Here is a 56,720-nt window from a genome sequence, read left to right as displayed (position 1 = left end):
GCACAGCTCTGAGAGAAGCTAGATGAGCTTTGGGGCGGGGACTGGAGGAGGTCATGGGGGATTTAGGGAGTAGAGATTACTAGGGGACAAAGGGTGGTGGGCTATTGAGAGAGCAGGAAATCACAGGGGATAGAGAGCAATGGGTGTACATGAGATTCCTGCAGAAGTTGGATGAGGGGGCTGGATGCTGATATTGGGCTCAACTCTTAGGGGTTGAGAGGCAACGTGAGATTGGGGTTTGGGGTCCAGAGAGGAGCGGTGGGGCTGGGCCTGTAGGTGTCCGGCTGCTCGAAGAAATACGGTGGGGGCGGAGAGGTGGTGGTGGGGTGGGGAAGGGGCGGGCCTGGGCGGGGACCCGCAGAGGAGGGTGGCGGCTGAGTCCCAGCCGGACAGATCGGGAGTCGAGCGGCAGCGCCTCCAGCTCAGTAATCGCCCAGAGCCCGGCGCCGCCCGCCGCCTCGCCGGCCACCTTGTGACGCGGGCATGAGCCTGTCCCGCGGCCCCGCCGAGCCAGTGCCCCGGTCCGGGCCTCGGCGCCCAGGTAAATGGGAGCGGGGGGACCTAGGCCGCGCCGAGCCCGCAGGACCGTGGGCACTCCCAGCCCTGGGCACCTGCGGGCACCTCCTGAATCTTCGGATTCCGACCCTATGACCTTCCTACTTGGGAGTGGGACTCGGAGACAGGACCCCTACCTCAGCGCGCTGCACAGAAACTCCCTGAGCTGACCCCATCCCCGGCTCTTCTCTCTGGGGAGCCCAGACTGGGACCTGACCTCACCTGCAAGAGAAACCCAGACCCCTGGACCCCCGTCCCCAGAGGGCAAACCCTCTGGCCTGCCCTCCAGAAGGGGCACTGCCCGGGCCATAGAGGCCCCCACCTCCCGTGTTTCCTGCTTCCCTGTCCCGCCTGCTGGCTCCACATCTCCAGTGGTTATAGACTGTTTTCCCTTCCCTTGCTGGCCCCAGTACCCACCCCACCTTAGGTGGGCTTTCCTACCCACTGCTTATACTCATGGCCAGCCGCCTCCAGCCCTTGAACCTTTCTCTGTAACCTGGAGGTCCTGGCCACTTTCTCCTCCAGGGCTCTGGTTCCAGTTAAATGCTTTCTGTTACCACTTAAGGGGCTCGAGCCAAGGTTGGACACCTAAGTGATGTGGGCAGAGCAGGGGCTTGGTCAGGATAGTTTGCCAGACACTGGGATGGAGGATTTGAGTGTGGGGTCTGATAATGTAGGACAGCAGGGGCTGGGCACCAGTTCTAGCTTGCTCTCTGAACAGCAGTTAGGGACTGGGATTCATGCACTTTCCTTTCTGGCCCTTTTCAGGAGGATGTGGCTCTAATACAGGCTAAGGTTGTCCTGTTCCCCATCTGGGATGTGTCCAAAGAGCTGTGCCCATCTCACTCCATTGCCTAGTTTTCTGTGTTTGGGTGCTGGTTACTTCCTGCCAGGGCAATGGGCTGGGCATGACCTCATCCAACAATTCCACCCAAGGTGGGGCTGGCCAGGTCTGCACAACAGTGCCAGCAGCTCACTGTCCCTCGAGGCAGCTTCAAACCAAACCGTGGGGTCTTGGGCCAAGTTGGTTTTCTAACAACTCCGCTGGCCATGGTGGTCAGTGCTGGGATCCAAGGGAGTGGGAGCTGGCTTCTGGAAGCTGACAGTAGCTGGCTGGATGTTGGTGTTGGTGAGGAGGACAATCCTGGAGTGAATTATTTATTCAGACCCCAAACATTGAGCACCTACTTGGCACTCCCAGTGTTCTAGAAGTTGGGATGGAGCTGTAACCAGAGAGAGGAGGCCTGGCCATCAGGGAGCTGACATTCTATATGTCTCTTCATGACCAAGTAACAAATGCACACACAAAGGAATAAGAAAACCCTGTAGTGATGTGTGTGACAAAGTTTGTGACACTGGATTATGTTAGAGCTATCAGGGCTCTTCTGGCCAGGGAGGCCAGGGAAGACCTCTTAGAGGAAATGACCTTTGAACTGAGATCTGAATCAAGTGGTAGAATGATTCTTGAGACCATGTAAGGGAACAGTGTTGTGGGCAGGGAACGCAAGTGTACTCTGTAGGAGTTTGGCCCATTACAGGGTAGGCAGGGGACCAGGAGAGAGCAGATGGCAGTGGTACAGGGGCATAGCACCACTTAGGGTCTGGAGACTATGCTGTTCAGATGCACCTCGTTCCCTTCTTCTCTGCCCAGTTAGGTTTTGGTCTGTCTTTGTTACCATTTTGTTTGGGGTGGTGGCTCCTTATGGAGATTTGGGAACTTTCAGGAGCCCTCCTGTGGCCTGTGACAATCACATGGGGGAGGGAGGTCAGATCAGCAGGTAATGGAGGTGCCTAGGTGCTGGAGAGTATCTGCCTCACTGATAAGATCTTCGCTGTGGTGTGGAGACAGCTAAACTACGTGATGGTGAGAAGGTGCGCAGGTAGGGCTGTCCGACTGGACGCTCTGATAAGATCCAATCTGCTGGGTGGGGAGGCCCGGCCAGCCATGCAGCTCTGCCATTGGTTGCTGGCCTCAGAGAATAGCAAGTAGTGTTTGTTCTGGAGCCAAAGCCTCCAGGCAGAATCCAGGGAAGGAGAGATCAGAGTGGCTGCCCCACAGGCAGGTAGACAGGCAGGCCCCTGCCCTGCCCCTGCTGGCCACCTGAGACATCTTCTTGTCACCTCTCCTCACGAGCACCTGCCCTCCCTGGGGAGCAGAGCAACTCCCATCCTGGCTGTTTCTGAGGAGCTGACCCATGGCAGACACTGACTCTGGAGGAGTGGACACATGAATGCCAGACTGGGAGGAGGGATTGGGGCCCTTTTGGTCCACACCAGAATCTTGAGAGGGGCTGCTGGACACCCTGCTTCACTGTTCTGGGGGATCCCAGTTCATGTACCTCATGCCCTCTGCTGCGGAGGGTACCTCATGCCCAGGGCTGGGAAAGGCTAGTACTGATGCTCAGCAGCAATGGGGACAGTGGCCCTAAAGTAGGCAGGTTAGGGGCTACCCCAACTGCCTCCTACTTCTTGATACCCATTGGGCCTTAACAGGGAGATCTTGGGAGCCACCTCTGTTGCTTAACACACTGCAGTCCCTCTGGGGGATGGCATGGCTCTGGGTCCCCCTCACCTTGACCCTATTGCTTGTCAGATCGGTGGGTCCACCCTTTGCCCTTCCTACTCCCTAACCTTCCTAATCCCTCTTTGCCATAGCATTTTGGGCCCCTGATTGGAGGCTGTTCTTGCGGGAGTGCTGTGACTGGGGCCTGAGTCAGCTGCCAGGACTTTGCCCACCAGGCTTCCCTGGGATAATTGCCCTTGCTGCAGGTTTATTTCTGTGGGGCTGCTTCTAGGGCCTGAGGGATGATGGGATAGGGTGTGGGCCTATGGAGGGACACAGCAGGAGCAATCAGAGCTTGGTGGCCATTGTCCCTCCCAGGCTGTCAGTGGGAGCCACGTTGGGCAGTGGAAGGCTGCCTGGGGGTGATTTCACAGTTGTGGCTGGGCAGCAGCTTTTGGAAGCAAAACAAAACAGACAAACAAACAAACAAACAAAAAACAGCCCTTCGTGTTTTCAAGGAAGAAATTCTGGGCCCAGAGTGAGCGGGCAGCTAGGTATCTCTTGAATTCATTTCCTCTTTTAAAGCAGGTAGATTTATCCTTTACAAAAACATGAGTGGGGAAACAGCATGAAAAAGTTAACTGGCTGGCACATGACTACATGGCCAGCTAGGTCACACTCCGGGTTGTGCTGTATCTCAGACACTCTGAATGAATGAGGGAGTCTTGGGGGCTTCTAGGAGGTGTTTTGAGAGAGGGGCCTTTGTGCTGGATTCACAGCCTTGGCCACCTTGGGGGGGGGCACTATGGTGCTGGTCCTTGGTCTGGGGACAAGGCAGTCCTAGAGGCAGGCAGTGGCGACAGAGCTGGGAAAATTGATGCTTTTCTGACTTAGCAGAGCCCAGGTGAGTCAGGGCCCATGGGGACTGGCCTTTCCAGAAGGAAAGCCGAGCTGTGGGCCGTGGGTAGGTCTGGGATCCCTGGAACTGGGATTCAGGAAGTGAGTGGGCAAGGGGGCACTGGCAGGGCTTTCAGGGTGCCCCCAGGAGGGAGAACATCACCCCTCTCCCTGCCCCTTGCTTGTACGTGCCCGCTGTGGTGTCCCATCTGTTCCTTGTTAGAGACTCAACAGACAGGCCTCCAAGAGATTAATTAATGCTAAGCTGCTGCAGCATGCTTGCCCTGGGGCCCCGTCTTGGCAGCACAAATGCTCAGCTGACCCCCAGAGTGCTACTGAATTCCCACCCAATGATCTTCAAAATACAGGGAAGGCTTAAGTAGTAGCAGGCAGCTACTCAGGCTGAGGTAGTAGCAGTAGGTGGCTGCAAGATGATGTTCTGTATCACAGTGATGTTCTGGAATGTCTCACTCATTCCTGGCTGTGCCATGAACTTGCTGTGTGACCTTATTCTGGTGTGTCTTACCCTCTCTGGGTGACTTTCTTTTCCCATCTATAAAGTGGAATTGATAGACTAGGTCATTGCCAGGATTCTCATGATTCTGTCAGTTGATCTGCTAAATTGAAAGTCCCCTGCTGTACCCCATTTCCTACTCCATATTGAGCTCTGGTTGGTGTCCATACGGTCTTCTGCATCATCTGGGCTGTCCTGGGCCCTAAACCCAGCCTACTTTCCCCTGTAATTAACTCCTGCCCGTGCACAAAATGTGGAGGCACTGGCTGGCCAGGCCAGACCCAGCAGCCTGTTGGGATGCAGCCCTACCCTCAGATTGGCTCTGTCTTCTCAAGGCCAGGGCTAGCCTAGAGCACTGTCTGTTTCCACAGCAGCCACCTCTGGCTGGCCCTGCACATTCCTCAGGCTTATCTAGGGGCCCCGCCCCACTGGACTCTGCCCTCCCACCCGGAAGCAGCGCCCAAGAGGAGCTGACAGAGGCCTTCAGGAACCTTGAGCAGAGCCTGAGTGGGCCTGGGATACTGAAGAGACCAGGTGTCCGACTGGGTGGGGCAAGGGATCTGGGGTCTTCTAAGGGCAACAGGGCAAAGTGTGGTACTCAATGAGACACCAGACCCTGGACTATCTCCCACCCCGCTCAGTTTCCCTACCCAAGACTTCTGAACCCAGGAGGGGGTTTTGTGCTGGCAGATTGCCCTGGGGCTGCCCCAAAGTTGTTCCAGAAGAGAGGGCCAGGGGCAGAGAAACTGAAGGACAGCAGCTCCTGATCCCAGCACAGCCACCTTCCTCTCCCACCCCTACCTCCACCTCTGGAGCAGGAGCTGGATCTCCCAGGAAGGGGTTAACTGCCAGCCCAGCCGTGAGGGAGGGGACTGGGCTGGACCATTTTCCTTGCTGCTGCCTCCACCTCAGTTTTCCTGAATGGTTCTGTCGTTCTGGGGTGGGGAGAAAAGGGAAGGAAGAAGGGCGGAGGGCGGAGGGAGGAGTGTGGGAAGAGGAAGGAAAAAAGAGCGAGACAGCAAGGGGAAGAGAAAGATGTCACTGTCTCTAATCTCCCTGTCATCTGTGTTTCCAGCGAGCACCAAGCGAAGGAACTGTTAAAACAATGCTGAGGCGGGTGAGGTGAGGAGCAGCCTGGAGGAACACGGACAGATTACAGACAGAGTGCATCTGGAACAGGTGATCAGTGGAGTCGGAGACCTGGTCCACCTGGGCATTGCTCCCTGCCTCGGCCCAGCCCGGCGCCCCGCCCCAAAGACGAGCCGGTGGGGCCACCATGGCGACCAATTTCAACGACATCGTCAAGCAGGGCTATGTGAAGATGAAGAGCAGGAAGCTTGGGGTGAGTGAGCATCGCAGGGCCCCTCCGAGGGACCGTCCCTGAGGACTGGTCTGGAGGCATGGTGTGCTGGTTTGTGCTGTCTGCCCATCGACTGGCATCATGTGTTTGTGGTCTCCAGGCTTCTCGCCGTGGGCCACCTGGCATGTGCCAGCCACGGAGCTCTGCCTGCTGCAGCCCCCACCCAGCAGGGCTGGCTGGCTCACTGGGCCAGCGGCGTGGCTGATGGGCAGCAGCTCCCCTGCTATTGTTGAAGTTGTCGCCACAGCAGCAGTGGCGGGAGCTGCTGGAGACACTGGGCTGTCTGAGCCCAGACCGGCTTCTCCACTTCCCGGGGCCTCTTCCCCTCTCTTTCCTCACCCCTCCTGGCCTCATCTTTCTGCTTCCCACTGCTTTCTGAGTGTATATTTATCCTATTTTTGTTGTTGTGTTTGGTGTTACAGAAATGTTTGAAAAGGAGAGACACTGGTTGGGGGGATGGGACAGGGGGCGCCAAGGGCCAAAGCCAATACTTCTGTGATCTGTCAATGAGAACTTTGGCCAGCATGGCCTGGGTTCTGTTTCTCTGGGATGGGGCCACTGTGCTCTAAGTTGTTGGCAGGTGGCATCATGTTTAGTTAGCCCTGGCTGGGGCTTGGAAGGTCTGCAGAGATGAGCTTCAGAGCACATAGTACCTCCAGCAGGGGAAGGTCCCCCAGAAAGCATGAGCAAGTGCCCTAGGGACCCACTTAACCATCTTGGTAAGGTGTCCAGGAGCTGCCTCTACTCCCTGCCAATTCTCGTCCCACTTCCAGTGATGTGGCTGGCAGCTGCCCCTCCCCAGCAGGAAGGAAAGGCTTGGTGACCAGAACTGCCCAGGTTATGCTTTATCCACAGGCCTGGCCTTTCTTCCCTCCCCGACTGCCTTGATGGGATGAGGGTGGGGGAGGGGTCAGACTGCTCTAGGCTCCTTGGCTCAGCAGGAGCTGGGTGGAGGACAAGCCAGGGAGTCTCAGGGTCTGACACCTGGCTTCCCTCCTAGATACCAGGCAGGCAGGGCCAGCCTTGGGGAGAGGTGGATCTTGCCCCTGCTGGGGCCCCTGTGGGAGTGCATTGTGCCTGGGAAGGGGCCAGCAGTTCACTGCTATCAGGTGAGCCATCATCCAGCAGGGCAGAGCTGGTGGCATGTTCGGAGTACTATCTGGGCTTGAATTGGTAGCCCGGACTGGACCCTAGCCTGGGCCTTGGAAGCCACTAGGCACTTTGCTCTTCCCCTGAGACAAGGATTCAGCCCACTGAGTTGGAGCCAGAACAAAGACAGAAGCTGAGGCCCTAGTGGGGAGGCCAAGAGGACAGGGACCCACTCCTCCTTCCTGTAGCCTATACCTAGCAAGTCCCCAGGGACCTGCCCAGGGCAGAACTTGCCAGGAAGGCACTGGCCACAGGGGCAGCTGCTTGGGGTCAGCATCAGAAGAAATCCTGGGACCCCAAGTGGATAGGTGGGCACAGCCAGGAGGGCTAGGAGGTGGGGTATAGCCAGGCCCAGTCTGGGGTTCACTCCCACCAAGGGATCCAGCTACCCTCTGCAGATTTAAGCCTTTGCAAGGTATTGCTGTGCTAGTCTTGGCCCTGAGGTGGAGGAGGGGCTGCACAGATGGGAGCCCACCCTCCTACCTGCAAGACCTCCCTCTCCGGCAGAGCTGGCAGAGCTGTGGCAGAGAGCTTCTGAAGCACTGATCAAAGCCCTAGAAGAAGTAGGAAGGAGGGCTCTTGAGCACGTGGCTCCCTGGCTGTGAGAGTGTGTATACTGTAACCAGGTAACCGGGGTCCTTAGGCCCCCAGGCTTATGCCCCTACCACTGCAGGCTGACTGCTGCCCAACCTGCAGGGTGTTAACTGGGTCAGCAGCATGCACTCATCCATCCATCCATCCACTATCCCTTTTTACATTCATTCATGTGTTCAGTGAGCTCTATAACAAGGCTATAGGATACGAATGCTCATTTTGGGAATAAAACTGTCTTTGCTTTAGGGATATTCTGCAGCTTGGAGCTGGAGACTGCTGTGGCCCAGGAGAACTGTCCAGGGGCCAAGCATGGTCAGGGGTGCAAGCCAGATGTAGGGGTCCTAGACAGGGGCTGTGAGTACTGTGGCTCTGTGACATTTCATGAGATGGGGATAGTCTAGGCCCATGGAACCCTGTGATCCTACCTGCCATGCGTTGGTGCACCATGAAAGATTAGGGCTGATGGGGCTGGGGATTTAGCTCAGCGGCATAAGCACCTGCCTTGCAAGCAGGCGGTTGTGAGTTTGATCCCCGGTACCGATAAAAAAGAAAAAGACAGAAAAAAAAAATTAGGGCTGAGGTGGTGTAGGGTTTGGGGGCCGTGGCCTGTAAGTCTCCTAGCCTCCTGCTCTGCTCTACTCTGAGCCATCCCTCAGACTCCCCTTGTTTCTGGTGACAGTGGCACTGGGGATGCCTAGGGCAGGGCCTGCCAGTCAGTGGAGCCATATGAATGGGTAGACCTCAGTCGCAGGCTGGGCTGGAGGAGGGCCTTTGGTGGAAGGTGGAAAGGACTGGGCCCTGGGAAGAGGAGGTAGAACATTAGCTTAGGTGGTGGCTTGGGCCACCTCGAGGTCCCTCACTGGCTAGTTTAAACCTTTAACTCTAAGGAATGATCAACCCTCTCCTCACCCTGGAAGTGTTCAAGAAGCTCTAGAGAATGTAGGTGGTGGGAGGCACAGGGTACTGACAGAAGGTAGGACAAGAAGGAACAACCAGAGGGCACCCCAGGTTCTCAGCTCTGCCTCTTTACCTCTGAGGACCTCTGGGGTCCCCAAGAGAACAGGGAAGTAATCCTCTTTTGCTGTAGCATTGGCAAGAGGATAAAAGAGAAGGGAGAACATCTGGGGACAAGAGCAGTGTTACCAAGAATTTTGTGCAGCATAGAGAACAGGGCTTTAGTGACCACAGGTTGGCTGTGGGGCTAGTGTCCCTCTACTCAGTCCCGTAAAGACCCCCTATGTGGCACCTGGTGGTGCTAGAGCCCTGGCCAGAACAGCCTGTGCACTGAGCTGTGCATGTCAGCTCTGGATCATGACAACCTACTTTAAGTATCAGCTCCTGGCTTATGATCTGTTACTTAACTTTCTACTGCTTCACTTTCCCAATCTATAAAAAGGGGCAATAATAGAACTGGCCTCTGGAGAGATCCTGGGATCAGTGTGCTAATCCAGAAAGTGGGGATGAGAAGCCCTCCAATAGGTTTCGGAGGTAACGCAGAACGACTGCTTTATGGTGTGGGGAGGAGGCCATTCCCCAGGGCAGTGTCACCCTGTGATTTCTGTACCCAGGTAATTTTCTCCAGGGAGGGCTGTGGCACTGCCCCCTATGGTAAGCAGGGGTAACTGCACAGCTGCCTGATGGGATGGGAGGGTCCAGAAGCCTGATCCCGTCATCTTGTCTCTACAGATCTACCGGAGGTGCTGGCTGGTGTTCCGGAAGTCCTCAAGCAAGGGCCCCCAGCGGCTGGAGAAATATCCGGATGAGAAGTCTGTGTGCCTCCGAGGCTGCCCCAAGGTTAGGTGGCCGGGCCCTAGCTTTCCCATCCTATGAACAAAAATGACTTGCTGAGTCCTAAGGTCTAAGAGTACCTCCAGGGGGCGGCAGAGCTCTGGGGAGGCAGAGAGAGTTATGCCAGCCTGGCTTAGTCCCTTGTGAATGCCACCCCAGGTGACTGAGATCAGCAATGTCAAGTGCGTCACGCGGCTCCCCAAGGAGACCAAGAGGCAGGCGGTGGCCATCATATTTACTGATGACTCTGCACGCACCTTCACCTGCGACTCAGGTGAGGCCTTGGGGTTGCAGCCTTGACGTGGTCTCCCTGTCCTGGTTGTGGTCAATAGCCCAGCCAGGAGACAGAACTGGGGAAGGTGATGCAAGCTGTGGCAGGGTGCCCTTGAGGGAGCTGCCACAGACTGAGGAGGGCAGGCAGGTGGCATGGCCTTGCCCTCTCTCCCTTTTGTGGTGGGATAACTTGGGCTGAGGCAGATGAGCGGACTCCTGGCAACCTTGAGCTGGCAGCAAGATAAGGATCCATTTTCTACAGAACTGGAGGCAGAAGAGTGGTACAAGACACTGTCTGTGGAGTGTCTGGGGTCACGGCTTAATGACATCAGTCTGGGAGAGCCTGACCTCTTGGCCCCTGGGGTGCAATGTGAGCAGACAGGTGAGCCCTGGCCCTGGGGAAGGGAGGGGGAAGAGGGGTGTGGGTCTCTCTGCTGCTCTTTGCCCACCTGTCCCTTTCTGCCCCAGATCGCTTCAATGTCTTCCTGCTGCCCTGTCCCAACCTGGACGTGTACGGCGAGTGCAAGCTACAGATCACCCACGAGAACATCTACCTCTGGGACATACACAACCCCCGCATCAAGCTCGTGTCGTGGCCTCTGTGCTCCTTGCGCCGCTATGGCCGGGACGCCACACGCTTTACCTTTGAGGCAGGCCGGTAAGACTCTCTTGCCTCCCCACCCCATCCCTGAATGGTCATGCACTGTCAGGAATGGTGCTAGGAATTAAGAGTTGGCAGTATAGCAGTCCAAAGGCTTTTACAGAGGGTTTCACAGAGAAAGAAATCAAGGCTCAGAGAAGTAAACCATCAAGTGATGCTGTCTAGCACAGGTCTAACTGCTCCACATCAGGTGCTGGTATTGGGGATAATGAAAGGATGGTTTCTGGCTGGAATTTGAATAAGCCTTAAATGCTCTGTAAACTGGGCATGGTGATGCACTCCTGTATTCCCAGCACCCAGAGGCAGGGGCAGAAGGGTCATTTCAAGTTCAAGGCCAGCCTAAACCACACGGCAATACCCTGACTCAAAAAAAATGAAAAACCCTCTGTAATCCTCCAAATAAGCTTGAATTACTCTGCTTCTATATGCTCATTTTTGCATCTGTAAAATGCTTTGAGAAAACATAACAAGGGAACTGTTAATTATGTGGAGACCAGGAGGGGGTGGTAAGAACTAAGTGGGTTAATTCTTGTGACACATGCTGACCTCAGCCAGACACATGGATGCATTCAGCATGTGTGCACTGGTGCTCTGGATCCCAGCTGCAGCCCTGCTCTCTGGGCCCCAGGTGGCCTGGGTGCAGGAGCACTGGCCAAGCACACTTGCAGGGTGGTGGGGTCCCACCACCTTGCCCACTTGTGTCCTCAGGATGTGCGATGCTGGGGAAGGGCTCTACACCTTCCAGACACAGGAAGGAGAACAGATTTACCAACGGGTCCACAGTGCCACCCTGGCCATCGCTGAGCAGCACAAGCGGGTCCTACTGGAAATGGAGAAGAATGTGAGGGTGAGGCCATGGGAGAGTCCAGGGTCGAGGGGAGCCAGGGTGGGCGAGCCTGAGTGCCTGGGGCCTCCCAGCCAAGTTTCAAGTCAGAGTCTACACAGTGGAGGTAGACAGGCTTTTTACTGGGGGGTAAGGGAGACAGTTTTGCTTTATAGCAGACTGACTTCAAACTTAGAATCCTCCTGCCTCAGCTTCCCAACTTGTGGGACTACCGGCATGTAACATACCAGACTGATGCAGGCAGTCCTGAGCTAGTGCCAGTGTCAGCCATTGCTCCTAGAGCTAACAGGAAGGACCCCTTCTCTGCCCCACAGCTGCTGAACAAGGGCACTGAGCATTACTCGTATCCCTGCACACCCACTACCATGCTGCCCCGCAGTGCCTACTGGCACCACATCACAGGTTCCCAGAACATTGCCGAAGCCTCCAGCTACACTGGTGAGTCACTGCCCTGCCCTGCACTATGGAGGACCTGGCCTACTTGGCAGGAGTCTTTTGATATGGATCAGAGTTGAACCCAATCACCTTCTGTGTCCACAGGTGAGGGGTATGGGGCAGCCCAGGCCAGCTCAGAAACAGATCTTCTCAACAGATTCATCCTGTTAAAGCCAAAGCCCAGCCAGGGGGACAGCAGCGAGTCCAAGACCCCTTCCCAGTGACAACAGGGCTGGTGGGTACCAACGACTGCTGAGGCCACCTGTTGCAGAGCTGACTGCAGTGTCCGGTGGACAGCCTCAAGGGGCTGTTGCCAAGGGCCTGGAGAGAGGGCGAGCTGTTCCTCCCTTGCCCCCAAGGGTGTGGCTGGACCAAGGCAAAGGGCTGGTCACCCACCTGAGCATGTGAGGGGATAAGCTACCGTGGGACTATATACTGTTCATGATTTTAATATATATGGCTTACGACATACTCTATATAATGAAATTTTCCCCATCCCTCCTACCAACACATAACACGTTTTTTAATGCCATGACCAAGCCATGGTCAAGGTGGTTTTGGAGTATGAGGGCAGCTGTTTCCTTGCCCTCTGTTGTACAGCCCTCCTGCTGCAGGACCTGAGCTGCCAGGACCAGCGGAGGGACAATCAGAACTTGAGGGTGGTGTGCCTGCTAGCTTTTTCCAAGCAGCCCAGGGGTGAAGACAGTAGGTGACTTCTCAATTCTCTGGTCATGGAGTGATACAGGAAGGATGTGAACTTTCCCTGTGCCACTTGGCAGCTTTCCACTTGGAGTTCTAAGCAGAGGTGACATCTGGTTGATGCCTCGGGTGAAAATCTGGTTTAAAATGTACTTCCTGCACAGGCTGCTTCCTGCTTAGCAGGCTACGAAGATGCCCTTGGAGTAGTGGTGCTGTTACCTCAGCTGGGTGCAGGATGGGGGGCCAAGCAGGAAGGCCCAGTAGGACTGCTGTGGGGAGTACCCCTGCTGCCCCTCACTGCATAGGGGTTGATGTTGCCCCAACAGGGGTAGCCCCTCCACCCTGAGCCTGGCCACCCCATACCAGGGCACTCAAAACCAAGACCTTCCCATCCCTGCTCCCCACATGGTGCTGAGGCTCCCTGCTGAAATGCAATTAAAGCAATTGATTTTCTAGTGCTGGTATTTATTGACTACCGTGCAGAAGGGCTATCTTTCTATTCACATCAAACCTTTGGTTGTGTGAGTTTTTGTTGATTGTTTTTTTAAAATTTTAGGGCTCTGATTTGTGGGAACAGACCTACTTGTAAATAACTACTGTTCACATTTGTGGCAGGATGACAAAGCAGGAGCCCCCCCCTCACCCCCCACAAGCCCAGAGCCAGGGTTATGGCACAGCCAGCTCAGCTCTGAATGTGACCCAGGGAATGATCACCCAGAGCAAGCTAGTGTGCTGGGGAGCTGGGGTCCGAAGCCCTTGGGGAGGGAGATAAGAGCTGGCTGGCTCAGCTAGTGGCACGATGACGCATGAAGGAGATTATGTTGTGCTCTTTATTGCCAAAAATAAAAACTTTTCAAAAGACAACTATTGTTAAATCAATAAATATCCCTTTTTTTCTATACCGATCTCTGCTTTTCTCCAGGCTACCTAGCTAGCTGCTCTCAGTTTGCTCCTACCTGGAGACAGTGCTAAGGAAGCAGGACCAGAACCTTCACTAGGAGAAAGAAATACATGGGAGAGAACCTATGGTTCTGTTCATCTGCCACCACCAAACTGAATGATGAGGCTGCTGGCAGGGAAGGAGTTCGTTAGGAATCGGTGGGTAGAGAGTAAGAGCATGTCTGTTTGTGGAGGCAGAAGACAGCCAGGGTCTGATGTTCTGTTCGCAAAGAGTTACTTCTCAAATTAGGGACACCTAGGAATTCACAGTGCCAGTAGGTTGGCCCCTGAGGGAAGAACCAGAGGGTTTACAGTCTGCTTGGATAAAGGTTCCAGCACCCAATCCTAATACCAGAAACCTTACATACAGCTGTGAAAACTCCTTTTGGACAGAAAGGCTTTAAAGAGCTGGAATGACCAGGAGAGAAGTCCAGTGTTCTCAACAGGGGAGCAGGACAGACCCCTACCGATGTACTGGGAAACAGGATGGACCGGATGCTTTGGGTTCTGACAAGCACTACTACAATGTCTTGCAAAAATCAGCCCTGCCTAACAGAGAGGTATTCTTGATAATCTCTCTGCAACTCCCAACTAGCTGGTCCTGGTGACCTGTTGCAAAGCTTGAGAAGCAGCCGCCCAGAGCCCAGAAACTGGAAGGCCTTTGGAGACCTGAACTCCAGCTGCTGCCTTGAATTCCTACTGTATAGGCAAGCTGCAGTTAGTTTATGGTTAGTACATCGCTCTGGATCTCGTGGCTTAACTGAGTCTGTAAATCACTCAGCTTCTTCTTCAATCCAGAGAGGGCCGAGAGGACAATGGTTTCAGGGCGCAGAGAGCCACAGGACTCCACATTGTAGTAAAACCTAAGAGGCAGGAATGTGGTGAGAGCCCAGCCCGTACTCCAGCCAAGGACCAGCCTTCCTCACCCTAGGGCTCGCCTTCATTCCCACATGGAGCTGCAGCCTGACCCAGTACAGGGCAGACTTTCATCTAAAACCTACGCACAGTGGTCCAAACCACTTTGCAGGCCTATGAAAACACCGTTTACTTCAAACAAGTACCATGAAAATCCTAAAACAATTCTGTACACAGATGTCCCATACTGGGGACAAAATGAAAAATCAAACCAATAGTTTCTGCTACATTCCTTCACAGTCTTCACTGTGGGTCCTGAGCTCAGACCTAAAAAAAAGCCTTTTCTTCTGGGGCTCAAATGCAGAACAGAAACAGGTTGGATTCTGGAAGCCCTTCCTTCTCATGGTGACCAAAAGGAAAATGATAACTGACCTGGGAATGGGTGCATACCATGAATGCAATTTGGCAGCTGGCAGCTGAGAACTGAGATGTGAGGGAGAGGAGCTGCCTGACTCAGCCTGCATATAAACCCTACATTCTCACACTGTAGGCTGAGAATGGTGCTGCAGTCTTACCTCTCTGGCTTGCCGTTGGGATCATAAGGAGCCTGTGACTCATCTTCATCCAGCTCTGAGTACTCACTTTTTGGCCTAAGGTCAGAGAGAGGTCAGCACATGGCCACTGCTGCTTCCAGGGTCCTTCAGTTCATTGAGAGCTGCCCCGCCTCATGTACTAGCAGCCCTTTCCAACCCAGCCCCACCAGAGATGGGACCTACCATTCCTCAGGCTTGGGGTATACGGTATGCCTCAGGGCATTGTCCGGATCATATTCAAAAGCCACCCCTGCAGTTGGGTTCCACTTGGCATGCTCCTTGCCAAAGCCCTTCTTGGCATAGGCTCGAAGTCTCAGCTCCTGGCCCTTTCTCAGCTTGACAATCAGGATGTCTGCAGGCAGAGAGAAGTTGAGTCAGGCAAGGGCAGGAGAGGCTCGGCTCTCCATCTGACAGTGCTCTGGAAGACCACACATCTGGAAAAACAGGTCTAGGGTCACATTACAAGGAGACCCAGCAGCATGAGAGGCTCTGTCTGGTCTGTGTGTTCCTCTGGCCTGTGCAGCCACAACTCAGGCACATGTCCACACATCTGCCCCAGCCCCTTACCATCCTGCTCCACATAATCATTGGGATCGTTGTCTCGGTTACGGGACGTCACCTGTAAGGAGCCCAAACAGAAGCATTTAATTAGCCTCTCCTCTATCACCTCTTCTGGCACCCACCTCTCAGCACTTCCATCCTGTAACACGTCAAGCTGGGGAAAGGGTGCTCAGGGCAGGTGGTAGAAGTATCTCCAGGGACTCTACACTACTCTGACAGCCTTGTCAGCAATCCGTGGCCTTTAAAGGGGTTCGCTGGGTGACAGAGGACACACAGTACCAGTGCTGCTCTACTCAAGAATCTGGTCAGCACTTCTAGGCGCAGGTTAGGGCTGATGGCCAAAGGGAAGCTCAACATCTCATAAAATCATGCCAGCCAGAGCCACTGGGAGTCAGAAAGGGCAGAGATCAGGCCTGGGGAGGGAGGCCAGTCAGACACTGACCGGAATCACTCGGGGGCTGTTGGAAATGAGGTCTCGAGAGGTGACGTGGCGCGTCTGGTCTTCATTGCACCGCACGTCGAGCGTGAACTCTACTGAGCACTCAGGGCAGAACTCTTCGCATGTGCAATCCTGAGGCGGCAGGGAAGCAGGAAGGAATGCATAAGGAGAGGCGGAGCTCCAACAGACCCCTGCTGCTAGTATCCTTTTAAGTTCATCCTCTGTAAAGAGGGGCCAGCCAGTCTCCAGGGTTTTGTGGACCAATATGGAACACCATTCTCATGAGCCACTCAAGTAGAAAGACAATTACACATGTGCTGCTACCCACATTCCCTTCCCTGGATGCCATGTCACCCCAGGAGATGCACTGCCACATCTCTGGCCTTGGAGTCCCCTTCCTCAGGATCAAAGTTCTGGCGAGAGAGGGCACTTCACACACTACAGACTATGGGCTAAGTAGACCCCTTGGGGAGATAAGCTTCATTTAAAACAAGGCAGTAGCTGGGTGTGCTAGCTAATCCCAGCACTCAGCAGGCTGAGGCAAGAGGATAACAGTGATTTCAAGGTTAGCCTGCACAACATAGCAAGACCCTATAAAATAAAATAAAATATAATATAATATAACACGACAGAGAAGACCCTATAAAATAAAACATAACACAACAGGGAAGAATAGAAGTAACTTTTCAATTCTAGACTACCAACTTCTTTAAAAACCTCTTATGAAAACATCATACATGCACAAAAAGAGAAGGATATATAATATACTGCTACTATGAGACCATTACAAAGTTTCCACAATTGTCAACATTTGCCATTCTTCAAATAACTTTAAATTAACTTTTTTGAAAGTACTAGGGGTAGAACCCAGGGCTTCATGTACATCTGGTAGATGCTTCTTACTACGCTGCCCCTCTAGTCCACCAACTGATTTAAATTTTTTTTTTGGTCTTTGAGACAAAGTCTCACTATGAAGTTCAGACCGGCCTCAAACTCACAGCACTCCTCCTGCCTCAGTCTCCTGAGTGCTGGGATTACAGGAATGCACCATTACACTTGGCTTTACCAACTGTTATGATCTGTGTCTGGATGTCCACCTAAAACCTCATGCAGTCTTGGCGGCAGGCTTTTAGAATTTGTGATTGATTCATGGTCTAATGCTAGAATTATGGGTATACCTGCTACATACACTCCAGGGTGGGTGGCCTACATACAATATAAAGGACAGACTCTTCTTTGCATGCTCCTCTCTTTTTGCTCTTGTTGCTTTTGTTGTCTTTTGCCACCATGAACTGTTGCCTCTCTGCCATGTGCCACTCTGCCTTGGAGCCAGCTGAGTACGGACTGAAACTGCCACAAACTGTGAGCTAAATAAACCTTTCCTTCCTTAATTTTGGACATCAGATATTTTGTCTCAGCAACAAGACAAAAGTAACCAATACACCAACGGACTCTTAAAACGAAACTATCCTATAATAGGGACTCTTGATGGCAATTTAACTCTAGGTAAGAAGAGTTACATGAGGTTGGGTGTGGTGGTGCACTCCTGAGGCTGAGGTAAAAGGGTGGTTGTCAGTTCAAAACCAGCCTGGGCTACAAAGTGAGCCCAAGGCCAGCCTGAACCACAGAGGCAGACCCTGTCTCAAAAAGACAAAATGAAGAAAAAGAATGAGTTACATGGATGTAATCAATGAATACTGTTTTCTCCCTTACAGTAGTGAGGAAACCCAAACATATTCTATACTTTGAGATAATGAGAGAGAAGCAATTATAAGAAACATCTGGGTATCTGCAGTCTTAACAACACTGGACAGAAGGGCAACCTAGCCTGAATCCCTTGAGCCTGAATCCTCCTCTTGAGACACAGGAAAGGAAAAATCAAAACATAACAAAGTTAAAATATGAGAAGGTACATAACCTATAAAATAAAATAAAGTACTGAAAAGAGAAGTGTGTTCAAGACAAAAAAAGACTACAGTGCTCTGACTACCAAACACAAAAACTATAAATCTATAAAGAGCTCTAAGAACCAAGAGAATCTTGGCTGTACCATAGTCCCACAAAAACACAAAACAATAAAGGATATCTAGAGGCACTAGGAAAACCTGAATAAGGACTAAATATAAATATTACAAATTAATGGTAATTTTCTTATGGACAGTAGGGTGGTTATATGCAAAAAAATCCTTATTCTTAGAAAGTATGCACGAAAGTACTAAAGAAAGAAGGATCAGGATCCTACAACTTTTGAATACTTCAGCAAAAATTATGCCACATGTAAAAAATAATTCAAATGTAGTAATATGTCAATTGGTAATTATATAGGAAGAATAAATGAGTGTTTATTCTGGTTTTTCAACTTTCTATAGCTTCTCAGGGGGAAAAATGCCACATCATCCTTGTTCAGTAACTATATATTAGAATAACATTAGAATTTAATAGAAAGAACTGCTAGGTTGCATGCATATCATCACGTAAGCCAAATTATTCTTAGTTGGTTGTATAACTGTCCCCACCAATATCTGATGTTTTTGGTTTTTGCGGTACTGGGGATTGAACCCAGGGCCTTTGCACTGAGCTTTTTTTTTTTTTTGGGTGCTGGGGAGCCAACTTACAACCTCGCACTTGCCAGGCAGATGCTTAAACCACTGAGCTAAATCCCCAGCCCCTGCACTGAGCTTTATCTTTTTAAATTTTTTATTTTGAGAAAGGGTCTCACTAAATTGCTAAATTGCCCAGGCTGGGCTCAAACTTGCAATGCTCCTGCCTCAGTCACCTAGAGAGCTGTTATGCTTTACTTCTTAGAAACAAAAATCGGGTTGCATTTGTAGCTCGGTGGTATAGTACTTGCTTAACAAGCTTGAAGTTCTGGGTTCAATCCAAGCATAAGACAGGATTGGAGGTGGCAAACAAATATGGCAAAATGATAAAATATGACAACCAGTTAGGTGAAATTTATTATATTAGCTCCACACTTTTCTGTGTGCTTTGGTATTTCTCAAAACTTATATAAATAAAGCTATATCAAGTCAGCCAAAACATATAATGACATGCTCTTGGGCATATCAGTAAAAGGGTTGAAACTGGGTGTGGTGGCACATGCCTATAATCCCAGCAACCTGTAATCCCAGCACTCAGTAGGCTGAGACAGAAGGACTGTTGCAAGTTCAAGACCGGCCTGGGCTACAAAATGCGTTAAAAGGCCAGCCTGAAGTGCATAGTGAGACACGTTTTACATGTGGTATAATTTTTGCTGAACTATTCAAAAGAAAGTTATGGAAAAAAAAAAAAAAGGGTTGATTCATTATCATCCCAAGCCATCAAAAGAGCATAGTCTGAGCTGTTATCTAAAGCAGCCTTAGTAAAAAGATGAAGGGAACCTAATCTTCTCCCACTTTTTCCTATTAATACATCATCAGACAAAGCAAACCCAACCTTAGGGACATAAGAGTGGCCATGCATCAGGAGCTTTGTCTACTGGAAGAGGCATGGATCTGGCAGGCACCTGTACTTAAGTCCCTCAGGTGCTACTCTAGAAAACAGTTCTTGCTCCCTCTGTTCTTTGTCCCCAGTCTGCTGCTGATTCCCATCCACCTGCCAGCCTCTTGTTGCTGGAAGAGATGCTCTGGAAAGAACAGTCCCCCAGCCAGTATAAATGGGCATTTGAGTAAATGCTCCCTTTTGTGTGGTTCATAAGACACCTTCAAGTCTAATTAACCTGAAGCCCCATAAGAACCAATGACACTAGCCTGCCTCAGGGTCTAGGTAATTCCACATTGTTTTCCTAAACTACAACACAGTCCAAAACACAAACAAGATATCAGGAAGAATCTCTCAGGAAACTGAAGCCTATCCCCACCCTTAAGGTCCACCAGCCACATATACACATACCCGGGAGTACTGCAGCTTGTCCACGATGTCATCACTAGTAAGAGGAATTAACCCTGGAAGACACAGAAAAGCACTTTACTGAAAGTCCCAGTAGCCAAGCTTACCCCAAACTCAGAAGTCCCTCTGCTACCAAGGTGGGAAGAAGGCCTCTTCCTCTGACTCTAGGCCCAGTATAGTCCCTTCAACCCCCAACACCAGAACACTACCACTCACCAAGCCTGTGTGCGATGAACTCATCATGAAGGACTGAGGAATTGGCATCAATCTGAACCCAGTCGATGGCTAGCAAATGAATGAAGCAAAGATGCACACATGTCACCAAATTCACCTAGACTAGTAACAGTGCTCTCAAGATCCTTATGGAATAGCAGACGTAGGGGCCTGGCTGCTGGAGGCTCTGATTATCCTGTGCTAGAATGGACCCCAAGAACCTGCATTTCAGCAGCCACACACAGCATTCCCTCCTCCACCACCACTGTTCAGGTGAATTTATGACAGAGCGTTCTCTATAGTACATAAAAAAACAGACATATACCTTTGAGCTGAGTATTTCTGTAAGAAGCATTTAAATGTGCTACCTGTATTAATGCCAGAACTAATAAAAAATACTTGGGCATTTAGTAACACAGACTCATGATAAGTATGTCTGCATCTATCTAAGACAAGTTTTCACTAAGTAACTAAGTTACCCAGGCTAGCCTTGAATTTGTGATCTTTCTGCCTCAGCTTCCCATAGTGCTGGAATTACAGGCATGGCCACCGCCGCCAACGCTATCCCTCATCTGATGACACAATGACTGTATCACCCAATTTAGAACTTCACTACCACTCCAAAATGGATATTTACTGAATTCCTTTGACAGGTTAGGAATATTAATATAAAATCCAGTCCCTACCATCAATGTGCTGGGAGGCCAAAGGCTGTACTCTTACATATGCTTGATTTAAATACACATTTATCCATTTATAAATATCTGCATGTAAACAATGAAATTCAGAAATTAATAGCACTGGGGCCCAACTACTTACTTTGTCCTGCTATGCTTCCTTAATCTAAGCAAGGATCATGACTCAAGCTATTCTCTCTTTACTCTCCCCTATCCCCCTTTATTCTGTACACCCCTCTCCCTAATTAAAACCCTTTAAGTTTTAACCTAAACCTCCTAAAAAACCCAGTCTGATTACCCTCCACATTGCAGATGCGGTCAAAGCTTCCCTTTGAACTCTTCTCTCATATAACTGTCCAGACTTCAAGACACCTGTCATATTTTGCTTTGCATCCTATTTGTGTATGTCTTTTCTCTACCTCATACTTTAAAAAACTCCTGAGGCAGGGTTCAGAGATGCTGTTGCATTCCTAGAGTGGGTGCTCAGTCTAATCTTCAGAAATGAGTTTGTGAGAAAAGTGGTGTTTAGACTCAGCTTGTCAGGGCTGCCCCTCTATTCACGATGAAACTGAGGCCCAGAGGCACGCAGACATTTGGCAGAGAGAGAACCCGCTTACCATGCTGAGCTAAAGAAGTGATGGGTGGTGAAGAAGCACAACATTCTCTTAATCACTAACCATGCAGTCTGCTTATTTTCTTAAAAATCTAAACACCTGACACAACAGTTAAGACTTCCATTTCTTTCGCCTAACCGAACTCTCTGAGCTGATCATTAACGCATTTCTAGACTTATACAAGTATAAAACACTTGGAGCTGAGTGGCTGGAACAAGACGGGAAACAGGTTTGCACTGGGTTAGGCACCAAGTGCACTGAGGCTATGTCCCGATCACTTGTGTCTCACTGTTGTCTGTGAATTCATCTTTCTCCTGCGGCTTCATTGTGCGCTCCATCAGGGATAAATCCCTGTCCTACACAGTGACGCATTTCCAGAGCTCAGCACCTACGATGTTCCATTCGGGAAGTGGAAAGACGAGATTCATAAAGACATCCATCAGTACTGAACACTCACCAAACGCAAAGCATTTAATACAGGTGAGCTCACTTAATCCTTGCTATCACCCTGCTCAGCACCAGGGGTGCAGTAAAACGCCCTGCTACTTTGTGCTGTTTCCACAGAGCCAGCAAATGAACACTGTCGGAACCAAGTCAGCTCAGGTTGGAAGCCACGGTCCTCAGCGGGCACACACCGCGTAAGAGAGACATAAATGGCCCTCAGGAGCCAGCGAGGCTGGGGTCCAGTCAAGCTTCCCCCAGTGTAAACTTCTCGGCACCCCTAGACCCCACCCGCCAAGCAGGAGCCCTCGGAGGAGGCCGGGATTGAGGAGGGCGAGAACCTGGCACCAAGGGGCGTCTTACCTATGATGGGGACCTCTGCGATGAAGACCCTCCGAATAGAATTGGCCACCCTGAGGGAGAGACACCCAGAGGCGTGAGGAAGCCACAGTCTTGACAAGACGGGCCCGTGCCCCGCGCCCCTCTGCCAGCCCCAGCACAGGGAAGGCGGCTCTGGTTCCCCAACCCAGCTGCGGCCCCGCGAAGCCCCCAGCCCGTCCCACAGCCGCCTTACGCCAAGTCTGTATTCTCTATGATGAACTTGACATTTTCGTCGGTGAGCTCAGTGATCCGAACCGTGGGCTGGTTGGCGTAAGGCATCTTGCTCGGGCCTCCCTACCTCCGGGCCTCCCGCTTCCACTCTGCCGCCGCTACCGGAAGTTAGACTGCGCGGCCCTCGCGACTTCCGCCCAGATGTGGCGCAGCGCCACCTGCCTCTCGGAGGCCGGGATCGCCCCAGGCCAGCGTTTTCTAACCTGCCTGCTTCAAAATGCACCAGGTTCAACTATCTCCCAACCCTCCCCCGCTGCAGACAATGTCTCATTATGCAGTTCAGGCTATCCTTGAGCTATGTAAGACTGGCTGGCCTCGAATTCGCAGCGATGCTTCTACCTCAGACTCCCAGTGCAGGTTCCACTATCTTAGAAAGTAACGTGACAAATGCGCAGTCAGTTGTTCCAGTACTGTTTGTAATGGCAAAAGATAAAACTTATAAGACAATTTTATTTAATGAGAGTCTTGCTTAAATATTTACACATAGAAATGCCACAAACCCTTTAGAAAGAATGAAGTAAAGCTGTACCTACATGTACCTCTTCATGGAAAAATAAAAGCACACTTAGCAATGTATGCAACTTTTAGCAAATTTTAACTTGAGATGTATAAACTCTCCTATCCACCCTTTATGTCTAAATGATGTGCTTCTGAAAACTGTAGGAAAAGGTATGTTCTTCAAAATAATGCTTCATCTGCAGTTCTGTGTAGTTGCTGTGGAAGGGGGCTCTTCATTTCTGCATCCTCAGTGTCTGGTAGTGAGCACCACATAGGGTGTATGCTCTATCAAAAAGCAAGGCATGGTAATGTACATATGTAATCCCAGTACTCAGAGGGGCCTGAGGCACAAATATCGGAAATTCAAGTCTGGCCTTGCTGGAGACTTAGTAGAGACCATCTCAAAAAAGAGCTGGTAGACAGGTATCGTGGCACACACCTGTAATCTCAGCATTCAGAAGGCTGAGGCAGGAGGATCCCTGTGAGTTCAAGGCCAGTCTGAGCTATATAGTGAATTCAAAGTCATTTTGAACTACAAGCTGTCTCAAAGGGAGAGGGGGAGGAGCTGAGGATGTAGCTCAGTGTAAAGGCCCTGAGTTCAATCCTCAGCAAAAAAAAAAAAAAAAAAAAAAAAGAGAAAAAGGAGAAAACATAAGAGATGAGTTTAAATGGGCCTCTAACAAGTGGCAGTTGAAAAGAGACCCTTAAATACAACACAGCAGGAGTTACATTTAAGTGCCAGAAAAGTAACCATAGAAAGGAGTTAGCTGTAGCCGGGAGTGACAGGTCTTCCTGGGACAGCGCTTCTCCTCTTAGGGCAGGGACACTGAGTGGACCCTTTCTCCATTGCCTGTGATTACTAAGTTATGAATTACAGTCATCTGCTTAATGAGATGGACACTATGGAGAAAGGAAAGACTGAATGAAATATGGAATAGTACTGCAGGAACCTCATAGGGTGTCAAGAGACACAAAGAATCTGAGGCAAGGAAAGGGCCTAGTGGAAGGCCCCGAAGAAATCTGAGTTCCTCTAACTCTTGACTTCTTGCTGATACTCTGCTGATTTAGGTAGGTTAGGACAAGCAGAAGACAAAGTTAACCAGAATCACAAATGGGAGCCAATAAACTACAGTATGTATCACTGGGGCTAGGAATACAGCCCAGGATTCAATCCCTAGCACAGTAAGGTAAGAAAAGAAGAATGTATCATTTAGCGGTCAGCAGTAGAGAAGAGAGTGAGGAGGGCTAATGGTCCGGTTGAAAGACCCTGGTTTGTTGCCTTCTCGTGATGGATGGGAAGACCTGGAGCCAGAAATGCAGTTACCATCACTGCCCCTCAGGTACTGCCCGGGCCAGAACGTGGGTCTCTGGGCTGCTAGGCTCAAGCCTCTTCCCTAACACTGCTGCCTCCCACAGGGGTCCTGGATACTTATCTTGGACTAGACAGAAACTACAAAATAGGCAACTGCTTCAAACATATTTATTTTTTACAATTTATTTTTTTATTTCTAAATACACTGATAACCTTCAATGCATATTGGTGTAATGTGATGACAGGACTTGAATCACACTACTTTCCCAGAGGGTACCTGTCTCAGGCAGGCAACTTTCTGAGGGGATCCACAGGAGAGGCTGCTTAGGCCAGCACCAGGAACTGTGCTCATGCCTGTGCTGTGCTGGGGATGAGCTGCCATCTTGTGGCAGCTTCAGATCTTTGCTCTGTCTTGGGAACCCTGGGAGCGTTTCTAAGGCAGTTAAGCCATGATCAGGATGCCTGTCCGACCACAACAGCAGTGTGCTTAGCTTCCTGTGGCTTTGATGCGTCATATTTTTCAGTCACATGGCTGCAATACACAAAAGCATCAGAAGGTCAGGCCTGCTATTGGGAACTGAAAAGGTAGACCAGTGCCAGGCTAGAACTGCAGCATCAAGTGCCCTGTGATTTCCAGGTGGCTGTGGGAGTGTCTCTGGAATCCTCCAGTGTGTGCTCATTAACATCATATTCCATGGAAGCTGCTTCATACTTCTCAAACCCCGTTAAATCTACTTGATTGTTTTCTTCCAGGCACTTTGGCTTATTCTCCTTCTCACCGGCGCTGGTTTAGACCGCTCAGGTTCTTGAGCTGACACAAAAGAGAAACAGAGTGGTGAAGCCTTGTCTGGGAAAGACTGAGGTTTGCAAGGCAGCAGGCATGGCTATGACACTCCTGAGTTCTGGAAGCAGTGAGGTTTCTTTTCTTTTCTTTCTTTTTTTTTTTTTTTGAGACAGGGTCTCCTTGCAGTTCAGGCTGGCCTTGAGCTCACTTTGTAGCCCAGGCTGGTCTCAAACTTGCAACGATCCTCCTGCCTCAGCCTCCCAAGTGCTAGGATTACAGGCGTAAGCCACCACGCCCGGCATCAGTGAAGTTTCTTGATATCAGTAAAAAATAACAAGGTAGGGCATTCTGAATCAAGACTGACACTGGGGCTGAGCCAGTGTCAGTCTTACTATTAGTTTTCGGTTTAAGGCTACAAGCTATGTGGGGTCAGTGACACATGCAATAAGCTTCACAGGGCCAGAGTGGGATGGGGATAGGTGGGGGTAGCCTGGGAAGTACTCACTGTCACTGCTGCACCCATGAGTCCTTGCACCAGTGCCTCTCCAGTGGACTTCACCTAGAAGAGAACAGGTCAGATTCCCTTAGGTCCTGGCCTGAGCTCTATGATGGGAGAGGGACAAATCAGGAAATCTATGTGGCCCCAGAAGTGGAGTACAGATGAAGGAGCTACCCATGGACAACACACAATGGGTAAGGCACGGCTCTTAAGGAAGGGCTGGTATGAGGAAAAACCAGCCAGGCTCCCCAGAAGGGCCCTTGGCAGCTGAGGCCATAAGAAGCAAGACATCAGTCAGGTGACCAGCTGTGGCCTGAAGATGGGTATGCTGACTAAAGAGGTTTGCAAATGGCTAGTCCCCAGCTACCTGCTTAGCAGTATGGCCCACGTTCATTGCATCATTAATCCGGTTTTCCAGGAAGCGCCAAGTGTCCTCAAAATCTGGGGATGAGTCCTGCATCATCACGAGCTCTGTCGTGTTGTAGATGCCAGCCAGCACAGCTCGACGTGTATACCAGTTAAACTGCAAGGAAACACAGTCAGAAAAGCAGGTTACTACTGCTTCTGTGGGCGGGAGGGGGGGGGGCTGAGGTAGTTCCTCCCCAAGGACTCCGTGACTCCCACACTCCCTTCTGATTTTTCTCTCAAGATACAATGTCTCAAACCTAGCTGGGCATCAGAATCGCCTGAGCCCCTGGGCTTAACCCCTAGCATTTATAGTCAATGGGCCTGAATGATATCAGGATGCTGAATCAGCATCCCACGTGATCTGGGGACCTCTAACCCATTTGGAACTGCTTGGGAAAAGATCAAGTCCTAGGGCATCTGAGTCCCAGGAAGGTGTTGCAATTAGCCAGTTGCAGTCAATGTGCCTGTTATCAGGTGAGGACAGAGGCAGGACCAGGCACAGGTTACAACTGGGCAGAGGTAATAGTTCAAGTCCCTCTGCGACTTCTGCCAGTCCTGGCAAACTACCCTTCAGAGGACCAGCTCAGCTGCCTGGTGTTTTATTTCTTTAATTTCTTTGCTTCCTAATTTCGTTTTCCTATCATCTCTGTTGGTGGTATATTCCCACATGGAAGAAGCTTATTAAAGCACTTTGTTTTAAGTGTAGTGGAAGTATCTGTATGCCTCCTTATCTTGGATCCCCCAAAGATCATCACAGTTTAATTTCTTTTATGAAGGTGTACTTTGTTTTTTTAATTCCCACCAGAAACATGGTAGCATTAACAAGTCAGATACATTTCCCATACCTATTTAGAAAAACCTATTGATCACTTAACAAAGTAGGCCATGATGGGTGGGGGAAGGCAGTTTCTGTTAGAAGAAAGGTTTTTTGCTTTTTGAAAAGTCAGTCTCAGCAAAGACAAATGCTGAGGGATTCTGCGGCAAATCTAGATCTTAGGAGAAGAGGAAGAAACAGTTGTTACAAAGCAGCACAATCATAACGGGCCCTGAGGTCTCCTGCTGCCACTGTAGGTGGGAGGAATAATCACTAGTTTGTGGCTACAATGCTTCTTTCTGAGTGAAGATGACCCAGATTCACTTCAGCTTACTGAAGGACTTTCCTCAGACCTTAGATGGCAATGCAACATGTGACAATTTGTGATCAAAGAAATTTCACGAAATTCTTGAAGAAATGCTTAACTCAGACCCTTCCCGATGTACAGTGAGCCTGAAGAAAACACTCACGTCAGTGGACTGATCGCCAGCATAATGCCAGATGTCATCCACCATGCTGGTTAGCAGGTTTAGGCTGGGTGGGATGTTTTGAGGGAGCAGCAGGATGCTGAGGGCCTATGGAAAGAGTAACAGGAAGGGGTTCTGTACATAGGTAACAACACACAAGTGGCTCCACAGAGTACGGGAGGAGGACAATCCAGCTCTGGTTCTCTGAGACCCAGTGTCCACCCCCACAGTGTGAACTCCTAGCAGCTAACGACCCTGACTACAGCTGATGGGAGCCAAGTCATATGTTGTCCTAAGCTGGCCCAGTCAGATTCTCCATCCCTACTATTTGGAATTGGGACTGCAGACAGCCAAAGGGTCTGGATTGCTCTAGAGTCCTAAAGACAAGCATGGGGAGAGCACGCCACTCTGTCAGTTAGAAGCAGAGGGCAGGAGAAGACAAAAGGGAGGGGATTGTGGAGTGGCTTTCAGAACCACACACAAGGCTACCCTCAGGGTCCAGCAGCAATCCTGCCCAGGGTATACCACTACAGTATCACAGTAAATTCCTCCCCATTCTTTTGCTTAATACAAGTTGACATCTATTTCCTGAGAGTAAAAATCCTTCAATTTATACTATCAATGACACAAACCAGACAATTCTATTAGCAGACACAGCACCACCTGGCCTGATAAGCCCACGTTGTATCACTTTACAAGTGCTAAAATCTAGGGGCTGTGGTCTGGAAAGCTGGATTGGCTGGAAGTTCTCTCTTAGCAAAGCAGCCCAGAAGGAAACTGCATGAATCGTGAATTGGCAAGGCAGCATGGGCCTGATATGGACATTTCCAGGGCTTCAATTGCAAGAGGCAGGACTGACTCAGGCCGTATTCCTCTCACACCTAGCTGGGGTCAGGTGCACTGTAAGTGCCTGGGTATCTGTCAACCAGAAGACTGAAATTACAATCTCACAGGAATCTCCCAGCTGGACTGAAGACACTGAATGCTTCAGTCCCTCTCATTTATGACATGCTTTGACTCTGAACTCAAGGAATGGCTCACATGCTTTGAAAAAGAAACCCTCAGAAAAGCTGGAAAGTAAGGAAAAAAAAGGAGTATTCATGGGGTGAATACTCCTTTATCCAAGGATCATAATGACAATTTGACAAGAAGTCCCCATCTTTGAGATAAAAAACGGGCTGTTATTATTATTTGGAGGGGGACAGAGTCTCACTATGTAATTCAAACTGGCCTTGAACCCATGTGATCCTGTGCCTGTCTCCCAGGTACAGGGATTATAGGCGTGTGCCACCATACCCAGCCAGTATGGGGCTACTGATAAAGTAAGATAGGCAATACAATCTTCAGCCTATTTTAACCTCTTCCAAGGATTCGTCCATGTGGAAGATCTAGTGGCATACTCAGGCCACTGGACCCTCATCTGAGATGTGCAGCCATTCACACATCCAGGAATTGAGATACTGATAGCTTAAGGTTGTTCTATTTACACACACAAGCTTGAAACCTCGCTCTATCAACTGTATCACACATTCCTGGGTTTCTGGAGACTAGTGAGCTAAGCTGTCAACAGTCTGCAAAGTCCTCTGAGTGAAAGGTGTTGAGAATGAGAAATATTATATTATTGGTGTTCTTGGGCCTGCACATGGACTCTGTACCCGGGGCCAGTGCTCAATGTACGGGATCAGCATTCTCAGTCTGGTTTCCACTGCATCCCTCAGGAACTGGTCTGTCTTCCTCTTCCTGGATGAGGGAAAAGAAAAAGTGTCTCTGGGTCACAGGCAGGGGCTCAGTGTGGCAGTGCTTACTCAACCTGGGGGGTCAGGTCCCACTGGCTCCTGACACTGATCTCATTGAAGCTGCCACACAGGCTCCTGGGTCCCTTCCAAACAGCGAGGCTGTTAGTGCTACTCACTTTTGGCTTTGTTTGGGTTGGTTTTCCTGGGATCAGCTGTTGTAATTGGAGTCTCCCTTCCTCAGCCACCCTGAGCCATAGGACTTACTCTGCCTGGCCCAGCTGCACCAGCTTCTGCTCCTCTTCCAGAATGTGGGTAAGCCGAGCATTGCACTGGGTCACAAAATGCAATATGAGCTCACTGCCGTTGTTCCCAAACATGCTGGCTGCTGCGCTGGAGAGACCCAGAGACTATAGCAGGAGGGAAAAAAAATAGAAGAGTGGTGAGCAGGGGTTGTGGATGTTTGTTGCCCAATAATCAATATGCCTCTTCCAGAAGCAGGGATAGGACTCTTTCCAGACCCCCACTCTTCACCCTTCAAGTGATTCTGGTGAAGCTGACTACCACTAGTCCCTCCAATACCCACCAAGCTCCAGAGGTGTGTGTGCGAAGCATGGGCCCCAGGTTTGTATGACCAGAGTGGAATGACTAGTTCTGGGATGGGCCCATGACTGAGGTCAGGTCTTAGGAGTGTACCTTGGGACCCCTGCTAGCACTGAAAGGAAGGTCCTCTCTCCACTGGGGTTGCTATGCCATTTTCAGTCCTGCATGGGACATGTGCACTGAGGGAAGCTTGGAAAGGAAAGCAAAAAGAAGTGGCAGAAACTGTGGCAGCACAATCCAGGAGCACTGAGCCAGAGTTACTTCCAGACTTTTCTGTCATTACAGGAGCCAAACATCCCCTTTTTACTACAGGTAAGCAATAGTGAGCACTGGTATCTGAAACCTGGAGCCTGCACCAGGGCCCTGGGAGAGCACTTGGGATGCCTTGCCTGACCCATTCAATTTACCTGGATTTCTTGAACATTGGATTTCTCAGTGTTTAGAACAAAGCTTTCTTAATGAGTTGTTAAGGAGTTAACAGAGCATAGAAAGCTTTTGCTAGTCCTGATCCACAGCAATTACTGAGAATCTACTGGAAGTAGAAGCAACGGCAGCAGGGGCAGGTGGCAGGAAAGGAACACAAATATAGCAAAAGTGAATTCCTACTGCTAGGAGGGGAAACTAACCCTCCTTTGGAAAAGTGTGTAGCTTTTGTTTGTTTTTGTAGTTTGTTTTTGTGGGGATTGAACTTGGTCATTGTGCATGCTAGGTGAGCATTCTACCTCTGAGCTACATCCCCAGCCACTATGTAGCTTTTATAGAGGACAAATTGGCAGAAGGACAGAGCTACAGGATCACCACTAATGGGGAGTACATGCTTACCTCATGCAAGCATCCGCTAGCACCTGCATCATCACAACAGTTGTGTGGGGTAGGTATTATTATCACTTTATAGATGAGAAATCTGGGGTTCAAGCTTTTATCCATGAGGTTAGGTGCCTTTGGTAAGGATATAAAAAGAACCTCAAGAATATATCTACTCTTGGACCAGTTAGGAAGTTCTCAAGCCTTCCAGGCTAGTCTGTGACGCCGGGGCTGGGAGTGTGCGAAGTGCATTTCTGGCTCCCCTGATAAGCTCTGCCATAGGGTCCCTAGTGTCGGGCTGAGGAGGAAAAAGGCAATGGCTCCTTCCTGTTGCTCGCTGAGGTTCCTGGGAGCAGCACTGTATCAATCCCTCTTCACCTTGCACCTCAGCTTCACCCCTTCCTCACGCCAAAGCAACAGCTCAACTCAGTCTGCAGTTTTCCCAACACGTGCAGAACTCACTTCATCTACCACCATCCTCTCCTCACCCTCCCAGCTCTCCCTCTTGAACTGGGTGGCAGTCCCAAGCCACCTTGGGATGCCATTTTCAGTCCTGACCCTTCCCTTGGAGGGAAGGGTCTCTTCCCTCCAAGCACAGGGACTCCAGCGCCAGCTAAGCAGTGTCTCCTCCACATGAGCCTGAGATTCTTCTTTTTGGGACTTTCTTTCCAGCATTGTTTGAATACAGTAAGTCCCCTCCTAAGTGTACTGTATAAGATTCATGTCGGCTTATGGACAAAGCCTAATCCAAATCCAAATCTGACATAAGAACAAATGGAACTCATCTGGAAGTTAAGGACTTACTTTACTCCTACTATCCCTTTCGGTTCCTCAGCCAAGCAGGCTGGAGCTGCTTCTTGCAGCTGCTTCCTCTACAGTATCTTACTCTTTCCATCCTATTACCTGCTTACCAGCTTCATACCTGTTTAACAATTCCTTATATTACCTTCCATCCCCAAAACTGGTATGGTTATTGTTTCCTGACTGAACCCTGAGTGTCCCTTCTTGAAACATGTCCCAAAGAAATGAATAAAAAGTGTACTAAAGTATGTTGTGTGAACAGGTTAATACAAAAAAAGGGGAACATTCAAATGTTTATGAACTAAGGTTCAGTAAATACACATTAAACATGGAAACTGAATAAAGATGGTAAGTGTCAGGCAGAAGATATGCAGAGCGAGAAGGGTCTGTTAGCAGAAGACGCAGTATCATGATTCTTCTCACAATCTGTTTACATCTCTGTCCTCTACTTGTTCCACCGCCTTCTGTAATGCCTCTTAGAACCCTCACCCCTACCTTCAAGGCTTTGCCTCCTCCCTCCCCCAGCTTCAGGTTCGCAAGGCAACCACTCCTACCTCAGAGAGAAAAACAGCAGTCACCCCCTGGGATCTCCCCTACCTAAACCCACAGCTGGCTTCTGCAGCTCTGCGCCTAATATGTCATGGTCAGTCCTTCCACCTGTTTTTCCTGATCTCATAATTCTTGCCACCAGGGAACGCCAAGGTTTTGACTTCGCCTGTTTTCCCCCCAGATCTTCATTCTCTTACCTCTGAACCCTTTCCAGGGGTGTTCACCACACTGGTCCTCCATTTCTCTTCCCCTCCTGGGTGCTCCCTCCAGTCAAACGCTTCCACATGTCATCACCTTTTCCTCATGCCTGCATTTACTGCAACTAGTTCCTGACCCCAGATTCCACCCCAATGGCTGCAGCTACAGGGACCAATATGAAGCTGCTTCATTCACTTCCCCTGCTCTGCCTCCAACAATAACAAACTTCTAAAAATCTTCTTTGGCAGCTCACTGCTTTACTCTCCCTCTAAATGTGAGAGTTCCCTGAGGGTCCACAATCCCCTCTTATCACATTATTTATACTCTTGTTTTGGGCAATCTAACTTACTTCCAGTTTGTGACATACAAATGCTACAGTGCCCAAAGGTCTACTTCTAGTCAGCTATCTCCTGCATATGCAGACCAGTATGGTTGACACCTCCACTTAGTTGACTCATAGACTCATATGCAACAAAGATCAAGACTGTACCCACCACCCATCCCCGAACCTAGCTTGCTTCCATTGGGCCTACTCCAGGGAAACACCACCATGAACCACACACGTAAATGGGCAACTCTGGTACCACCTTGTCACATTTGTCCCATGTCCAAAGTTCTACCAAACCCACCCCGTCTCTACTGCAGGGCCATCACTCTGAGCCAGAGAGCCTCATCTCTCCTGGAGACTACAGCAGCCCCAGAAGATTCTCTCCAGCTCCATCTATTCCCACTCACTCAGCAACACTGTGACGCAAAACTCAACACGGTATCTTCAGTCAGTCTTAGAACGAAAGGCTGCCTCCACGACCTTTAGTGCTTTGTCAGATTTGGCCTCCACAGACCCTTCTCCAGTCTTACTTGTCTCAAGTCTCTCTTCCTTCACTGTGTTTGATGGTTTCATTTGCTTCTCCTGACACCACACACTTCTCTCCAGTTTGCACATGTGGCTTCTCTATCTGGATCTGTCCAGCCCCCGGGTCCCTGTCCAAGCCAGATAAAGCCAACTCATTCCTCAGTTCTCAGCCTTTTTAGATCAGGTCGCTCTACTGCATGTCCTGATAGTACCTTTTCTTGATAGCACATGCCACATTTTAGAAGTACATATAGTACACATTTGATTAATGCTGTGACTCTTGGAAGCATCACAAGAGCAGGAATTGTACCTGTCGTGACCACTGTCATGTCTTTAGTACCTAGCACAAATGCCCAAAGCAAATTATTTGGTCAATAAATATTTAAAGAGTAAAATTTTTTAATTGAAAGAACAGACTGATACTAGAGTCTTTGGAATAATCACAGATGGTCTATTTTTACATTCCTTTCTATATTCCTTTGTACAAGTCCAGTTTGCATACAGTGGAGTCAACATTTACACACTCTGCTAGCATGACTTCAGTTACCATCTGTACTCTTTGGAGGAGTAAGACAAGTAAGAGTTGTTTTTAAAAAGGCAGTAAATTTGCCTATTGTGCAACATGCCCTGCAGCAAGCAGGGAATAAGATGTGACTGCGCCTCCCTCAGGCTGTTCTCAGAAGGTATCTGGATGATTCTGTACTTATGGTCTAAACAAGAGCCTGTTGCCTCACCTACAGCAACAGTCTGTTGGAGTGAAGGAGCAAAAGCTGTCAGACTTACTGAGAGAAATACAGTGTGTTGGTCTTAGGTGATGCCCTCTTGGGGGTTTTCAAATATCGTATCTCATTAATTCTATGATGTACATTATTTTTGTTTAGTTTTTTTTGGTGTGTGTGTGTGTGTGTGTGTGTGTGTGTGTGTGTGTGTTTGTGGAACCACGGATTGAACTGACAACCATGCACTTGCCAGGCGGGTACTTGTGCCACTCAGCTAAATCCCCAGCCCCTGTACATTGTTTCTGAAACACAATCTATTTCATTCATGCTGCCCTTGAACTCACTATACAGCTCACAGTGGTTTTAAACTCACAGCAATCTACACATCTTAGCCTCCTAAGTACTGAGATTATCGGTGTGTGCCACCATTCTCGGCTGAAATATGGTAATTTTGATTACAGCTATTTCTTGCCTAAAAGGCTCTTAGAACATAGTTCCTGCCACATATAGGGGCACACACCTGTAATCCCAACACTTAGGAGGCTGGGGTAGGAGGATCGCTGTGAGTCTGAGGTCAGCCTTGGCTACATAGTGAGTTCAAGGCCAACCTGGGCTACACAGCAGTACCCTGTCTCAAAAAAAGGAATCAAAAAAAAAAAAAAAAAAAGGGAACCAATTCCTTTTATAATTAAAAAATAATCCCATTTCTACCCTATTGGGCCTCCCTCCCCACCAAGAACAGAAAACAAAAAAGCTGAACAACCAAACAAAGTGAGACAATCTTGTGGTTGGGAGCACCTGGGCTGGGTTGGAAGAAGGCAAGAAGCACACTGCTGCATCGTCTGACTCCTGGCTGACACTCGCCAGGCTGCCCCACCTCACCTACACACACCTGGGCTCCCTGGGCAATTGCCTCTGCTGTCCAGCCATGGGCAGGCACAAATTCCAGGGCTGCCGTCAGGATGCGGTGCTGCAGCTGCTCCTCGCTCTCATAGTCCTCCTCCTCTTCCCCGCTCTGATCTGTGTACCTGGGACAGAGACAGAGGGCCCCACACTTGTCTCACTGTCTACTGTCTGAAAGCCAAACTCAGTGAAACCTGAGGCTCCAGGTCTTCTCTAAGCACACGAGGGAAGCACATTAACTCCTGAGTCAGTATGGACATTCCCTGCCAGTGAAAACACTGGCATCCTGTCCTCCCACCTTATGGTAGGGAGAGGGCACCCAGTGAGCCAATCCATACAGTCATATGAAGCCAATGCCCTGGGTCCTGGGTTTCCCCCAGGGCACACTGTACTCAAGGGCTTCCTTATCTGTAATCTGCACCAGACTGTAACCCCGCCTTCTCATGAGGGGAGATGACTGCATTATTCACAGGACAGGCACACAGTAGAGCCTCAAAAACCATTTGCTGAATTGAACTGAAAAGTACTTTAACTAGAAAATCAGATAAAGATGATGAATGAGCTCATTTTACACTGAAGAACATTTAATTTCTAGTGGCAGGATTAAGAAATAACAAATCTAACAGCAAATTTGGCTCCACATATGTAACAAAACATTAAATGTACTCATTTTTCATCTGTCCCTCCTTCCCACCTTACTACCCTCCCTTCTCGCAAGGAACTGAACCCAAGGCCTTGTGCACGCTGAGCAAGCATTCAACCACTAAGTCAAGCCTAGCTAATCAGCTATCTTTTGACTCCGCACTCCCACTGCTAAGGAGCACCATACACTTTATTACACTACCCTTCACACCACGAAGGAATACAAATGTTCATCAGTAAGAGAAGTTAAATAAATTTTGGCCCACTCATTACTGCAATGTTGTAGAACCACTAAAATAATGTAAATTATGAAAAAACATTAAAAATATTACTGTTGAACAAAATAACAAGCTGTGGGACACCCATAGCATGTAATTAATCATTTATTACATACACATTTATATGCCAAATATGATCAGAGAAGCATTTAAGAGGATATTCACAAAAATGTCAGCTGGGTTATCCCTGTGCAGGATTTCAGGTAATTTTTGTCCTATTTTTGTGAACTTCTCAGTACTGTTTAGATGTATAAAAGTGTTTTAGGAAGCATTTTTATGAAGACAGGATAGCCTTGGAAATGATGGAACTAGAGTAGGGTAATGGAAAGGAGAGAGGAAGTGTAGGAGACACAGTTACCGAAGCAGACAAACTGGCCACAAATGGATGGATTGGGGTTCTGGCACCTACCTGGGGGGTGGGCGAGGAGGTTCTGGATCAGGTTTTTCTGTACCCTGTGTCTCAGAATGCTGTCCAGAAGAAGAGGGGGGAGGTGGCTGCTTGTGCTCCTCTGACGACCTTAGTCGCACAGTTGAAGCATGGAAGGCACGTGGCATCATGGTTAGTCGGCAGCGTGACACTGCAACAGAAACTGGACTAGTCAGTCGGAAAATTCACCAAAGATTGAAGAGTGGAAATAAAAACCAGGACAAAATGCAGGGCAGAGGCTCCTCAGAACCACTAACCTTTATCCCACACAAAAATCTTGGGTAGACCTGTGGCACCTGTGGTCAATGATGGTGAACCACAAATCAGAACACCTACCTGGCTGCTCAGCCTGTTTCTACTTGGCTGCTGTGTGGTAATATACCTCAACCCATAGAGTGTTATTTTATTTTCTTTTCTTGGTACTGCAGTTTGAACCCAGTGCCTGGCACAGAGCCACATCCCTAACCCTTATTGTTTTTTATTTTTGAGACAGAGCTTTTGCTAAGTTACCCAGACTGGACTTGAACTTGTGATCTACTTGCCTCAGCCTCTCAAGTAGCTGAGATCACAGAGAGGCATGTACCACCACACCCAGTTTGGCAGTAACTTTAAAGGGAGTTAGGGTCATTTTAGGGAGGTTGCTTTGAGCAAAACCGTATTAATGTGTGCTTAAATCTTTATAAGCCGAGGTTAAGGCCTAGTTAAGAACAGGGCACAGTATGAGAAAGGTGATCATTATGTACTATAGCATGTATAAAAATTATGAGAAAGGGTACAAGAGATGTAGACAGGGGGAAGGAGGAGAGAGGCAGAGGTTTAAAAAAAAGAATTAAGAAATCTCATGTATAAATACCAAGTCTCCATGATGAATGTAATCCATATGTACTACAAACATGTACCAGTTTTTAAAAAAATAGGGCAAGAAGAGCCTGACTAGAGTTTGGACAAGGAGAAACTCTTTGTTAGATATACTGATTTACAAAAAAATAGACCAATCGAAAAAAAAAATATATATATACACACTAAGCAAAAGAAGTCTTACAGAAAAAATACATTTTGATGAAATCCTAGGACAGGTTAAAACTAAGACAAACTAAACAATGTATGGTTAAAGATTTAGTATAGTACGATTCTTGGTATCAAAAAAAAATTTTTTTTAGCACACTATTAATGAACAATGACTGTGAAAAGGTACAAGTGTTTTCTGGGTGATGACAATGGTCTCTACAAGAATTCAGGATATGCAAGTGCATACAATTGTCACAACTTAATATAAGATTTGTGTATTTCATTGTATAATAACAGCACTCAATAAAAAGAACAGTAAATGGTGGGGGATATAGCTCAATGGTAAAGCACTTGTCTAGCATGCATGAGGTTGTGGGTTTACTCTCCAGTATAGAAAAAAGAAAAAGTAAATAGTGAATTCTGGTTACGGATATATATATATACTGAATGTTTAAAGATAAACAATATTAAGATCTGCAGTAAATACGTCAGATATCAAACTAATGAATGGCATAATAGATGTTCTGAAGCTAGTGTAGGTTTACAAGTGTTCACAGCTCCTTTAATTTGTCTGTATGTTTGAACATTTTTAGGATATAATGTTAGGGAAGAAGAAAGCAGTATGAATTAATGCTTAAGAAACACACTCTTGATCTTTCTTAAAGTAGGTGAGAGTTGTGTGCAATTTAGTAACATCTTGCCCCAAAATTTAAGTGAAATACAAGACTATCTCATTATGTTTATGTTAGTAAGTCAATGCGTAGCACTTTCTGTTTGTGGAAGGTGATACTAGTTTTCTATTTATGATAGTAATATAAAGTTTCCTCTTTAACTGAATGCCTATTTTTAGGATATTCAGACGTACAAAAATACCGAGTGTATAGCAGCAAAAATGGCAAAAGAATGTCACAATATTAATGAAACAGCAGCGAACAGGACTGACTTGGGATAACAGATAGGACGCTAACTGTCCTTTGGGTGATCAATGATAATGGGTCTGTGATAGTTCTGCAACCAGCAACCTGTGTGACCTTGGGCACTCAAAGCCCTCTCTGAAGCTGTTAGTTACCGCTTAACACCGGAGTGACAGGCCAAGCCATGCATCTCCAGCCCCTAACAGAGAATGCGGACGCAAGCCGGGCAACCGGCTCCTTCCAGTCCGCTACGCCCTTCACCTCACCTTCCTCGGGGCCGCCAGGATAAGCTTCTTCCGCCCCGCACCTCCTCTGACCGGTCTCACACCCCTTCCCCGGCCTTCCCCTCTCCCCGGTTCGATCGCTTCCTCACCAGGTAGGCAACGCAGCTGCAGAAGCCTCCAGCCCGCCCGGCCTACAACGCCAGCCACTGCTGCTACCGCCGCCATCTTGGAAGCGGGCACCCACGCTGACGACGGCAACGTGACAGTTAGGACGCCACAGTACTGGCTCCGCCCCCTTCCGCGGAGCCTCCTTCTCTCGCGAGAGCCGTGAGACGCCGAGAGGGTAGTTATAGCGAGGCCAGGAGGCAACCTGGTGGCAGGTGAGTGTACTCTGGGCGACTTGAGAGTCCCCAACCCCTTCTCGACGGTCTCCTCTCGGCCCACTGTTGTCCTACATACTCCCCATTTTCTCTTCCCAGCTCTGTCCCTCTTAGGGACGTAGCTTCGGCATTCCGACAGAGAATCCCTGTGGGTTTGTGCGGGGGAACCCGGCGTGAGGGGCCGCGCCGTCTGTGCTTGCCCCGGGCTCCTGACGCGGCAGTTTCTGTCCTTTCTAGGCTGCCTCGGTACGTGAGCAGCCGGCTTCGGGCACTGCGCGGGTAAAGCCCAGAGCTGAGCCGCTGGGTCGCGGGTCTGGGACTCGGTCCCGCCCTAAACCAGCTGTTGTGACCTTGGGTCTCAATTTCTCAGAAGTTTCGATCTCGGAGGGGCCCGTACAGCACAGTACAAAAGCTCAGCTGTATCTGAACCCCCAGATTGTAAGTTTGAATTTAGGATTTATGCCAACCTCCGTCGTATTGAGTATTTCCTAAACTTTCACGATCGGACGAATTTAGGATGCTTGTTAATAAAATGAACATCCAGGTTTTGTCCCGAAGGGTTGACTCAGTGTCTAGGTGGGTGCAGAAATCTTGCTTTAGCTAACAATGGCTCCGAATAATTTGTAGGATTTGTGGGGTTTGGGAGAGGCTGGTTTCGTTGTTTCCGGCATTTCTGAGTGACCTGGTGGCCCGCGAAGGTCAGGGTATTGTCTCTAAATTGAAATGTAAATGCAGAGTAGCTTCTCTTTGGGATACCGTTAGGGAAGGCATAATAATAGGAAGAAGTAAATGGCTTTTTGGTTTAGGGATAACTGGCCGCAGGACCGTGTAATTCTGTAAATGCCTTTGAAGTTAGATGTCGTCTTCTTGTTTTTTTTTTCCGTTTTGATTTTTGGTGTTTTTTTGTTGTTGTTGTTGCTTGGTCTTTTTGAGACACTGCAATTCAAGTTGCCCTTGAGCTCACTTTGTAGCCCAGTCTGGTCTCTAACTCGATACCATCCTTCTGCCTCAGCCTTCCACTGCTAGGATTACAGGCATGTGCCACCACAGCCGAGAAGACTTATCTTTTTATTTGTTAAAATTATTTTGCACATTTTTTCCCATACAAACTGATCTCCAGCATGTGCGTGGGGCAAGATCTTCTGAACCAAAATTTTCTCTAAATTTCAGATTTATTTATTTGGTGCAGCACTGGAAATTGAACCTAGGAGCTTTGCAGTGAGCCTCAGCCTCTAGTCTCCCTTTGCTACCTACCCACCCCCATTTTGAGCTGGTGTCTAACAATTGCTAATTGCCCAGGTGAAGCTCCAACTTGTATCCTACCTCAGCAGTCTCAAACTCATAGGCTCTGACTTTCTTTGCTTCAGCCTCTTAGTAGCTGATACTGTAGATATGTACCACTGTGCCTGTCTAGGCTTTATTTTCTGAGTTGTGCCTATGAAGCTTTGAGTAGGTCTTTCCTGTGGAAACTAATATTTGGCACTAGGGTTGGAATCCAGGGCTCTGCACACGCTAAGGTGGGATACACCTCAATAAACTATACTCTAGCCCCATCGTCACATAAATGTAATTAACCACCTGCCCAGTCTGTCAATTCTTTTGCTTTTGAAAAAAATTTTTTCACACTCTGGACATGTAAACTTTGTTAATTTTTAATTAAAATTTCACTTTCTGATAACTAGCAATATTTGGAGAATTTTTTATGTACCTAATTTAAAAGTATTTGATCCTTAACTTGAACTAAAATTCAAACTTCAATCTTATTTTTAACTTTTGGCTACTTGTGTGTGCGCATGTGCGTGTGTGTGTGTGTGTGTGTGTGTGTGTGTGTGTGTACATGTATGATGCTGGAGATTGAACTCGGACCTTGCATATGCTAGGTAAGTGTTCTACCATTGAGCTACATCCCTAGGCCTTGGTCATCCCCTCCCTTCCAAGGAGGAAGCAAGATTTAATATTTCTTGGGCACCTTAAAAATAAACAAGTGCATCTGCATGTGGTGTTCACAGACATCTGCTTTTACTGTCTGCCTGTAACATTTTATAAGAGCAGTGGATAAGTATATGCAGTAATCAGTTGGAGAGGTATCTGACAAACAAGGTCAGTGAAGTGACATCACCTCTTTTTAGTTGTGAAACCTGGACCCTGAGTCACAGCTCCTAAGTATATTTGCTGAGATGCAGGACATTTTTTTCTTTTTTGTTTTTTTTAACAGAATCACAAAAAGAAAACAAAACTCTGATCTGTGATACTGTGTGAAAAGTATCACACTTTCACTTTAAAAATTTAAAAGAAGTGTCTCTTATTTTACTTAAAAAATGCTGACTGAAAGTAGGGGCTACCTGTATTTGGGGGGAGTTGATATTTAATAAGTGTATTTTGTGAGTTCCCTGTAGTGATGAGATTAGTGCGGAGAGATATGAAAGCAAGGCATTTTATTTACAATCTTCTAATTTACTGGCACAGTCATGGGGAAGGTAGGTGCTGTCTAAGATGTCAAAGTGTAATCTTCCTGCTTCTATGGAAAAGGAAGCTTCTTGTAGCTCCCTGGGGAATCTTCCTAGCAAGCTGGCAGTTTTTTAAATTCGAGATTGATCCCCAAGTTGCTCTTAAAGATTTTGCAAGAGGTTTTTTTTTGACATGTGATAATTAAAAGCTTAAAAGTTGCAGTTTTCAGTGTATGATGGTTGAAGGATTTAAAATCCAAAGTTAAATGACTATTTAAACCTGCCTGCCTGCTGCCTGTATCCTTTTGTTTGTTTTTGGGTTTTGTTTGTTTGTTTGTTTGTTTTTTGTCTTTTTCATTTTTATCGGTACCGGGGATCGAACTCGCGACCGCCTGCTTGCAAGGCAGGTACTTATGCCGCTGAGCTAAATCCCCAGCCCTGCCTGTATCCTTTTACTGGGAATTGTAGTCAGATTGGGATTGATAAAGGTTGTTTACATAAAGGTAAAAGGCATGATGTAGTGAAAATAGATTTTTCCTAGAACAAGGATTTGTGTGTGAATATTGGACTAGGTTATGAATCTAGCAGGCGAAAGTGTTCATGTGTTCAGCTAGGGATTGAAGCTAAGGCCTTTCACTGAGCTACATTCCTAACCCTTTTTATTTTGAGGCAAGTTCTTGGTAAGTTGGCAAGCTGGGCCCAAATTTGTGATCCTCCTGCCTCAGCCTCCTACACTGTTGGCATTACAGGCATGTGCCACCATGCTTGGCTCAGGCTAAGAAGTTTTAGTTTTGCTCTAAGAATTAAAATCATTAGTAATTGAAAATGCCTAGAGGTGTTGCTCAGCGGTAGAACACTTGCCTAGTGTGTGCAAGGCCCTGGATCTGAACCCCAGCACTGCCCCCATTTCCCCCACCAAAAAAAAAGGTGACTCCAGCTTGTAGATGGAGGAGACAGTGATTTGTTTTTCCGTTTTTTTGTTTTGTTTTGAGATAGGGGCTTGCTTTGTGCTATTTAAGGCTGGCCTTAAACTCAGAAAGATCCACCTGCTTTAGTTTCAAAGTGCTAGGATTATAGGCCTGTCCCATAATGCTGAGCTAGGAGACAGTGAATTAAAGGAAACATTTTTTAAAAAGGAAGAATGTAGTATATACAGTTCAAATTTAGATCCAGAGTGTGTGTGGTGATATAGTCACTGTCAGCCATCACTGCAGAAATCAGAAGTGTTCAGAATGAGATTAATCTGTGTGTGACCCTCTACCACTGTTTGTGTCTTTGTTTCATTTCTTTTACCTAGTCAGACACTTGATAGCATTAGTGTTTAAGAGAGAAGGAGAAGCTGGCTGTGCTGGCGCATTCCTATAACCCTAGAACTCAAGAGGCTAAGGCAGGAGGATCTCCATGAAATTGAGGCTACAGAAGTGAGTTCAAGGTCAGCCTGCACTACAGAGCAAAGGTCCTGTCTCAGATAACCAAAGAAGGAAAGAAGGAGGGGATGGAAGAAAGAAAAAAGGAAGGAAGGAAATAAACAATATGCATCTATGGACCTAATTTCATTGTAAACATTTTACATACTCTCCTGTGCATCAAAGTTGACCCACAGGGTAAAATTTCCATATTAAACATGGACTTCATGAGCAGATAGATTGCGATTCAAATTCTATTCCTTACTTTATCCTCATAAATCTTCTGATTGTGTCACTTGCACAGTATCATTTGCTTCAGATCCCTTGAACTAGGTAGCTCAGGTTGACTTGCAGTTCATGGCAGTTGTCATGTCTCAGCCTCCCGAGTGCTGTGATTATAGGTATATGTCCCCATACCTGGTTGAATTTTTATAAAAGAGAAAATAGTATTTAGTTTGCAAAATTTAAATGTGCTGTGTCTTTAAAAATTTTTATGCTGTGCTTGGGTTATATCTGCCAGGTTATTTGCCTTCCTTGCTGAGTCATGCTTCTGCCTAATTAATGGCCCTGTGTGTTTTATATTGTTTAAGCTGAGTTACTTCAAAGAAGAAATAATCTGTTTCTAACCTTACTTGTCTCTAAACCCCACCTTCCCACCTTACTTCAGTTTTTCTGCTGTGCTGGGATCAATCCCAGGGTTAGTGCTCTACCACTGAGCTACATCTCCAGCTCAACTATCCCTTTTCTTGACTCTACTGTGTCAGGATTCTAGCCATGTCCCTTGTTGAGGAATGTTGGGATTATGAAACCCTGGGGTGATAGGTTCATTTATTTAAACTCTAGCATCTATAGTAAGCTCTCTAATGTCATCAGCATTCGATGGTGGGAGGTTGAAAGTAGATTGTGATTCTAATCGTATTTATTGATACCCCCAGATTAAACTGCACTCTCTCTGCTCAGTCATGATTTTCTTTTGGCCAGTAGCTTTTAGGCTCATGAACACTGCAGCAATGGCAGAATTCGGGATCTCAGCTGGCCAGCTGGTGGCAGTGATCTGGGATAAGTCAACCCCCACGGAGGCTCTGAAAGATCTGGTGGATAAACTTCAAGGGTTAACTGGCAGTGAGGACCGAGTGTCTGTGGAAAATATCGATCAGCTGCTGCAATGTAAGTTTTACCCACACTCTACACAGGATTGGGGTTTTGATGAGAGGTACTGGGTCTGTAGTTCCTTGGTATCTGAGTTTTTGTTCTGGATGGCATAAGGAAAGCAGTGGCTTATCAGTTATTTTTCAGGTGCAATGCAGTGGACTTAGAGTGTAGTTGATTTCTGTAAGTATGTTCTTGCTATTTAGTAGCTGTTGCATATTTTTTTTTTTAAAGTTTGTTCTTCTTCCTGAAATTAGTGAGACTGAGAGCAGGGCAGAGCTGCATCTTATGGTTTGATAGAGTTTACTAAACAGGTAGGAGCTCATAGCTTTTGTGGAGGCTTGGGATAGCTTGGGAAATTGCTTCTAGGCTTAGGTGATTGCTAATTAGAGTCTTCTTTCTTTTCAGCTGCCCACAAGGAATCCAGCTTTGACATTATTTTGTCGGGTGTAGTACCAGGAAGCACTACTCTGCACAGTGCTGAGGTTTTGGCGGAGATGGCCCGGATTCTTCGGCCTGGAGGGTGTCTTTTTCTGAAAGAGCCAGTAGAGACAGCTGTAGGTAAGAGTTCACAGGGTTGAGTTGGGTATAAGCCTATAATTCCAGCACTCATTCATAAGGCCGAGGCAGGAGGATTGCCACAAGTTCCAGACCAGCTGGGCTACATAGCAAGACCCTGTCTCAATATAAATAAACAGAGCAAACTATTGTTAGATACAGAGAATTGTACAGAGAAGAAAAAAAAAATTTCAAAAGGTTCTTGTGCTGTATGATTCTATTTTTTTGGTTTTGGTTTTTTTGAGACAGGGTCTCACTATGTAGTTCAGGCTGGCCTTGAGCTCACTGTGTAGTCCAGGCTGGCCTAGAACGCAGTGATCCTCTTGCCTTGTCCTCTAGAGTGCTGCGGTTATAAGTGTGCACCATCATACCCAGCCCTATTCATATTTTTGAAATAGTACCAAAGAAGGTCATGTTAGTAGTTTCCATGGGCTAGGTATGGCAAAGAGGAAGTGCCTGGCAGCAAAGGGTAGTATTCTAGTATCTCTCTCTGCGTATTTTGAGAGATGGTAGCATTGGGGAAGATCAGATGAAGGGTCTAGGACTTCTCTGAACTTGTCTGTGTGTCTCTGCATGTGTATACTTTCTGTGACTCTACAGTTATTTCAGAATAATGCTTGGAAGTCTGAGAGTGCTGAGATAGCTGTTGATTCATTTGAAACTAATGACAGTGTCCAAGAATTAAAGGTATAGCTATTAGAAAGTCATTCACAATACTTTCAATCAAAATAGGACATTTTTTTCATCAAAGCAATAGAAACGCAAGTGTTTTGAAATGTACAAAGATGCTTGTTATTTATGTGGCACTGTAAACTTGTGAATTGTTTGGAGACATCAGTATTCACTGGAAATTTAGGTTTTGAATAACTAACTACAGTGTCTAGCAACTTTATAGGAAGAATACTTGTATTTCCTGCTCTTTGCAGTTTCTAATATTATCTAGCATCCTTCAGAAGGGAGGAGTGATAAGAAACAATGGAATTGTAATGTTTAAGAGCATAGATAAGAGCACTTTGAACAGCTGAAAGGACGTTTCAAATTCAGATGCTTTCACTAAACTGTACACAAAAGATAGGACAGTTATTATTTGAGTACCTCTTGACTCACACAGGATAGAGCCTTAATTATTTTTCCTGCTTTGACCTATAAAGCTATTAATTGGGGTTTTCCTCTTGGCAGTCAACAATAGCAAAATGAAGACGGCATCTAAATTGTGTTCAGCCCTGACTCTTTCTGGTCTTGTGGAAGTGAAGGAGGTAGGTGTATGTGTAGGCAGCCCTCTTTGCTGTGTTAAACCTTGGGTGACAAACTAGAGTCTGTCAGAGCAGACGGGAATGTTGCCATGGACTAGGAAGCAAGCCCACACATGCTACAGACAGGGAATCGAAGGGCTTCAGGGAGCAGATCTTTGGAGAGACTGGGCTGGTCACTTGGGGTGGCTTGTCCGGAACTCCCTAGTGTGCAGCAGCAGGGCCTGGACAGCAGCTGCTAGGCTTTTTCAGCCCCATCTCAGTGGTCACAAATCTAGGCCCACTGAAACACCTCATCTAGACCAGCCTCCCACTCTTTGTGGGAGAATGAGCTAAGTTGGGAGGAAATCACATTTCCAGCAGTCCAGTGGAGGTGTGTGAATTAAACAGAATTGTAGATGTTTATCTTGGGTGTGGGAAAAAGTATGTGCTGCCCTAGGGTAACTGTTACACCTCTTCTTATGTGATGTAATGCCTTAGATTTTTATACCTATGGTTCCTTTTCCTTTAAAGTTTTCTGTGTTTAGTTCTAAGTAAACAATGTTTGTAAAAATTCAAGTTATACTATAGAATATAGTAGTGTAAGCTGGCAATATAGCTCAGTGGCACAGAACCTGCTACTATCTATAACTTCTCAAGGAACAAAGAAAATATATCTTTTCTCTCTTTTTCCTTTGGGTTAAAGAGTTCCACTATCTTCATTGTGAGGTGTTTCTATTAGATATTGTGACCATGTCTTGACACATCTCTACAATCATAATCATTAAGCCCTCACAATGATTAGGTATCTTGTACCTAATAATTCATAAATCCTTTAAAAGTTACCAATGGTTGGAGCAAAGTTACCATGCTGATGAGATTAGCCTCTAGGGTTCTGATGAATGAGCAACTGAATGTGAATAGTGACATACTGTTATTTTCTACTATTATATATTTAAGACACCAAAATGCATGTTTAACCCTGTGTGATCCCTTAATATCTTGAATTCCAGCTGCAAAGGGAGCCCTTGAGCCCTGGGGAGGTGAAGTCTGTCCAGGAACATCTGGGTTACAACAACAACAGTCTGCTGATTATTCAGATCACAGGCAAAAAGCCCAACTTTGAAGTGGGTTCTTCTAGTCAGCTCAACCTTTCCATCATCAAGAAACCTTCAGGTAAGACCAGCCCATATACATACCTCTGTGTGAATGGACGTGGAAGGACATGTTGGAAATTGAGCCAGCAATCCAAGTATTTCTAGAGGATTGGTTTCTTTAGTTTCTGTCATTTCCAAATGACAGAATGCATAATATATTTTATCCCAGGAATACTAGGATGCAGTTATGCATAGATATTATCTAGCTCAACCCCTTCTGTACCAAAGGCCTCTTAACTCTAGAGGCCAGAGTCATGTGTTTAGATAATGACATTTTCCAGGTCCCAGAGGTACAGAGGTCAGCCTCAGAATGCTTCTTGCTACTGCTGATGGTACTTGTGATACTGGTGCCCTGTTGCTGTTGCAGGGCTTTGTTTTTGTTTTTTGTTTTTTGTTTTTTTTTCTTTTTGCAGTACTGAGATTGAACTCTGGGTCTTATAAATGCTAGGCAAGTGCTTTACCAATGCAGCTGTGTTCCAAGATCTTTTCATTTTGTGGCAAGGTCACTAGGTCATCTAGGCTGGCCTTTAACTTGGAAGCAGCCTGCTTAAGCCTCTTGAGTAGCTAGGATTACCATACACAGCCCACAGTTACTTTTCCTACACCAATAAAGTCGACTTTTCTTCTTTTGAGGGTCCTGTGATGCTTATTAAACTGTTTCTTCTGTGCAGAAAGTTTAGCATGTGCACATGAATACATGCACCCTTCACCACCACTTTCATCCTTTCTGTCACTTTTTTTTTTTTTAATGCCTGAATTACGGTCCTATCTGTGATGAATGCAAAACTTTACAGATATTTATTTACTGGCATATCTTCCTTGCACCATTTTGACTGACCAACATAAGATTTCAAGAAATTCTTGGGAATCTAGCCTTTGAGTTTATGGTTCCAGAATAGGTAGGAGCAGATTTAATGAGTAGCTGGCCTTGCAGAAATTGGGAGATCCAGCTGTGACAGTGGTCATGGAGGGTGCTCATGTGGGAGGCCTTTCTGAGGCCCCCAGGTCTCTGCTCTCTCTTTATATTCTCCTGACCAGGACAGAGAATCACCAGATGTGAAGCTTGTGGTGTGAAGCCACTGTTCATGTGATGTTGCCACGAACAGCTCCAGAGCCTGATTTCTCATATAACAGATTTAGAGGAGGCTACAACTTTGTCACTTATGAAGTCTTTGACAGATTGCTCGTTTAAACCCTAAAATATCTACAGTAAGCAGAAGGGATGCTGTTTGCTCCATGTTAGAGGAGTGGAAACTAAGATAACAAAGAGAAAGCAGTGTGAAAGTGCAGACTTGCTGAGTGCGTGAAGGCGGTCAGCCCAGGGTCCTGTCTTTCTGAGAGGTGGAGCTGTGTGGAGACCAAGCCTCTGACTCCCTCTCCAGCCGCTTCACTCAAGCTCTGCAGAAAGTACTTGTATGATGTTGCTCATAGCCTGTTCTAGCTGATTTTATGGACTTCTTTTCTTGGTTGGACTCAGTGAAGCCTGCTGTGGACCCTGCTGCCGCTAAGCTCTGGACCCTTTCAGCCAATGACATGGAGGACGAGGGCATGGTGAGTCGGCACTGTGCTCATTGATTGCTTCTTCCAGATCCTGTCTTGTGCATGACAGCTGCAGGCTGGCGTGACCTTTTTGGACTTGCACACGTGGGTGTGTTTGAAGCCTAGCATCATGTTTTTGCTGTCACTGTGCCTATGACTTAGAACGACACTACATCTTGGTAGCACCATAAAAATTTTTTGGCATCTTGTACACAGAGATTTCTGTCCCTCACTTTATGAGATATATCAAAGACCCTTGTGGAAGGGTGTAAACCAAAAAAGAGTTTGTTGGGCTGTTTTTATCAGTCCCTTTCTCAGGACAAGTCACTGAATGCTCCCAGTGTTAAAAGCACTCTTTCCATCTTTTATCAGCACTGTGTATAATCAAGTCCTTCGTTTCCGGCCTCTATTACTGAGGCTAGAGTGGTGAACAAAGTAGGTCATGTCCACATTTATAAAGAATTACACAAATAAGCCAGGCAAGGTCGCACATACTGTAATCTAAGCGCTCGGAAAACTGAGGCAGGAGGATCGTCACAAGTTCTGGGCCAGCCTGGGCTACATAGTGAGTCTGGGCAACCTGAACATCATAGTGAGACCCTGTCTCAAACAAAAACTTTTTTTTTCTTTCTATTTTGGTACCAGAGATTGAGCTCTCAGCCTATGCTTGCCAGACGGGCTGTATCACTGAGCTATATCTCCAGCCCAAAACAACAAAAACCTAAAAAGAATTTTACACATAAATATTTGCCCTTTTCTCTGGAATTATGTAGGAAAGGTTTTATTCCTTTTTTCATGTGACTATACAAAGAAATACACTTCCTTCTCCCAGCCCCAACATGCACACTCGTGCTCTACTAATCTCGGGCCACACAACTATTTCTCATGTAAGTCAGCTCCTAGTGCTTTCATACTGTAGTGCCTCTTCTCTTGAGCTTGCAGTAGGGGTGAGTGTGGTAATCAGTCCAAAGTAGGGCAGAGATGGTGCCTCCTTTACCCTAACCTCTGAATTCACTAGACCGAGACTGTGTTGCTAATGGCTTTGAATACTTCCCAGGATCTCATTGACTCAGATGAGCTGCTGGATCCAGAAGATTTGAAAAAGCCTGATCCTGCGTCCCTGCGGGCCGCTTCCTGTGGAGAGGGGAAAAAGAGGAAGGCCTGCAAGAACTGGTGAGTCTCAAATCCTCACTGCCTGATTGGGTTAGAATATGTTACTGTGAGAGTGTCGTGTAGAGGAGTCAATTAAACATGTGCATTTTAAAGCACAACAGGCTGTTATGTACTGACTGCCCAGACTAAAACAGAAAGGTACCTCCCATGTCACCTGTGCACGCTTCCTCAGCTACATTTGCTCCGCCCCCAAATGGTTTCTGCTCTAAGTCTATGTTCATCATTCATAGGTGTTTGATCTTGACCACCCATGTGTGACTCTCCAAATAGTACCTCAGTGTGTCACAAAGAATTGACATAAATATTCCCACATTACATAAGGGCTCCCAGGGAAGGAAAGCTGAGCAGAGGCTTTACTTGGCATTGGTCATGGCTTTTTTTTGTGGACAGAGGCCTTCGATGAGATAATGGGAAGAGTCTGGGGTGAATTGGAGGAAACTGGTGTGGTGCGTGCGCTTGGCGCAGGTTAAAGAGTTGTGGAGGTGCAGTGACTGCAAGGCGGCCGACGTGAGATGAGGGAGGGGCTGTTCTAGGCTTGCCGTGGGCCAGGCTCTACCCTTGGGAATGGGTCAGAGCAAGAGGAAGCGTCCCCAGCAGGTCTAGCTTCCGTGGCGGGGATGCAGTGGAAGATTGGACGCTGTCAGCACACAGTTGTAGGAAAGATTTTATTCCTTTTTTCATGGAAACTAGAAGGAAACTAGACTGACCTGCCTAGCCTTGAGTGACATAGTATGGTGGTGGCAGCCTTCAGGCGTCCATCTCCTGTGAGTGTCACAGGGCTGGTATGCCTCACTGCTCCCTGCAAGTCCCTCCCCACCTATATTAGCGTTTGTTTCCTGTGCTCCGTGTGTGCTCTTGCTTGGTTTTTTCCCATGGTGTTGGAGGAATGTATTCTCCAGTAGTTTCTTAGAAAGGCTGCCTAGAAGGTAAGGTTTGGATTTTGTTTTATTTTTTATTTTTCCTTTTTTTTCCAGTGTGTTAGGGGTGTGTGTGTGTGTGTGTGTGTGTGTGTGTGTGTGTGTAAATATCTGTGTTTAACTCATAAATGGTTGGTGACTAAGGTTCAAGAAATCTTGCTTAGAAAACATTTTCTTATAGTGTGGAAATAGTTCTGTTTTCTTTCTTTTAATTTTGACATCTGAGGCCTAACCGGTATCTTTGATCCATTCTGTTAGAGCATCTTGATCCTCAGCATAGGTCTTCTTTCTCTATTTCAGAAATTTGTAGAATCTTTATCTCTGTTGTCATTGTGTAACAGAATGTCTTGAATAGGGATTTGTTCTTATATTTTGCACTAACCATGTAATGTATCTTTTCTGTCTAAAAAGCTATGTCTGTGGCCTTAGGACATTTTTTTAAAATTTTTGTTTAGCTAGCTGTGGTGGTAGACAACTATCATCCCAGAATTTGGGAAGCTGAGGCAGGAGGATCACCATGAATTCGAGGCCAGCCTGGGCTACATAGTGATTTGAAGGCCAGCCTGAATTACATAGCAAGAACTTCTCCCCCCCCCCCCCCAAAAAAAAAAAAAAGAAATTGTTTACAAGTTTCACCTTCTGTTTATTTTCTCTGAGTGACTTACGACTCAAATATTGGATTTTTTGGTCCTATAGTTTTCTCTCACATTTTCCCCTTTCAGGGGAAATGTGCCCCTTTCAGGAGGATTTCTTCATTTATCTTCCAAAACCACCAGTACTATTTTATTTCTACTATTCTGGGTTTTTTTGGTACTGGGGATTGAACTTGTGACCTTGAGCTTGCCAGGCAGGCGCTTATGCCACTGAGCTAAATCCGTGGCCCACTATTCTAAGTTTTTTTTGTCCTTGACTTTTTAAAAGAAAATTATAGTTTGCTATTTCATGGGTGTGATATCTTCTCTTTTGCTGAAAGTTCTGTTTTTTACTCCTTGGGTAGTGTTTTTGTTTTGTTTTTTGAGATAGAGTTTCACTGTATAGTTCAGGCTGGTTTTGAACTCAGTGATCCGCCTGCCTCAGCCTACAGAGTATTACAGTATTACATCATGCTCTGCTTTCTATTTCATTTGTCTGGTTTTGTTTTTATTTTTTTTTAGTTTGGTCCCTAACTTCAACCTTTCTTGAAGTGCCTGGTGACCCTCAGCTTCTTCATGATTAAAGAGTACAGGACCAGCCAGGCATGTAATTTTCTGGCTGGCCCCCTAAGGCATCTAACTTGATACTTACAGTAGAAAGAGAAGAGTTTTAGGGCATGCTTTGGCTCTGCAGTGGATGTGGGGTTCCTGGATAGTGACAAATCTTCAGCATCAACTGATTTGCCCTAGCACTTGTGGCCTAGCGGAAGAACTGGAGAAGGAGAAATCAGAGGCACAGAAGAGCTCCCAGCCCAAGTCGGCCTGTGGAAACGTAAGTATCTGTACCTTACAGCTCTTCAGCTCTTCTGTGACCCCTTGTGGTTGGGGACATCATTGTAAACTAAGACACTTGCATGATTCACATGGTGCAGGCATAGGCCAATGCAAGGGAACGTGTGTAGGTGGAGATGGGGAAGAAGTCATCTCCCTGCCACAGGGAAGGCCCTCATTGTGTCTTTTCTTTTGAGACAGAGTCTCAATGTGTAGTTCAGGCTGGCCTCAAACTCATGGTGATCCTTACGCCTCAGCCTCCTGAGTGCTCGGATTACAAATATGTGTCACCACACCTGGCTTGTTGTCTCTTACTTTTGGCTCCTTTGTTCCTGCCCTAGAGCAGGACCAGAAGTTACTGAGCCATTTGGCCAGGCTTGGCTGTGACTTAGAAGGGGGATACATATTCCCCCAAGGACCTTCTGTTAACTATTTTAACCAAGCTAGAGCTCTTGAAACCTTCTAGTATTTGTGTCCTGCTGGACCTGTGAATGCATCTGGACATTTGCCCTTGGCCCGGGTCTTGGGTGAGCTGCTCCTTGGTGTCCCTGTGTGACTTCCTGTTCTCTCTCCACAGTGCTACCTGGGTGATGCATTCCGTTGCGCCAGCTGCCCCTACCTCGGGATGCCAGCCTTCAAGCCCGGGGAGAAGGTGCTCCTGAGCAACAGCAGCCTGCACGATGCCTAGGAGGGACCCCAAGGCCAGGTCTGCTCTGCAGCCACTCCTGATCCTCTCTTCCTGCCTCCTCTGGACTCGCCCACTCTGTTTGAAATCTCTGCAGTCTGTAGACCGGGTGAGGCAGGCTGTGGCACAGTGGTATTAGTGCTGCTTTCTCCAAGAAGACTGGGACGTGGGGGGGCCTGGTTCCCCGAAGTATTAGGATCTCGTGGTAAAACACTTGACAATCCACTCTCGAGCCAGTTGTCCTTGAGTATTTATGCCCTGCGACAGGCTCCAGGTGCCACCCCTGCTCTAAGCTCAGTGACCCTGCCACCTACTTGCTCTTATGAGTCAGCAAATGCTTAGTAACTTGAGTCAACTGTCTCATGACCTCAGGGCATCTGAGGGGTCACTTGCTGGTTACTGTGAGCCCATCCTGTGTGTGTCTGTCTCTTTCCATCCATCTACATCTGTTGTCATTTCTGTTCACTGACAGGTGTTACACTTGTACACTCCTGTGCCTCAGTTCTAAGAGGGTACGTAGGTGCATGTGGTGTTCCCACATCATCCGGGCTCTGCCTGGACAGGGAAGCAGCCCTCCTTTGTGGAGGAGTTGGTGGCCCACACAGTGGGGCCAGCACTGTCCTTACAAGTAGCTGCTCTTAGAGGAGTTCAGACTGGGGAGGAGCAGGGAGGACTGAACCAATAGCATTTCTCTTGACTCTGTTCTCGCCAGACCCAAACCTGATCTTTCCAGACACTTGGAGAGATTGTGTGGGTTTAGCAGACAGATTTTTGTTTCACTGGTAAATAAAAGTGCTAATTTGTATGTGTCTGCAAAGCTTGGTTGGATTCTCCTGACTTGGTTCTCCTTCTGGTCACTGCTGGTGGAGTTTAGTTAGGACTGTGGCTGAAGCTGGATTCCGAAGCCTGGGGAGGCAGAGTTCCAAGATGGCCTCCAGTGACCTGTGTCCCTGTGTCACCCCTGAGCAAGACCTGTGGAAGCTGTGGGATCGCCCTCCTAGGGTTAGAGGAGGTTCTGTGCAAAGGCAAGGGATTTTGCAAATGTAGTTAAAAGTCCCTGCTGACTTACAGTTGATTAAAGTGGAGATTATCTTGAGTGAGCCTGACGCAATCAGGTGATCCTTGCGAACCAGGGAACAAAGCTTGTTGGCAGTACAGAAGTTATCACGTTGTGCAAGGTCTAAGTGGGGACATGCCCTCAACAACAGTGCTAGGACAGCGGGCCCTCAGCCCAGCCACAAGGAGCTTGGTCCTGCTAGTAACACATGGCTGGACCAATATCCCAAGTCTGCACAATAAGAGTGGCACCATGACTGCAGCCATGGGAGCCTAAGGGGGCTGGACACGCAGAAACCAGCATAAGTGGATGTCTGAAGCATCCAAGTGTCTGGTGACTTGTTCATGGCAACAAACTAACAGCCCCCACAATGGCTTATGGTGGCGTATGCCCAGCCAGCCGACCCCATTAGTAATTCTGCTGCGGTTGCCTAGTTGTGGAACACAATCCCCAGCCAGAGCATTCCAGGACGGGCTCTTCTGAGTCCTGGCCATTGCTGGCACAGAGGGTGAAGCTCTGTGGGGTGTGGTTAATGAGACTGTGCCGACAGCTGCTGTGTCATCCCACAGAGGACAAGGCTGGAGCCCAAAACTGTTGGGTCGCCCTGAATGCATCCTCAGTTTACAATGAAGGGAACAGTGAATGCCGGAAATGACCTGCACCCATCAGTCACTTGAGTACTTTTTAACACAGATGATGGGCAGGAGACAAATCTCAGTTGCATAAGGCCCTGCGTTGGTTCCTCAGTGCCGTGAAATCCAAAAAGTGTGAACTGATACCTGATGTCACCTGTGGACCTTTCCGAATCAGTAGGTCTGAGGGGACTGTGAGTAAAATCTTAAAACATGGCAGAGTACATTTGGAACTCTCCCTCTGGCCACTTTCTTTTTGTTTGTAATTTTAAACAGTCTTACCTTGGAGTCCAGGCTGGCCTCAGGCAATCCTCCTGATTCAGCCTCCCAAGTGCTGAGATTTTGGGTATACTCCATGGTGCCTGGTGCTGCCCCCTGCTGAATTCACTTAAAAGCTGCAAGTGTAGTGGGCAGCAGAGACTACCACATGTTGGGGTTAGGTGGCAGCTGAAACTTTGGAAGGGGTGAAAAGCAGGCACCTAGGAGCTGGAGAAAGAGGGAGATGATGACGCTGCAGACTGCTCCAGAGTGAGGCAGCTGCTTGAGTGGAAACAATACCTCAAGTGGTGACCGGCTCCCAGCCAGGCTGAAGGGAGAACCTCATGTGCTAGAAGCACTGTTGCTGGACCGGACAGAGGCATGCTGCTTTGTGAATTGCAGAAGAGTTGTGAGAGGCTAAAAGCAGTGTGCCCCCCATAGTAGCAGGTAAAGTCAGTTGGGAACACACTTTAGTGGGGTTCCTTTGGGTAGTTCACTGCCAGCTGTGTGTTAGAATCACCTGCATGACTTCTAAAGCAAAACTGGCTCTTGTGTCATCTTCCTTCCAAAGCCCTAGTAAGTCAGCATCTGCTGGAGTGGGGCTTGTGACATCTGCTGGTTTTGGCTTTTCAAGACGGTCTTGCTATGTAGTCCATACTGTCCTCAAACTCAAAGAGACTCTCCAGCCTTAGCCTCCCAAGTACTGGGATTACAGGCATGTGCCACTATATCCAGCTGGCATCAGCATTTTTACGCTTCCCTTGGTGATAATAAAGTGCACTCAAGCTTAAGGACCACTGTCTTAGAGAATTTCTCTCCATGCTGTCAGGCACAGCCTGGGCATGACTTTGCCAGCAACTGCACTGTTCTCAGCAAACTACAGTCCCCAGAAAGCTATCAACAAGGGACAGGAAACTGCAAAGAAGTCCTGTTGTCCCTGGACAAACAGGACAGGATATCATGAAGTAAGACAGGACAGGAGACCGCAGTGCCAAACACCTGATAACATCTTTATGTCTGTACCAGACATTCTGAGAACCTCGACCACAGATGTGTGCTCAGCACCCCACCATGAGACCCCCCACCTGCTCTCACTTGACCCTCTTTCCCAGACCCTATAAAAAGCCCTGCTTTTCTTTGTTTGGGACTGATAACTTTATCGCCCTTGGTCTGCCTATGCCCAGGTATAATAAATCTTGTGCTGTGTTGCCTTCACCCAAGCCTGTCCAATGATCTCTAATGGTCTCTTATTTACTCTGTTACACATGCACCAGAAGACAAGGTCACAACACAGGAGAGTGGGCTCACAGCAGTGGGTGGGGTAGGGTGGTTTCCTTCTAATAAACTGACCATTACATTTGTAGAGTTCTGAGATGGCAAATAGGTCATAAAAACATACCACAATAGGTTCCTGCTTGAAACCAACAGCTTCAGAAAACTGCAGGCCTTGATGCAGGGCCATAAACCCTGAATCTTAAGGAAAGTGCTTCTACGCCAGAGCAGTCCTGTCCCTGCTTATGTGAACCTCCTGGGACTACTTGGCCCCGTTACAGTCTTATCAGTGTTTAAATAGTAAAACCAGCATTGGATTTTGATACAAAGATAGTGCAGCCAGGCAGCCCCAGCAGTCCGGGAGGCTGAGGCAGGAGGATTGCAAGTCTGAGCCCCATCTGGGGAATTTAATGACTCAGTGGTCCAAAAACTTAACAAAAGAGGTAGCTCAGTGCAACGCTTTGGGTTCCCTCCACCCCCACCCCAGATGCTGCTGAACAGTAGTGACACCAAGAATTAGCGACAGAGGGCTGGTTGTGTCTTAGACGAGGGCCACTTGCCTGCTAGGCACAAGGCCCTGGTTTCCATCGCAGCATCACAAACAAGTGAAGGAGAACATCTGCACGGAGGAAACAAATGTTGTGCCCACATTTTGTGCTGAAAATGTATAAAATACGATGGAGAAAGAACGGAGCTCCAGAAGATGATTTAAGTGACAGAAAGATGTGTGATGAAAACATGCATCAGCAGATCTGAATCAAGAAGTGAAAAAATAAAATTCCAGATGTGAAGTCAGTAAACATTGGCAGAAGGGTCACAAATTTAAGCCCAGCTTGGACAGCTTAGCAACTGATTTTGAGACTCTGGCTCCAAATAGGAAACAAAAGGCCTGGAAGTGTAGCTCAGTATAAAGTATAAACAGCATCTTGTACATTCACTGCACTGTGTGATCACCAGCTCTGCTTGTTTCATCCCTGGAGAAGGCAGCCTTTTAGCCGTTAAGTGCTGCTCCCTGTCCCCTCTCCTGCCTCTCTGGTTACCGCCACTCTGTAATCTGACTGCAGAGTCACTTCTTCCAATAAGGTGTGTAAAGAATCGTGCAGTGTGTGACCTTTGTGGCTGCCTTCTTTAACTTAGCATAACAACTTAAGGTGGCTGCTTGCCTCTGCTGCTGGGCCACTCACCTGCAGGAGGAGGGATGCTGGGAAAATCCCACAGTGAGCACACCAGTGTAAGATCTGACAAGTCCCCTGGACTCGCCATGTGACAAGGCCCTGTGCCTGCCCCTGGTCAAGTATTCCACCCCTGTGGCTGCCGTGTTGGCTCTGGAGAAGGTGGGGAGCACCAGCAAGGTATTAGGAAGAAACGGCACAGTTCCTCAGACTGGGATTTCCTAAGGGCAGTGTGAGGGGCAGAAAGGCAGTCAATGGAGTACAGGTCGGGGAAGGCCCAAGTTCACTATCTTGTGGAGAAACGCTTTGGCAGACAGGCAAGCATGGGAAGGGCCATGGCTAGTGATGAAGTTAAAACTGGAAACAGGTCCCTGCCCCTTGTGCTAAAATGCACCTGTGGGGTTTGAATCTACAGAGGTGACTGTATGATGCCATGGAATGAAGACTGTGTCCCTGCATTTTCCAAACATGAGGGCACTGAGCCATGTAGTGTCATAGAGACTCACTAGAACCAGTCAGGAGGCAGAAAAACTTAGGCTATGGTCCTTCTGAGGTTTCTTCAGGGCAGACAAAGCAGGGAGGGAAAGATGGAGAGATCTTAGGACTGGCCATGGGGGGTGGTTCCCAGAGGGCTTTGGGCCTGGTTCCAGATGCTGAGTGATTCAGGGCAGCAGAAATACTGGG

General features: G+C 47.8%; 4 protein-coding genes and 1 non-coding gene across 6 annotated transcripts; 2 read left to right on the top strand and 3 right to left on the bottom strand.

Moving 5' to 3' along the window:
- The first annotated feature begins 357 nt into the window (after positions 1-357).
- Dok4 (docking protein 4) lies at positions 358-13,136 on the top strand. The gene is made up of 9 exons (XM_023566010.2): positions 358-541; positions 5,545-5,811; positions 9,259-9,366; positions 9,520-9,634; positions 9,896-10,015; positions 10,102-10,291; positions 11,003-11,141; positions 11,453-11,576; positions 11,679-13,136. The coding sequence occupies exons 2-9, from the start codon at positions 5,746-5,748 to the stop codon at positions 11,795-11,797; spliced, it is 981 nt and encodes a 326-aa protein (XP_023421778.1). The 5' UTR covers positions 358-541; positions 5,545-5,745; the 3' UTR covers positions 11,798-13,136.
- Positions 13,085-22,240, bottom strand: Polr2c (RNA polymerase II subunit C). Its single transcript, XM_003472066.5, has 9 exons — positions 22,067-22,240; positions 21,856-21,905; positions 19,764-19,832; positions 19,551-19,603; positions 15,663-15,791; positions 15,227-15,278; positions 14,843-15,011; positions 14,642-14,716; positions 13,085-14,074 (listed from the first exon to the last, which is right to left on the bottom strand). Exons 1-9 carry the CDS (start codon positions 22,150-22,152, stop codon positions 13,930-13,932), a joined length of 828 nt encoding a protein of 275 aa, XP_003472114.1. The 5' UTR covers positions 22,153-22,240; the 3' UTR covers positions 13,085-13,929.
- A 1,828-nt stretch (positions 22,241-24,068) lies between these two features.
- Positions 24,069-37,822, bottom strand: Coq9 (coenzyme Q9). The gene is made up of 9 exons (XM_003472067.5): positions 37,692-37,822; positions 35,379-35,547; positions 34,039-34,174; positions 28,887-29,029; positions 28,542-28,626; positions 26,890-26,994; positions 25,565-25,720; positions 25,204-25,257; positions 24,069-24,725 (listed from the first exon to the last, which is right to left on the bottom strand). The coding sequence occupies exons 1-9, from the start codon at positions 37,765-37,767 to the stop codon at positions 24,690-24,692; spliced, it is 960 nt and encodes a 319-aa protein (XP_003472115.1). The 5' UTR covers positions 37,768-37,822; the 3' UTR covers positions 24,069-24,689.
- Ciapin1 (cytokine induced apoptosis inhibitor 1) lies at positions 37,785-54,812 on the top strand. 2 transcript variants are annotated; one of them, XM_003472068.5, is made up of 9 exons: positions 37,785-37,922; positions 42,760-42,942; positions 43,333-43,485; positions 44,662-44,738; positions 45,725-45,887; positions 47,346-47,419; positions 48,465-48,580; positions 50,880-50,961; positions 51,538-54,812. In XM_003472068.5, the coding sequence occupies exons 2-9, from the start codon at positions 42,771-42,773 to the stop codon at positions 51,646-51,648; spliced, it is 948 nt and encodes a 315-aa protein (XP_003472116.1). In that variant the 5' UTR covers positions 37,785-37,922; positions 42,760-42,770; the 3' UTR covers positions 51,649-54,812. The 2 variants fall into 2 exon arrangements, with proteins under 2 accessions (XP_003472116.1, XP_005004736.1); XM_005004679.3 differs by having other exon boundaries at positions 37,793-37,922; positions 42,757-42,942.
- A 105-nt stretch (positions 54,813-54,917) lies between these two features.
- Positions 54,918-55,054, bottom strand: LOC111757465 (small nucleolar RNA SNORA2/SNORA34 family). Its single transcript, XR_002791809.1, has one exon. It is a non-coding gene; the product is annotated as a small nucleolar RNA SNORA2/SNORA34 family (small nucleolar RNA).
- Between the last annotated feature and the right edge of the window lie 1,666 nt (positions 55,055-56,720).

This window comes from Cavia porcellus, unplaced genomic scaffold, assembly GCF_034190915.1.
Source record: "Cavia porcellus strain 051 isolate PalLab524CR breed Dunkin Hartley unplaced genomic scaffold, mCavPor4.1 scaffold_4, whole genome shotgun sequence".
NCBI classification, from domain to species: Eukaryota; Metazoa; Chordata; class Mammalia; order Rodentia; family Caviidae; genus Cavia; species Cavia porcellus.
This window is presented reverse-complemented; position numbering and strand designations above follow the sequence as displayed.

Bases quoted from the DNA above. Each gene is read 5' to 3' on its own strand.
- Dok4 (XM_023566010.2), top strand. From the start codon at position 5,746: ATGGCGACCAATTTCAACGACATCGTCAAGCAGGGCTATGTGAAGATG. The intron at 5,812-9,258 runs GTGAGTGAGCAT...TTGTCTCTACAG, and splicing joins TGAAGAGCAGGAAGCTTGGG to ATCTACCGGAGGTGCTGGCT. The intron at 10,292-11,002 runs GTAAGACTCTCT...TTGTGTCCTCAG, and splicing joins TTTACCTTTGAGGCAGGCCG to GATGTGCGATGCTGGGGAAG.
- Polr2c (XM_003472066.5), bottom strand. From the start codon at position 22,152: ATGCCTTACGCCAACCAGCCCACGGTTCGGATCACTGAGCTCACCGAC. The intron at 21,906-22,066 runs GTAAGGCGGCTG...TCTCTCCCTCAG, and splicing joins ATAGAGAATACAGACTTGGC to GGTGGCCAATTCTATTCGGA. The intron at 15,792-19,550 runs GTATGTGTATAT...CTGCCGCCTCAG, and splicing joins ACAAGCTGCAGTACTCCCGG to GATTGCACATGCGAAGAGTT.
- Coq9 (XM_003472067.5), bottom strand. From the start codon at position 37,767: ATGGCGGCGGTAGCAGCAGTGGCTGGCGTTGTAGGCCGGGCGGGCTGG. The intron at 29,030-34,038 runs GTGTGTGTAGGT...CTCCTGCTATAG, and splicing joins CAATTGCCCAGGGAGCCCAG to TCTCTGGGTCTCTCCAGCGC. The intron at 25,258-25,564 runs GTAGCTGGGGAC...GTTCTCTTCTAG, and splicing joins TGGGCCATACTGCTAAGCAG to GTGAAGTCCACTGGAGAGGC.
- Ciapin1 (XM_003472068.5), top strand. From the start codon at position 42,771: ATGAACACTGCAGCAATGGCAGAATTCGGGATCTCAGCTGGCCAGCTG. The intron at 44,739-45,724 runs GTAGGTGTATGT...CTTGAATTCCAG, and splicing joins GTCTTGTGGAAGTGAAGGAG to CTGCAAAGGGAGCCCTTGAG. The intron at 47,420-48,464 runs GTGAGTCGGCAC...AATACTTCCCAG, and splicing joins ACATGGAGGACGAGGGCATG to GATCTCATTGACTCAGATGA.